The 57929-nt window shown below is 45.3% G+C and overlaps 3 protein-coding genes across 4 annotated transcripts; 1 reads left to right on the forward strand and 2 right to left on the reverse strand.

The window, feature by feature from the left end:
• Positions 1 to 463: 463 nt before the first annotated feature.
• On the forward strand, positions 464 to 12233 carry WNT8B (Wnt family member 8B). The gene is made up of 6 exons (XM_036385816.1): positions 464 to 522; positions 6569 to 6602; positions 7557 to 7695; positions 9034 to 9159; positions 11140 to 11282; positions 11676 to 12233. The coding sequence occupies exons 1-6, from the start codon at positions 464 to 466 to the stop codon at positions 12231 to 12233; spliced, it is 1059 nt and encodes a 352-aa protein (XP_036241709.1).
• Positions 12234 to 16952: 4719 nt separating this feature from the next.
• SEC31B (SEC31 homolog B, COPII coat complex component) lies at positions 16953 to 52026 on the reverse strand. Of its 2 annotated transcripts, XM_036385874.2 has the most exons (27): positions 51957 to 52026; positions 47558 to 47646; positions 45440 to 45563; positions 44451 to 44646; positions 43610 to 43705; positions 42390 to 42530; positions 41756 to 41898; positions 41420 to 41519; positions 39346 to 39507; positions 37374 to 37526; positions 36406 to 36636; positions 34906 to 34980; positions 34280 to 34360; positions 33242 to 33350; positions 32679 to 32857; positions 31906 to 32032; positions 30694 to 30839; positions 29133 to 29306; positions 28327 to 28509; positions 27411 to 27627; positions 26718 to 27041; positions 25639 to 25677; positions 22732 to 22787; positions 21355 to 21501; positions 20820 to 20936; positions 19346 to 19417; positions 16953 to 18821 (listed from the first exon to the last, which is right to left on the reverse strand). In XM_036385874.2, exons 2-27 carry the CDS (start codon positions 47634 to 47636, stop codon positions 18642 to 18644), a joined length of 3651 nt encoding a protein of 1216 aa, XP_036241767.1. In that variant the 5' UTR covers positions 47637 to 47646; positions 51957 to 52026; the 3' UTR covers positions 16953 to 18641. The 2 variants fall into 2 exon arrangements, with proteins under 2 accessions (XP_036241767.1, XP_036241768.1); XM_036385875.2 differs by lacking the exon at positions 25639 to 25677.
• Positions 52027 to 54088: 2062 nt separating this feature from the next.
• On the reverse strand, positions 54089 to 56774 carry NDUFB8 (NADH:ubiquinone oxidoreductase subunit B8). The gene is made up of 5 exons (XM_036386119.2): positions 56643 to 56774; positions 56347 to 56473; positions 55622 to 55721; positions 55004 to 55159; positions 54089 to 54314 (listed from the first exon to the last, which is right to left on the reverse strand). The coding sequence occupies exons 1-5, from the start codon at positions 56740 to 56742 to the stop codon at positions 54222 to 54224; spliced, it is 576 nt and encodes a 191-aa protein (XP_036242012.1). The 5' UTR covers positions 56743 to 56774; the 3' UTR covers positions 54089 to 54221.
• Between the last annotated feature and the right edge of the window lie 1155 nt (positions 56775 to 57929).

Genomic DNA, 57929 nt, shown 5'->3' on the forward strand with positions numbered 1-57929 from the left:
TATCCCTCTCTCTCTTTTTTTTTCTTTCTTTTTTTTTCTTTTCCCCCCCTTTTCCCTCCCTCTTATCCCTTTCGTGGTGCATTTGTCTTCGAGGAACCTGGGGTGTTCTTTTCATCAGTTCAATCTCTCTCTGGCACTTGAGTCTTGATTGGCTGAAGGACTTAGGGGAAAAAAAAATCTTTAATTAAGTAGATAATCTCTTCTTAGGAAGTTCTGCGGCTCCGTTTCACCAGCCCCCTTTAGCTCTTACTTTAGGATTGGTTATCCTTTGCAGAAGGTGGGATTCAGGAGGCATCCGCCTCTTCATCACACCAGGACTGCTGGGTGGAAAAGAACTCCATCCCTTCCCTAAATTAGTTGTGCTTCTTTTTTTTTTCTTTTTTCTGGTGGTGGTGGTGGTAACCAAGTTTGGGTTTTTTTTAGGATCTCCTTTCTCCCTCTTTATTTGGATTTTATATTTCACATGGACCCTTATCTGGGCATCTTCTTCCTCACTCCCTTCTTCCAGTCCTGCTATGCCTGGTGAGTATCAAGAGCATCACAGTCTGTGTCACAGGCAGGTGCTCTTCCCAGATACCCTAAGGAAATTCCTCTTCACCTTCCTAAATGTCTCCTCTTTCTCACTTAGCTCAGTTCTGTCTTTAATGGAATCAGATATTTAACCAAGTCCTTACACACTCATTGGCAGAGAGGTTAGATCTATGAAAGTCCCTCTTTTTCCCTGCACTTCCCAAAAATAACTAGGGGCCAGATTGTAAGCTGGGGTAAAATAGGGGAGAGTGGATGCTGAGACCTAGCCCCTCACTTTCAAGTGGGAAGATAACCCAATGGAAGAGCCAGAGACTTCTGTTTTTCCAAAGGCTCCCAGTCAGCTTGTCTTGTCTTAATTAAATGAAGTGGGGCTTCTCTCACGCTCCCCAAAGAGGACAGTCTGTGATTAAGAGCTCAGAGCCCGCAGGGGTGAGTTAGATCCACAGGAGTGTCACTCTGGATGAGCAGCCTGAGAGCCCAGCTCCTTGGCACACACAGGGGCAGAATTTCTTGTCTGAAATTCATGTATTGGGGTTTCCTGGGGAGCTGCTTTTGCTACGGCGATTGCTACAGCTTGGTTTTCAACCACCTGAGTCCCATCAGACCAGATCTGCTGTGCACAAATCTGTGGCCATCTCCTGTGGACCTCTTGCTTTCTCCTGAGGAGGGTGTTATATTTATTTCCCAAAAAGTTCTTTAAGGGTGAACAGAAAGAGATTATGCTTGCATCAAATCCTGTATTGTTCCTTGTGGGATATATCAGTCCCATTCCCAAAGGGAAATGATCTCTGCAGGTATTTTTCCTATGTGGTTTTTACTGAGTACCCAATTTTTTTTCTCAACTGCAGTGATGCCCTGGGGAATCTGCTCAGTGGGTTACAGACTTATCTCTAACGGCAAGCAAAGTCTTTTACCATTCAATTACTAAAATCCCCTGCCTTCTCCATAGCAGATCTCTTGGGTTATTACCATGGATGGAGAAATCAAAATTACAAAAAGAGAAACTAAAGAGTAAATGGGAAATCATTCCTGTTAGTCTGGAAATGAAATTTATGTTCTTTCAGAGATTTTCTACTCCTTTCATTAAAAGAATATGCAACAATTTTTATATGTCCAAATACTATAAAACAGCAAACTCAAGATAAACCTTCCTTCTGGAACAAGGGTAATATGTATGTTCTACAGAACGGCTAGGCAAGAGCTCATGCTGATTTTATTGTTATTTTTCTGCTCTTCCTGTGTATGCCTTGCTTTCCTCAATAAAAATAGGTTTAGAATACATTAAAAGAAAAAACCCCAACATTTTAAAGAAACAGTTCAAAGAGAAATTTCAGCACACAAAGTAGAGCTAAATATGGAAATCCAAGACATTTTCAGTCCAAAGCTGGATGTTTAGATTCCTGTCTCTCAGTAGTTTTTATCTAAGAGAAAAGTTTATAGATCAAGACAACCTCGCTTCTCTCTGCATGTTGCTCATAGGTCATGAGTTCCATAGAGAAAGGAAAATTGCAACCTTTATTTGAAATTATCATTTTGCAGACACTCTCCCTTAACTCTTTAGGAGAAAAACAAATTTGTGAGAGTCATAAAATAATTCTGCTTGAAATTTGTGCCGGTTTTCTCTATCTGATCCAACGGCTTAAAACACGTTATTTTTTTCTTATGATTTAATCACAAGAATTGGGAGTGGGAACATGGTGGGGGAGCAACATAGAACAACAACAAAAAATGGTTTTTTATATATATGTGGCCACTTCCCTTCTTTGCATGTGGATTAGCTTTTACCATTTAATGGACCATTCAACCAATGTACTATTTCTAGGTGATCAAAATGTCAGGGTTGCATTTAGGGACAAAATCTTCAAAATAAATATAACAAAATAGAGAAAAATGAAGAAAAAATAAGTAAAGTTCCAAATGTTATTGAGTTGCTGCCCAGTTTCCTCTCTGTGGGAATAATATAAAGATCTCTAACTCAGTAGTTTTCTCCTAAATATATTTTTTACACTTCAGCTGTGGGACTGCCTTTGGTTTCCAGCCTCCCTGATTTTCTAATAACCTCGGGGAGTTCATATTGAGAACAAAACTCAGATCCAAAAGGAAATTCTATCCATTTCCTCTATTTACAATAATGACAGTGAAGATGTAAATCCAGCTTTATAATTTTCTAAAGAGCAGAACCAGCAGCATAGTAGCCCGAGTGGGTGGTAAGGTATCAGACAAATATTGTAATGAGAGATTAGGTAAGGCTCTCAGGGCATATTAAACTGAGAAGAGTGATGCTAAACTGATGAGTGTGATGTTATTGGTTAAAGTTGTAAATGAGACAGAATTATCAGAGGCTTATTAGTATTTGATATGAATAAAATATAATGGGACAGCTGCTTGGCAGGGTTCTTTGCTTTCAGATTCAATAAAACTATGACAGAAAACTCCTGCTGAAGATATTTACTAGCTTTGAGATAATTTTCTAATATTGGATCCAATGAAAATCTCTTGCCCTAGATTTACTTTTTACCTGGAGACATAGAGTTGTGCTGAGGGAAGCAGTGTGTCCTGGCCAGGGCCCTGCACAGCGTGGGGAGAGGGCAGAGGAACTTGGGGGGTGTGTGTCCTCCCTCTACCCGCTCAGCTACAAGCCTCCTCCTCTTCAGCCCGTGTAACGCTGTCCTGCAGTTTGAAGATGGAGAGAAAGGGGGTTACACAACTAGAAACTCCCTGAGCTTTCTCTGAGAACAGAAATTACTTCAAATGTCTCTTTTCATGTGTGTGATAGAAAAAAAAATCACCAATGTCATACAAATTGGGCTGGTTAACACCAGCTATGAATGCAACTACTTAGTTAGTTTAGTATTACATTCTGCTTTCCTTTACAATGGAATGAAAATTTAGTAGAAGTACATAATTTCTTTTTTAAAATCACACTACAGACAAAACAATGAAGAGAGATTTTGGTAGTGATTCCTATTTGCAGTACAGAGGTGATACTAGAGACACTGTCACTATTGTACTGTATCTGTGTAAGCAGTGGCTTAATTGCTCTCTGCCCTTACTGGAGACTATATACAGAATGGAGATGCATTTTTCTTAGCTAAATTATAAGACCAAAGAAAAGCACACAGATTCTGTCTCCATTACTATCTTTCCTTCCTCCTCAATACAAAGAAAAATTTCAGCCAGCCTCTAGTCATATGATAGTCCCATCTTCCCTTCTCCTGAACCCACCTGAAGCTGCAAGAGTTAAATGTTGGGGTGTCAAGTGCACAAAACACTTAAAACTTCGTGAATCCTTTACTTGTTTAAGTCCTACAAACCCAGCCAGCAGCCTTCCTGTCCGTTGATGTGAGAGCTCAAGGAAAATGCCTTCAGTCTCTCTGACTTTATAAACTGTTTAGAATATCCTGCTGGGAAAATGCTACTGTATCATTTGCTCAGCTGCAGATGGAGAATTGGCATATCCTGAACTTGGCCTTTTTGTGGACCTTGAGGTTTATCCTGGAAGGAACAGATCCTCTGCTTCAATGCAGTCATGTCAATTGACTCCTGCTAACAGGCTGGTTTGCTGTAAACTGACATTGCGGATTACCGTCCTCCTCCTAAAGCTGTCCTTGCAACTTCTCAGATGTTCCTAATCCAAGGGTTTGGATTAGGAAGCAAATCCCTTCCATAAACTATATACTATATACATTTTTTCCCATGTGGGTAGGAAAACCCAAATTCACAGTATATAGTGAATATATATTCACTATATACTGTGAATTTGGGTTTTCCTACCCACATGGGATATATCTCTTCTTTTGGTGACAAAACCAAGATAAGAGAGGACTTGCAATTTACTAGCTCTTGCCTATGCAGGAGCATTTTACCAGAGTTTTCTCACAGCTGCTACCAGGGGCCCAGATTCACACTGACACCATCCTGAGTGTGGTCCCCATAGCAAAGCACTTAAGGTCAAGGCAATGGACAGAAGGGAAACCAGATGGAAAAATGACTTGTTCATGCTGCTACCCAGTTGCGTTAGGATGGGGACCCATGGAGCTTGCACAGTCTGATTAGCCCCAGGTTCATGGCCCTGTGTGATTCAGGTCACCCGATGCTCTAATCACTCGGCTACAGATGCCGTCTCTCCAAGTCCCAGGAAATATTTAATTAGCTGTACAATGCAGAAGCAGCTTCCAAAGGAAAATTCCTCTGCAAAACAACCGTCGACTTCGTGCTAAAGTGCCCATGGGGGTTGGAGCACAGCCGGGTCTGAATCCCAAGCCTGGAACAAAGGGAAAGAATCTCCTGTTCTCACAGCCCACTCCTGTTTTGACCTAGGGGAATCTTTCCCAAAGAAAGTTTCATAAATGTAAACACATTTTCACCAAAAAACCCATAAAAACCAAAGCAAAACAAAAGAAAGCTAGACTTGCCAGAATGAAATGTTGCAAACTCATTCTCCTAACTCTAAACCGTAACAGCAAAGATCAGGTTTCTTGTGATTTTGACCAAGCTAAAGTAATGAGACCTCCTTTTGTGGTGTACTTTGTAAAGGATCTCTGTGGGTGCAGTTCTGGTGGAGGTGAAGTGGGCTTGCTAACTGCACAAGTGGTTTTCCAGGGCAGGACAGCATCCTCTCTCAATCTCTCACGTGTCTCATGTCTGGGCACCAGTCCTGCCATCCTGTCTGTCCCCGTGTCGATGGCAGGGCTGCATTTTGACCCTCATCTTTGGACAGCATTGCCTGCTTCTGACTGTGCTTGAGCCCACCCTGGGATGCCCCCACAGTGTCTATGCTGGATTTGTAGCACGAAAAGACAGTATCTTTCTGTCCCTTATGCCGGAATACTTGTGGCTCATTTGAAGCAGAACATAATTTTGAGAAGTTGAAGAACCAAGTTTCTATCAGTGCATGCTCTGTCATCTTCCCAATCACTCACTCAACGCAAGCTCTCAATCCACTCATTCCACCTCTCTGGCCCCAGTGTCCTCTCTGGGTGATAACAGCAGTCACCCATTTCTCTTGAAGTGTTGAGTTCCAGCAGGGAAAATGTTCCACAGACTCAACAGAAATAGTGATGTTATTTTATAAACCCGGAGAGAGTGGAATTAGGTATTTTTAGAAGACTCTCTCTTTTCTTACTTCACTTCTGATTTGGGATATTTCAAATTGGCACTTGGGCTTCTTCAAAGTGTCAGTCCTTTCTGCCATGATGCAGCTAAGCAGGATTCACCCAGCCATTCTCCAAATTCTGCAGGTGGTCACTGCATATGGAGTCCCAACACTGACTGATCATTTGCACAGAAAGAGTCTTTCTTACTGGAGGAAGACTCAGACCAGACAGCATCCATTCTGCAAGGCCATAGTGTTGCAGACAAGCCGCACTGCCTGACCCTTGGAGATGATCCCTCCACAACTTCAGTGGGAACAGCAGAAAGCTTAGTGTTTTGTCTAGGACCTCCCACCCACCCCAAACCCCCAGGGTCCCCTGCACAGTGTCCAAGAGGATGGGAAGGACAGGTATATTTGTGCTCAGCCATCACCATAACCTGACCAAGACGAGAGTGTGGGCAGTAAGACATGGCACCACAGGAAAACAAGGGACTGTGATGTGGAGAGATGCATCTGGACTCATATTGCAAAAGAGCAGTGGTGTGATGCCCTCCCTCAGCATGGTCCCACTCCTGGGGGCTGGGAGAAATGCTACCCTGACTTTAGTCAAGTGAGGTAAAAAGCAAGGCTAGGGGGACCAGAAAGCTAAATAAGGGGTAGATTGGTACAAAGGGTAGCTGAGCAGAGGAAAGCAAAAGGAGGGAGCAGTGAAGGAACTGCAGCCCAGTACAGTCTGACTGGGGGAGCAGGGTGGGGGGAAGGGGACAGCACTGTCCTGTTCCTTAGGGAGCAGCAAAGGGACATGGTGGAGAAGCCAGAGGTGCCTGCAGCCAGGAGACAGGCAGACTGTGGGGGAGCGAGAGGAGAGCCCTGGGATGCCTGGCATTCCCCAGGCCCCTCCACCATCACCCCCTCCCTGCTGACACTGTCTCTATCTTCCAGGTCAGTGAATAATTTCCTGATGACGGGCCCCAAGGTAAGAGAAATCCCTTTGATCTCTGTCCCTGATTCCACTAAACACAGAGAGGGAAGGAGAGAGAGAGAGAGAGAGAGAGAGAGGGGCTCCTCCTTCCCACTCCTCTCCACTCAGCCTTGGCCACAGCTCCTCTCACCCCCAGGTTTCAAGCAATAAGGCAAAGAGAAAGGCCAGGAACTTGTGAGCTCCTTGGGCTGCATGAGCACTGAGCAATGCTGACCTGGGGTTCTTTTAAACTGGTTGGGGCCAGATTCTGGAGATTTGTCTATTGATGCCAGCCAAGGCTCTCACCTGACATCTCTTGCTTCCTGAGGATCAGGTTGGCATCAGGGTCCACACTGATACAGCTGGGAAGTATTTTCTATGGGCCCTGTAAAACATACTTCCTCAAGGAGCACAGTTAGAATTGCCAGGACTTTTTTCCATATTTTTGACCCCTCACACCTTTGTGCTCTTCTTTCAGAGGCTTTTTTTCTTAGCCAGAAGCAGTTGAAAAATTTACCCAGATTTTGTTCTGGCTATTCCCCAAGCCCATCTATCTCCCAATACACTGGTGGAGCAACCTTGCCCCAAAGCACTAGCTCTCCCCCATGGGCTGTGGTGAAGAAGAAGAAGGCAGGCTGAGGCATCTGCTAGCCTGGAGCTCCCTGATCTGAGCAGAAAGCTGTTCCCTCTCATGGTGGAGAGATAAGGGGTTCCCATGACAGAGGCTGGCTGACACATTTCCTAATGTGGCTAACAGCCAAGAGCTGAGCTTTCTCCCACAGGAGGCTCAGGCTCTGACCCAGCTCAGCAGGAAATGGGTGTGCTGCTGGTGGTGGTGAGCTTCCCAGGGAAGCCAAGCCAGGAAGACCCTCTGAGCTCTGTAAGTCTTGTCTCTGTAAGATGGCACACAGGTCACTTTCAGTTGAAAATATGCATTGTCCCCGTGCTGACCTCCAGCTCTGTTCCTAGGCCTATCTCATCTACTCCAGCAGTGTGGCGGCCGGGGCGCAGAGCGGCATCGAGGAGTGCAAGTTCCAGTTCGCCTGGGACCGCTGGAACTGTCCGGAGAGGGCACTGCAGCTCTCCAGCCACGGCGGGCTGCGCAGTGGTAAGGAAAATATTGGATACCACTACTGGGACCCCCTTGCTACAGGTTAGAGCCCATGGCCCCCTCCTCTCTTCCCAAGTGCCTCCTTTTCTTCCCCATTCTCACCTGAGAAAAGCCTCTCCCAGGAATCACCCCAGGGATCTCCCCAGGAGACCCCTTCACCCATCAGCTCCCAGATACAGTGGGATCTAGCTCCAAGGCCTCCTTGCAATGCCAGCCTTACCCATGGACCTGCTGAACCCCAGCTGGGACAGGACCAAACCTTACATAATTGTCTCCCCACAAGGATGCATCCCCCTGACCTGCACATGATCTGCTGGATCCCGTGCTAGATGGTGTCCCAGGGTATCCCCAGGGAGGCTGAGAACCAGCACAGGCTGCCTGGGTAGCAAGCAGAGGGATAAGGCTAAAGGGAGCAGGAAAGTTCATCAGCGGCTGTGCTCAGGCCAAGAGACAGGACAAAAGTCTTCCTACATTTTCCAGATGTCAGAATCACCCTAGGCAGAAATCCAGCATCGCTGACCTGGGCCACTGTAGAGCATGGGGCTGTGGTCATTGTCACTGTATCCTATTCCTTACCTATTTGCAGGTCCCAGGAAATATTTCAGTGCATATCTGGCCCTCAGACCTATGTTTGATGCTCATACCTGCTTTGTAAAAGCAGGACCTGGGTGTGGAGGAGAGCCTCAGGCCTCTGGTGGGACTGGCAGCAGACAAGAGACCAGAGCCCCAGGCAGAGGTGGACAAAGGTTTCAAAGCAGGGCCTTGAGGAGACAGTTGCAGCACAAGGCCCGCTCTGAGACCAGAAGCAGGTCCTGGAACCATTCCTGTCAAGGTTATCCATACCATATTAAAGGAAAGCCAAAGGCTCAGGGAAGCCAGCTGATGATTCCCAGACTGATCCTGGTGGGTAGGTATGGTCACTGCTCAGAGCCCTTTCAGCAGAAGGTACGGCTCGAGGGGACTGTGGGGAAGGAGTTCTTTGATACTTGGAGAGAACCCCTTCCCGTTGGGGTGTGTTAGTGACAAGTGGGGGATATTGGCAATCTGTGCTATATCACCACTGTTGAGGTCCCACAAGGACAACCAGGTACTATCTCCTCCACACCCTTTCAAATGACATGAGTCAGTCTGGATCATATTTGGGAGATTCTATCTTCATGCAGTTCAAACCCAAATTAAACTAATCTGACATGTAGGGCCTCTTCTCCACCCCACAAAGTCTTCCCCAATGCAGATGTCCTGTGCAGACTCCTGCATGGTAGGAACAATTTCTAACACTGCCCTTGCCATGAAATCTTTTGCACATCTGCTCTCTTTGTATTCCCCCCGTGACAGCAAACAGAGAAACAGCCTTTGTCCATGCCATCAGCTCTGCGGGTGTCATGTACACACTGACCCGGAACTGCAGCCTGGGGGATTTTGACAACTGTGGCTGTGACGACTCCCGCAATGGACAGCTGGGTAAGGAGGGATGAGCTGCTGCCCCTCACTCATCCCAGGTGGCAGGAGAAGCTCTTCTCTCCTCCACTGAGGCCTGCAGAAACACCTCCCCATCCTGGTCCCCACACCTGGGAATAATGCCCAGAGAAAAGCTTTCCCTGGTTCAAACCAAAGTAGCTCTGTGGAAGTTAATGGAGTCACCTCCAGTTTACACCAGCCAAGCTCTTGATGCTTTCCATTACTTTCTAAATGAGCAGGAAAGTAGAAGGGGCTGCAGTTTCCCTGGTTCAAATCAAGAACTCTATTTAAGCTGCTGGAGAGAATGACTATATCATACAGGCAGAGGAGTGGATCTGTTGCTACGCACCTAAATGATCTTGGTATAGCAGCACAGGTCAGGGACCTCAGGGTTCCCAGGGTCTGCAGGACCAGGTTGGCCTACAGCAGAATGACCATGAGAAAAAGCAGGGTGGCATTCATAAACCTCTCTAGCACTCGTCAGCATGACAGGCACACAGGAGCACAATCACTGTGAGCGCACACAGCCATCACACCCTCCACATGACAGTGATTTCCAGGCCCTCAGCCACCAAGCACCCCTGGTGGGGAACTCCAGGCTGCACCACTTCAGCTCTCTGCTCAGCTTTCACAGAAAACACTGACATTTAGGGATTTTGTTTTGAATAGAAAGAGGTCAGATTTCACATTATCAAGATCTTGTAAAAGCCACGCCCTGCCCAGCTACACTAGGCAGTCAGTATGTGTCACTTTATGACAAACTCCTCTGGAGTGTCCAATATTTAGTAATTTACTGTACTGGCTGATAGTTTTGAAAACAGACACTACTGCAGAGGTATCCAAAGCTTGGGAATGCCTGTCTCTAGCAGAGCAAGACTTTTGGGTAACAACACATCAAATTCTATCTTCTCTGGAAAACCACGTTAGTCATGCTACATTTCCTTTCCCCCAAATATATCTGGTTTTAATACAAAACTTTCCATTGTGGACTTAAAACCTTGTAAGGCACAGGAAACTTTTGGGCTCGACCAAAACAGCATGATTCAATTCAGCCACTGGACTGAATCCAAGCTGGTGAAAGGTTTTTCTACTTCCTTCAGTCCCAGTTCTTGATTTGGACTGCATCATCCACTGCAATTACTCACCTCCCATGAAGCACTCCTGTCTCTCCCTGGGAGAGGGGATCACGATGCCCTGGGGAAGTCCAGGTGAGGACCAGGCCTTTCCAGAGAGGCACAAGGCCATTAAATCACAACTCCCAACATGTACCAATGTGGCATGTCAGAGTCAGAATGTTCCAGATTTCAAATCATCATTAAAAATTTGGCATCTTTCTCTAGGAGGAAAAGAACGGCATGATGTTTTTCCAGTCCCACTCAGCTCCCACTCAGTTAAGAAAAGTACTTTCACATATTTTTGTGTAATTTCACAGTTCTTTGCTGACTCCCTTGTTTCCTGATGGTAACTAGAAAATTAGACTCTTCTAAGATGCCAAACATCATCTCAGAATTCTGGGTGTGCCAAAACCACAGCCTCCTTGATGCACATGTGCCAGGTTTGGGCTGTTCTGGGCAGAGTGGGATCTGTTCCTCTGACCAGGATCCCTCCACCAGTTTGTTGATCCAAGTTAGCAAGATGCTGTTCCTGCAAGTCACTCTCAACCAGCTGAAGTCAGGGTTTGAGAAGTGATTAGAGACCCAAAGGCTTATCTGCATGTCTGCTAATGCATGGTAACTGATAGCTTCTAAATCCTGCTCTACAGAAACTGAAGCCTGTTTGCTGTACAGGACATAACCCCTCTGCTGCCTACCTGAGCCACTTAACTATCCAGGCCTCAGGAGAGATGTCATGAACTCAATGGGAGGGAATCTGGGAGTACTGTGTGGTGAAAGGCTGGATTTGCCCCACAGCCTCCATTCCCTCCCATCATTTCTGAAACCTCTTCTGTGTCTTTGACAGCACACATCTCATCTCCTTTCTTAGGGGGACAAGGCTGGCTGTGGGGAGGCTGCAGCGATAATGTGGGCTTTGGGGAAGCTATTTCCAAGCAGTTTGTGGATGCCCTGGAGACTGGACAAGATGCCAGAGCTGCTATGAACCTGCATAACAACGAGGCAGGTAGAAAGGTGAGCGCCTCTCTCCCTCCAGAGCTGACAGTGTATACCAAATTGGCTCTGAGCATTCAACGTGGAGAGTCACAATTTGATGTGGCTAAAAACACATGTCCAGAAGAAACAACTTCCTGGGGGGATGGCAGCAGTACAATGGTGTCTGCCCTAAGGTAGCAAAGCTTCTGTGTTACAGTGTTAATGATGTTTCTGCAGTCCTCCTTCTCCCAGTTCAAGGAGGGGAGCACTGTGGAAAAGCAAATCTGTGAGTTTCAGGACTACTGTGCAGGGAGAATTGATGCCAAACTCCTCCACAGGCCTGGAGCCATGGTTCTGCATGCATTGCAGCACAGAAACAGCCCCTCTGGTTTTGTTTTTTTTCTTGAACTCCTCTCTCTGATCACTCTGTAGGCAGTGAAAGGGACCATGAAGCGGACTTGCAAATGCCATGGTGTGTCGGGGAGCTGCACCACCCAGACCTGCTGGCTGCAGTTGCCTGAGTTTCGGGAGGTGGGCACTTACCTCAAGGAGAGGTACCACAAAGCCCTGAAGGTGGACTTGCTGCAGGGAGCAGGGAACAGCGCTGCCAGCCGGGGTGCCATCGCTGAGACCTTCAGTTCCATCTCCAAGAAAGAACTGGTCCATTTGGAAGACTCTCCTGACTACTGCCTGGAGAACAAGACGCTGGGGCTGCTGGGCACGGAAGGCCGGGAGTGCCTGAAGAGGGGCAAGGCGCTCAGCAAGTGGGAGAAGCGGAGCTGCCGGCGGCTGTGTGGGGACTGCGGGCTGGCGGTGGAGGAGAGGCGAGCCGAGATGGTGTCCAGCTGCAACTGCAAGTTCCACTGGTGCTGCGCCGTGCGCTGCGAGCAGTGCCGCAAACGGGTCACCAAGTACTTCTGTGTCCGCAAGGAGAAGCGCGAGCGGAGCGGGGGTGGCGGAGCCAGCCGCAAGCTCAAGAGAAAGCTCTAAGTTGCTTCTCCTCCTCCACAGTCCTGCCTGCCCCTCTCCTCCCCTGCCCTTCCCATCAGCTCCTGGCACCATTTCTCTTTGGCATAGTTTTGTCTCATTCCCACTGCTGCCTCACTGGCGCTTGGGCAAGGCAAAAGAGCTTTGTATGAGTGCTCGGGCCTTGCCCATACAGGGCATTAGTGCAGTGGGCAATGTCTTCTGGGGAGACCTTCAAGTGTTCACAAAACAAGGTGAGACTCGGTCCCTTCAACTCAGTGTCACTCTATCCAGTGACTATGGCATTATCTCTGAAAGCACAGGAGGTTTTGGTGGTTCCTGTGGTTTTGAGCTAGTCTGCTCTGGGCTTTTGAGTAAGTGAGATAAAAAGTATAAGGAAACCGAGATGGCACCAACAATTGGGCAACTCAGATCAGTAATCTGTAAATGAGAGGAAGCTTTAAAAAAAATAGAGGTACTAAAACAGTTATGGCCTCAGGCCTACACTATGAGGAAATACAAAAGACATGCAACTCCTTTCTCAGCAAGCCAGCCTCCAGGGACCCCACAGCTTTGCTAAGCTCTCCAGTGCTTTACTTTACATATGAAATGGCAGCAGCAAGATCGAAACTGCTGCTTGACCTTCCCATTACACAGCTGTCCAAAACAGGGGTTCCATCACTTGATTTTTACATGCTTTCTCTGTGTCTTCCAACTCTCCACGTCTGGTGTCCCCTTTTAGGCCAGCATTGCTATCAAAGCCCCTGACTGATGCCATAAAGATGTCCTCACACTTCTCCACTACCTCCTTCCTCCCAAATTGCTCCCACAGAGGAGCTGCCAAGCTGAGCCTCCTCCCCATGTCCTGGTGTACTTGCCAAGCACTCTTACCCTGTCAGCTAACTAACTAAATACTTCTTACTAGTCTGAGAAAATAATGTCAGTTACTATTTAATGGTGGTGTAAATAGGAAAAGTGAAGCACTTTGAAGTTTAATTTATTGCACAGTTACTGTGATGTATACATAACAGTTTTTCCTCTACCACTTATTGTATATATTCTATAGGCTAAGCAAGCAGCAGGAAGATTTGGTTGATGCATCTCTGTTCCCTTGCTGAGGCTAGGGGAGGGAGGTAAGAAGCTGCCAGGTGCAGGACTTGGGGAAGCTCACTGCACCATCACAGCAATCTTCCCCTGTGCTGTGATAAGATCATCTACTTTGCTGTTTGAAGTGTCCTTTAGCCAGACAAGAAGCCAGCAGAGCTGTTACTGGCCATTAGACCCATCTTGTAGCCAATATTTGTAAACCAATAGCCAATGCAATAAATCAGTAGCCAAGTGCTTGCAAAATGCTATTGTGTCTAAGTGGCTGGGTGTTCTTTCGTCCCATTTTGCATGTGTATGTTGAAATTTAAGTGTTCTGGAGATTAAAACATACTGCTTACCCATCTGAGCCCAGGAATACTTAACCAGTTCCAGCCAGCACAACCTCAGCCCTTACCACAAGGGGAAAGGATGTGCTCTCTCCTGAGCTTGCTTGAGGATGCATCCAACTGCAATGCAACTGCCAGGAAGAAATGGAGTGGGGGGGGGGTAGGCAGGGCCCAGTTGCCCACTACATAGCTGATATATTAAAGACACTCAGCAGCCTGTATTTGTCTCTCCATTATCAATTAGTCCCTTTACTCTAGGACTACCTCAGAGGGAGCAGGAATTTTGGATCTCGGGTCTCAGAGCAAGAGCATTCCCGTGAAGCAAGAATCTGGCCTTTCAAAGATTGCAAGAAACCTTGGCCCATTGTCAGGGAAAACTGAAACACTTCCACTACATACACAAACCACCACTGTTTGCACAGAAGTTCTTACTAGCACAGTGACCCTGCCCAAGGTCTCTTGCATTCCCAGCAGCAATTCCCCTACGTCCCTGTGGATGGTCGGGAAAGGAAGGAGGAAGCAAGAGCCTCTCGACCACCAGGGAAAGCTCCAGCACGGGCCTCCCTTTTCCATCTGGCTCCCCCCGTTCCACAGTCAGCTGTAGAAGCTGTAGAAGCCGCTTCCCTCTTCCTGCCACTCGCAGTCCATCTCTCCCTGCTGACACTGCTGCCCGCGCAGGCCGTGGCACACACAGCCCCGGCGGTGGCGGCTGCTGGCGCAGGGGACATGCGGGGCACCTCAGCGACAGCCCCACCGCCACACGCTGCTTCCGCCGGGGAAACGGCGACACCGCAGCTGCAGAATGTGCTGACCTCAGCAGCGGGTCCCCCCTCCCGGCGCACGGAGCCCTCAGCGGTAAAGGCCCTGCTGCCATTGTGGGCAGGATTGGATGCTTCCATGTATTCATTTCGGTTTAATGAAGGCGCATTCCTCAGAGGAGAAATATTTACATTCAGCTTCCCAGGTGGTCACCTTCGCCCAGATGACACACAAACAGGCAGCCCCCCGCTCCCTTTTCCAATCCCAGCCTCTTTAGAGGCCTCGGGAGGAGGGGAGACAGCGGAGGGGGGGCTGCTGGGCGAGCAGAATAGAGAAGGGAACAAAATGCTAATAAATCAGCCAGCCAGCCCTTTTCCCCTCCCCTCAGTGGAGTCAATGGAAAGTGTCATTTCACATGCTAATCCCCCTCCGATCTCTTTACAACACCTTTTCCGAAAAGTGTTTGGGAAAAGTCCTTGTGGCCCGTTTACAGCTCCCCGCCGCTTCAGATTCCTTCTTGTCTAAGGCCGCGGCCCCGGTGTGGGTCTCTCCCTCCAGCAGGGCTCCTTACAAAAAACATCTCAACAAAGACTTTGGAGTTCATCAGCCTCCCACTGAAATTCACAGCTGCTGAACAAACTAATCCCCTCTCTTGGCCTTTCTTCCTTTCAATGGGTTCTTGGCTTCAAAGACACTTTGGGAAAGGACTTTGTGGGGACTCACACTGCTCCCTCAATAGAAGTTAGTGCAAGCATTATCTTCAGAGCAAGTGGCTTTACAAACAAATACTGCCTAACAATCTCTGCCCCTCCAGCTCCCCCAAACACACACAAGCCTAGCCTGCAGACATGATGTTATCTGCCACAGGATTAGAGCTCTGTTCTCTGTGCCCAGGGATCCTTCCCTGCTGCCCCCTTCCCCCCAGATTCTTTGTCAACCCAAAGGCCTTCTCACCCAACTGAAATGCCTTCTCTGGTGCCCGGGTGCTGTGAAGCCATACACGGGAGGGGGCAATGCTCACTGCCCACAGACTGGGATATTGCCAGCCAGCAGAGATGGTGCTATAAATGGAGTTTGAAGGGTAATATACCACACCAGGGCTGCAGAGACAGGGCCTCTGCCACAAGCCTCTCAAGCGAGTCACCTAACTTCCCCCTCTGCTTGCTTTCAAAGCAAAGAGTTTCAGGGATGGTGCTTACAGGGGTAAACATGAAGCAAAACTAGCAATTGAGGGGCAGGTGGGAAGGATGCACATCAAAGGCAGGATAAACAGCCAGTCTCTCCATGAGTAGCAGTAGCTATACGTGCTGGAGGGACCTAATGTCATTTGTATCTGAGAGGTATGTGGAAAGTCTGTGTTTATTTCTCAGCAGTAGAAGTGGTCTGAGTTAAAGAGAGCAAAGGGCTGCCTTGCAAAGAGTACTGTAACTGAATCCAAAAAGGCAGAATCTAAGAAATGCCAGGCTTATTAAATGATCTCAGAAAGCTGGAACTTCCCTTATACACTCATTAAGCAAATGTATGCCACCTGGGCTACCTGTGTGATAACCCCATTCTGATGCTGCTCCAGTGTTACCTTTGAAAATCAGCTTTGCTTGTCCCTGCTGGGGGACAGCTGTTAGGCCAGGCTGTTTGCTAACTGCTCCAGACCAAAAGCTCTTTAAGACTCCTTCACACTGGGTATTTGCCTCTGCCAGCAGCAGAACTACAAAAGCTTGTTTTCCTTGAATGCATGTGGTGTGTCCCTAACACCCACAACTCTCAGAAACCCCTGGCCCTTCTCAGCAACAGCCCTTCAAATTTTCACCATTCAAACAATCTTTTCAAGCCTTTGCTTCCTTTGAAGTCCTCCAACCTTGGGCCATGTAATACAGTCCTTCATATTTCAGAGTTTCGTGACTGGCAGGGTTGTACATACATACCAACTAACTGACAGAAAAAAAATCAGAATTTCTTTCTTTTGTAAAAAAGAAGTTTGATTCCCCCACCTTTTTCACAATACTATGTTTCAATTCAGAATTTAATTCCTTCTTACCTCCTTAAAAGATTACATGAAATCAGCCAACAGATTCCTAACTTATTAACTTATGATAAGAACTGACAATTCAAGGGTATAGATTTCCACACAGATCCAATCCTTATCCTAGTTCAGGCTGCATGGCTTCAGTGGTGTCATGTTTTTTTCCAATGGGAGACAATGCCATCAAGGGCTCTCTGTTTACTTACTCACATACTTCCAACTCTTGATGTCACGTGCAAAATCTCAAACATTGCTGAGATTCCCCAAGAGAACCTGAGTCTGGGGCCTTCTTGTGTCTGATGCAGATGAACAGTCACAACTGACGCAGGTGATCTGGAGAAGATCAGTGCTCTGACCCTGCAGCCTTAGGGAGTGCATAAGACCTGAGGTCTCACCACATAGATGCCACCCATAGCAGCAGAGCCCAAAATCTGGTTTGCCCACACAGTTCCCAACTGCCCCCTTTGTGGGTGGCCATGCAGACTGAGGAAGTCTCATGCAGCCAGAGTAACAAGCCTATGAAAAAAAGCATCACAAAACACAGCTTTTATTTCACTGTTCTGTAATTTCTCAGTGCATCAAACCGCAGCAATAGAAACAACACAGCAGCAACAAGGAGGCACTTTGACCTGGAAAGGAGTGAATGAGACATGTCCTCTTCCTCCCTTCTCTGATTCTCCTCCCTCCTAAGTCTCATGGTAGACTAGGTTGATTTGTGTATGTCACTGAACCACAGGCCCACGATAGCATTATCACTCAAGCAGCAAGCAGAGCAAATAGGGACTGGCTACATCCAAATCTTGGGAATAAGCCTTGCTCTCAGCTATGGATCAATGATTATGCTGCCTGGTTAATAACAAGGATGTTGAGAGAGCAGGCAAGGAGGGAGGAAGAGAGGGAAATAAACACACACAAAGATGTGCCCTAAAATCCCATCTACCTTCCCAGATTTCTTCCTCAGGACAGATATGCTTCATTCATCTACTTCCAGAGGAATTGCCACAGTGATGACAAGTCTCAGCACAATCTGTATCTTCAAGTCCTGACAAGATCACCTCCTGCAGCATATTCCTACCACCATAGTGCCAATGGGCCTTTGAGAACCACCTTTGCATCTATCTGTAGGTAGTATGAATGCACCATACATGTAGCAAGGAGCTGTCTCTCCCTGCTCAAGTCTGGGCTGGTCAGGGTAGCTCAAGGGAGATCTTTATGGGACTTAAACAATCCCTCCTGCTCTTAAAGCCCCTAGGCCATCTGAAAAACCTGAAGTAGGTGGCTTTTAGATAATACCAGTAGGTGAAAAGTCCAGCTGTGCTAAAGTAAAAGAAGTGAAAATGGCCAGGAGCCAGAAAGGGCAGATTTTAGCCCCAAGACAGGATGTGACTGGCTCCGGGGAGAAGTGCACAGAGCACAACCTGCCAATGTTCCTGAATGGGAGAGTCACAGAAACTGGAAAGGGAAATTAGCCCTGGATCTGAAACACTGTGGGCTTGAGCCTGCAGATGATGGAGGAAAAAGATATAAAGGAAGGTGGATGGAGGGTAAACAGGAGACTTGACTTTTAAAAACAAGAGAGGTGGGTGAAGAAGAGAACCAAAGCTGTCCCAGAGTAGACTAGTAGTTAGTCCCTTAGCTGTAGCAGGATATGGGTGCAGAGGGGTGAAAGGGTGAGTCAAGGATGAGAATGAAGAGAAAGAAGGAGCCAGGAGAGATTCTTGCTGTAGCCCAGCAGAGTGAGGACACACCAGCCTAGGTTCCCAAGGCAGCCCAGCTACCACTCAGGAAGTTTACTCTGCAGCGGGGAATAGAGCTTGAGGCTCTTCTGTGGTGGTGCTGCAGGTACCAGACCTGTTTGTTTCCTGAAAAATAGAAAGCAATGCCAGCCTAGAAGGGAAAGATTTTCCCCTTTGTGCTGGGGATATAGGGAAGAAGAAGGACCTCTGTGCAACCTGGACAGCCTGAAATTGAGATCCCAGGGCTGAAAAGTGGCCTCAGACTAGTAAGAAAGAAGAGAGAAAAAACAGTCTCCAGGAGCTGCAGGCACCAGTGGGCTGTCTGGAAAGTGGATGGGGCCAGGTGTGCAGGCTTAGCACAGTTCCAGGCACTGGCACAGACCTATTTCTCCAGAGTCAGAAGGAGAGTCCACAACCTGCAGCACATCAACAGGTGAGGCAGTCCACCAGCTCCTGGTGTGCACTGGTCCAGCTGCTCCACACTTTACACATTCAGCTTGCCTGCTATGGTCATGAGGACTTTCAGGATGGGCATGAAACCAGACACCTCACTGAAACTGCTGCTGCTCACAACTTGGGTGTGAACCAGGAGACCCTGTGGGTAGTTCTTAGCCTCAATGCATCGGGCAATTTCGTGGAGACCCATGAGGATGTTTGGAGAGAGCTGTGGAGAGGGAGAAGAAATGGGTCAGCATGTTCTGTGATATAACACAGGTCTCTCTCCCTCCACACCCTTCATTACTCTTCTCCACTTCATTTTCACCAAACAGCACCTATACAGTCAAGCACTGGCAGGAAGGATAGCTGCTTCTCCCCCTGCTTTCCCAGACTACAACTGCCAGCTGGCATCAGCAACTGGCATCAGCAACTTCAGAGTTTTCTAAGCTAGTTAAACTATGTTCACACTTAACCACTCCCAATTGCCCCTTCCCATCCAGGATCTATGTGCCGGTATACTTCTCGAAGGGTAAAAGCACCTTTCAGATACTCGAAGGGTAAAAGCACCAAAGTTAAGATAGAAGATACAAGGCAGGCTGGATTAATGGTCATTACAAGGTTTGGCACTCCCCTTGTCTTCCAAGAGAATATGTGCCAGTTACACAGGTACAGACATCAAGACCCACAGCCCAGTGCCAAGGTGTGCTCAGGGACCCAGCAGGACCACAAGGAATGTTGGCATCTACTTACGGCCTGCTCGCGCAGCTTCTCGTACAAACACTCCAGCCGCTGCAGCGCGTCCTCCAGCTTCCGTCGCGTTTTCTGAAGCAAAACAGGTATTGCTTGTCTGCCAGAGCTTCAAAGGCACCTCTCCAGAGCCAAAGTGCTCTCACTCAGTCCCTCCCTTCCTCTGCCTTTCCACAGCACCTTACCATTCAGCTGCATCTCAGCCTCTGACAGCCAGGGTCTGTGATACAAGCCAACCATGCTCTTATTCTGCACATATACATACATGTACATATATACACATTCTCTCCCCAACACAGAAAGATGGATTGTCCCTTTTCCCATCTCCCAGCCTAGGCACTCCTCCCTTCTGCCAGTACTTGCAGACCACAAGATAGACTGATGACTTCCTAAGTGTGAGAAACATCCACTAGTTAACCCATGGGGTGTTCAGACAGCCTCACCCTGACTGGCCCAAGAAAGAGCTTCTTCCTGGTCTTCTTAGGGAAAAGAGGGAATATCCTTCCCACTCTAGATAACCACCAAGGAAAGTGTGTGAAGTGAGTACTGAAGCTCTGATGAGACTGACCTCATAAGCCCATCTTGAATAATCCACTCACAGGTAACCTATTCCACTAACACAAATGCCTGGCTCCGGGCACTGCTGGAACAGGCCTGAAAGCCAAAGGAGTTCAGGTGCCTTGCACTGCTGTACAGAGCCAGCTATGCAACCACCACCTGAGCTAAGTGCTTAAGCCCAAACCAACAGGCCTTTCTGTCCATAGAGGGAACCTTTAGATTATGCTGCAGAAATTGCTATGCTGCACTCACAGAAAGCACAGAGCAAACACACTGAAGATGCTGCTCTAATTGCCTGACTCTGGCATAGCAGTCTGGGCTCAGTGTTCATCATAAAACCTATCAACCAGAGGTATTCTGGAAGGCTTCTTAGTGGCCCCAAGCCCTGGGAAGACTTAGCAACCTAACACAATGTGCAAACACTGCTTTTCTGCTTCCAGACAGTCTGGCCTGACACATTGACCCAATGTGGCATATACCAATAGCATTTCAGGAACCAGGGTGGAGAAATTACATTTACTTGGACAGAAAGATTGTTTGGCTTTCTTTTCCACCTGGGATATCTCAGCCTTTTTTCTTTAAGGTCTAAAGATAGCTGGTAATACCAGCTCTGCAGGAACTGTCTGCAGATCAAACCAGTGAATTAGCTGGGTAAATTCTTCTACTTTCCTTAAAAGAAAGAGCCAGGAGGACAGAATCATTGCTCCAAGAAGGCAATGAGAAGCAGGGGATAAAAGTTAGAGAATGCATCTCAGTTCCCAAAGATGAACAAGCCTGCAGCCTAAAGGAAGGAGGCAAATGGACATTAACTTGGTTATAGGGACAAGACTTTTCCTTTCTTTACCCAAACAAAAGAAGGAAGCACCAGTCAAACATCTATAAGGGGAAAAAATCCAATATCAGCGAAGGGAGGACTTACTGGATCAGTGGCAACAGCTGAGCAGCGTTGTACCAGCCCTTCAAATGTAGCCTTCAAAGCCTGGTGCTCAGGGGGCAGCTCCTTCCTCTCAATGCTTTTTCTAGGTAGCTGGTGATACTGACAGAAAAAAAATGCAGCTGAATGAATGCAACAGGAGTGTGAAAGGCTGGAGCAGGTAGATTCCCCTCTTCAAACAAGAGAACAGAAAGAATTCCACCCCTTCACAAAACTAGAGAATATCTGGAAGCACAGAGTTAGGTTATCTTCAGACTGTGATACAGTTCCCGGCCTCTCTGGATTCTCAACTCCCAGCAGGCTGACAGCCTGCCTGGTCTCCCTCGCTCTCTCCCACCCATACCCAGGTGTCATTTTTCCAACCTGGCAATTCCTCTAATGCTCAGCAGAGATGCCTTGTAGGGGCTAGGGAGCAGCATAAGCCCTCTGCAGCTGCCAAGTAGTAAGAACCTCAAAAGCTGAGCTGTTTTTCTACTTGACAGGATGCTGTGGCTGGGGAATGTCCCACTTTCCCTGGTACCTGTAGGCTGCCTTCCTTGGGTGCTCCTGGGGGTGACTGGCCAGATTCTTGCAACCTGGATAGCTGAGGATGGATCCCTTGGGTTTCAGCAGGCACGCCCATTACTGGAGCTGTGATGGGGGCCAGAGGAGTAAATTTCTCAGGCAACTGTCAGCAAAGAAAGGAAAGAAAAAAAAAATCAAGAAAACCAAGTCCAAGGAAGAAGGGCTGGTTCCTTCTCCACAGAAAAATTCAACATCCTTTCTAACTTGAAGAGTCTCCAGTTCTCAAGATGATGAAAGAACATATCCCTGTTCTTTCAGCCCCCTGACTCAGAGAATAGGGCCCTTCCTCTTCCATCCTAGATGAACAGTCAAAGCGACAGCAAGAAAACCCCTCTGGAATTGCTCAATCAAACAGATCCGTTACTCCTGAGAGCACTGGTCCTCAGAAAGCCGCTTGGTCTCTGCAACGGCACGAGTCCTGAATGTAGAGATTAGCAGCAGTAAAGTGTCCAACTGAGCAAGTATTGGGGAAAATCCCACGACATGGGGGGAGATTCCTCTTGCAAACACTTCATCATGCCCCTGCTAAGCCAGAGAGTCATGACAGATTCTCTCCAACAGGGCTAGATCAAAAGGAGATGGCTTTAACAAGAGGCTAATCCTGTTGTAGTGAGCACAGCCTGAAGCAGGTTCCCAGCTATGCTGCCAGAAAAAAAAGGGCGAGAAGTCTGTTCCAAGCTAAAGAAGAGGGGTAGGGGGTGGGAAGGATGCCAAAGATGCTTCTCATCACACCTGCCAGCAGGCACCAGTGATAGAAACAGGGTACTGAGAGCATTTGTTGCAGAAGAGCTCAGCTCACAGGCTCTCCAGTGCAATCACGACAAGGCAGAGAGCTGCAGGACCAGCACAGCAGGCAGCTCACAGCTACACCTGTCCCAGCTTCTCAGCACAAGTGCCTTATCATTTGGTATCAGCATCTGAGGAGAATCACTGTTGTGAGGGAAAATGCTGCCCCTAGCTGTCAGGTGTGAAGAGAATGTGACCTCCTCAGCCGCTATCAAAAAAATTGTGTAGGCAAGGGCATAAGATTAAATCTGTATTTTTAACAACAAATTATTGTAGGCAGCCTGGGAAGTACTGACAGAGGATGCAACATTAGAGCTGATAACCATATTACAAAACAGCCACCCTGCAGAACAGCATGTGACTTTGGATGGCAAAGAGTCAAGATTGCTTGGACTCCATTCCTAGCCATGAAGGCAGTGCAGACGTAGATAGAGCAACAGGGATAGAGACCTGCGGAGTTTGACAGCAAGCATTTATAGGAATGTATCTGTCACATGGAACTCCCTGGCTAAAAGACAACCAACACATACTGTAGCTGAAAACTTACCTTTTTCTTTTGAAGGCCTCCTCTTCCAGTAGAGGGATCACTCCAAGATTCCTGAGCTGCCAGGACAGAGGACAAGACACAAATCTCAGACTGTGAGAAGCTGGCTGCAGCAACAATTCATGCACAATTTAGAACTTCCTTCAGGAGATGGCCCTTTGGTTCCAATTCCCTTGTCATTGCACTTTTAGACTTTTTCAGCTGAGGAATTTCAAACCCAGCTCACAGGCACATGAGATGCTCTTGCTTCCCCTTCCCATTCTTAATTTCATTCTTAGGATCCTAGTGTGTGCATAGCCTTAATGAGGTGATGTCTGATCAGACTGAACTGGCACATACCCACTCCCACACAGGAAACTTTTTTTCTAACTACCTGAAGCTTTCTGGATTCTGTATAAGCTGCAGAAGTCAGCCTCAGAGTCAGGCCTGAACCTTGGTGGGGACCTGCTAAGTGTGCACCTCACATTTCAGGAAGTTCTTGGGGTTCCCCAGAGAATATGGCACTGTGGTAGCACAGCAAGAGCCATGCTACAGGTGAGAGGGCTTCTCACCAGTACTCACAGGAATGCTCATGGTGGCAGTTCAAAGCAATACAGGCTGTTCTGATAAAGATTTAGGGGTGGGTTCAGAAAGATTTAGGGGTGGGTTCCCTTCCAAAATCATGTTCAGAACCAAAGCTTAGCAAAATTAGCTGACTGCCAAATAGAAGGGAATAGACTTAACCAGTAAATGCTTTGGGAGCAGAAGGGTGTCTCAGCAGATGCTTCTGTGGTACTCTAACCTCACTCCAGGTAATTTAAAATCCATCAGACAACATGACATCAAAAGACTTGCATCCACTCTTTGTTCTGCAAAGGTCAAATTGCAACTACCTTGTCTGCTGCTGTCCTCTAAAGGTACCTGCATCTTTAGAAAAAACCCCAGTATTAATAACCTCAAGCCCATGAGACAGGAATAATCTGTGAGAAAACAGAGGAATTCTAAGGGGGCAATATCAGAATTGCTGGAGCTCAGAGCCACACTTAATGAGCTACTGATCCTGAACTGAGCTTTAAAAATCGCAGGGGAAAGATGCAAAAGGTGCTTCATTACTTTAATTACCTTTATTATTAAAATCCTGGCAGCCTCTTTTTGCCCTCCTTTTTCCCATGATTTCAAGACTTGCTCTCTGATGAGTTTGGATCAGAAGTTTAATTAAGTTGGCACCTATTTCTAGCTTGGGGATTCTGTGCCCTAGAACTCTGCTGGCCCCCACAGAGCCTGTGGCCCAGCAGTCCTTGGCACTATTCCAACCCAGTGGCACTCTGTATCCTCACTGGAAACAGCTATTTAAATTATACCCTTTAAGCCAGGCATTTAATCATCAGACATGAGAGACAACAGACCCTGGTGCATTTTGCTGGGATGAAATACTATCTTCCTACACTACTTGTGAAATAGAATTTCTCACCATCCCTGAAAGGAGTGCCCCATGTCAGCAGTCTCCAGCAATGCCTGTCCTAGAAAAAACAAGACCATCAGAGGCTGGAATCAGGGATTATCCTGGCCAGAAAGGAGATGAGCCAACATGTTGCTGTCTTTCTCCCTGTCCCTGACACTCTCAGGAACTTGGGATTTCTGCAAGTGGAGGTGTCTGTTCATTGTGTTAGTAATAATGTTCATGAGCTGTAGATACTATGTTCAGGAATGTCCAGAGCAAACAATTTTGGCCAGTCAGATTGAGTGATTTTACAGTCCCTTTTCAGATTAAGAGAAATACAAATCAAAACCAGAACAATAATAGCAGGCAAGAAAGCACTCTCAAGGAAGCCAGTTTGCACTGCTGAACCAAGCATGCCATACGCTGCCATTAAAAGCAGGGGCAAATGCTACCAAGGAGAAGGGAATTTCTCAGTAGTGAATTCCTGAAGGGCATCTTCAGCCTAAAGAAGTGCTTGAAATCCTTGCTGTGGAATCATCTTCCCTTAACACGGAGAAATGGAGGTATTTTGTTTCTCTGCTGAAGGGACACCTCCTCCTCTGGAGTCCCACTCCATGTAGTCAGACTGCTTGGGGATCTAAGTGCCTGCAAGTACTTGGATTTCCTAAATGAAGCTGTGATATTTGTGCCTGGTAGATAGATGGTCCTGCCAAAGAGCAGCAATCACAACAGTGACAGCCCACAAAGACATTGAGCCTTACCCCACTGACAGTGTAGATTAGAATATGACTACCTTCCAACACCAATGAATACCAAGGAGAGAAATCAGTACAAAGTATCAGTCAGAAAACCCCTTAGGTCCAAATTTTCCTCCACAGTCAAACTAAGATTCAAAGCCAAACCTCACCCTTTAACTAAAGCCAAAAGGGATTTCCAGTTCCCCTTGGAAGAGAGCCCCCAAATTCTGCTTGGGAAGCTCTACTCCACCACTGCTTCTACTGGGACTCCACCTCATCCAAACCACAGGAGGAAAGCACAAGCAAAACCATGCACAAGGCTGGGAGAGTAACAGGGACAGATGAATTACAACCACTGGCCTGTTCCTCACCTAGAGAACCAAGACAGGAAAACTGTCTGCTTCCCTGTCCTGCTGGCCCAGCAACTGCCCGAAAAGACAGAAACTGAAAAAGGTCTAATACCTCCAGAACTGGAGGGAAATAGAGAAGGAAGAAGCAGGAGACATTATTTTCTGTATCCAACCTCATGAGTGATAGCATAGAACTTTTATTTCACTTCCAATATCCCCAGCTGTCACTTATTAGTCCTCAGGACAGGTATGTTCCCTACCCCACCTGGACAGCTCCCCAGGCATGCAAGGGAACAACAAACAGCAGTGAGCATGCACACATGCACACACATCAAAACATGCGTTTCACTGGAAGCAGCAACATTGCCTGCCCCACAGGTCTGGAGGTTTCTCTGGGTACTACCTGCATGATCCGTGTGGGGATCTAGCCAAGGGAAGAAACCTGAAAATCAAGGCAGGGTGGAAAAGGCATAATCACCAACAGCTTTAATTCAGTGAGTAATTTCACTGGAGTACTATGCCAAAAAGCTTTTCAGGAAGGAATCTGTCCAGCTGTAGCTTAGAGCCTTTGGTGTGCAGTCCCCACAGACTTCACACAGTGGGATTTGCTATCCTTGGATAAACACAGGTCAGCAAAGAATTTCAGGTGAAGGCAAACATCATAGCCTCAGATCCTTCACTCTCTGCATACATGTGGCTTGGAGAAGCATCTGCTCAAAAATCTATGGATTGTCAGCCTTGTTGTTAGGGATCTCCATAGCCTGGTTAAGCCTGTCCCTTGAGACAGCAAACAGAGAATAATTAAACACCAGATATTCTGGGAAATAGAAGGAATGCCCATGAATGGGGAACTAGGTCCAACAACACTCTTTCTATTCATCATGCTAGCAAGGACTTCACACAAGAGACTGGATTCAAACTATAGACCCAGAGGGGTCTAAAACACTGCAGAGAGGAATCCAGAAGTGATTCCCAGACAAGTCCTTTATGACAACAGGAAGAAAATGGTAGCCCTAGAGCACAGCAGACAGAGGAATTTAGTCCTGAAGCTAAATAAGGAGTATCTCATGGACAGGGAAGCTCTCCCACCATTTCAAATACGCTTCTCATGTAAGTTGCATGAGCAAGGGTGAGATGAGCAAACCTTCCATCAGGCATTCCATGGGAACCATGACTCTTTCCATCACAGCAGATGCCTTTGGAGTAGATGACTATTCAGGGTGCACTGAGGACCTGAAGAGACATCACCTTGCAACTACAACCTGGGAGACAGAACAACTGAGCAGGCTGAAAGAAACTGTCAGCATTGTTGTGTTCCACCACCACAGCAAGACTCAGCACTCTCTGCCTTTAAGGTCTGCCTCAACACCACATTCACTCTTTATGAAGACAGACCAGACCTCAGAAGATCCATGTCCATTACACACTGCAAACCTCACCTGGGCTTGTCCTGGGCACACAAGTCACACAAGCAGTACTTACCTGTGGGAGGAGGAGGAATGGCTGCTGGCAGTGGTTTAGTAGATGGAGCTCCGGGACCTCCCTGAGGATAACCCATGTTCATGGGGCAGTTGAAAGGTGCTGAAGAGAAGTCTAGAGGAGACTGGCTTGCCACAGGGAGAGGACAGGCTGCAGGAAGCTGAGATGATGGGGCTGAGGCTGGAGTGAAGAGGGCAGGTCTGGGTGGTGGAACACCAGGAGGTGTCATGGGCATCAACTGTCCTGGCAGAGAGGGCTGACTGGAGAAAGGAGCAGGACCAACAGGTCTGACTCCCACCGGTCCAAATGGCTGAGACTGTGACACAGCTACAGACAACAAAGGGAGGGTATCAGCATCACTTGTTTCATGTGCCAACTTCTCATGACACTATCCTTCTTGGTAATAAGCCTTCCCTTCTTCAAGCCATATCCTTTAATATTCCTGCCCCCCTAGCCCTGGCTACATCAGTGAAACTGCCACCAAGCCAGCTGTGGCTTTTCCACCCCTATCAGCACACATGCAGCAACAGTTACTACAACTAGATCTGTCAGAAGCACTGAGAAGCCTCTTAGACAGCTGACTTGTTCTTTGTCAGTACAATAGGCCTGTGAGTAAAAAACTAGAGCGGCCACCCACATTGAAGGCTTTAGTCTCAGAAAACCTAGAAATAGACACAACTATCAGACAATGCTTACCTGGCCCTGAGACAGTTGCTGGATTCAAGCCCAAGTTGTACTGTGGGTATGGGTATGTGTCTCTGGAATAGACACTTGTTTGTGGACCTGTGCTGGCCTGGGAAGGGGCAACGTGGTGAGGTGTCACAGGCATTGCTGGCACTGGCTGAGGTGTGAAGAGGGAAGGCACTGAAGGCTGAGATGGTGCTGAAGGGGCAAATGATGACGGATAGTTGGGCTGCAATCAAAAAACATAGAACTTGCAAATGGCCAACAGAGTCATATGCATACACAATACTAGCAGATGCAATTTCTGTCACTTCTCAGGAAACAGAAGCTGCTGCTGTTTTTGGTGCCCTGGATGCACTCAATCAAAGGCCTTTCCCACCACGTAACTCATTCAATATGATGAGCACCACACTCTTTCAGAGTATTCTCCAGCTCTCAAAAGGATTAGTCCTCAGGAGCAAGTTCCCATATAATGACTTCCTGGAAGCACAACCAGGAGGAAATAATGAAGGAACAATAATGGAATAATAGAGATTGGAAGCAAAACTTTTTAAACAGTCTTCTTGTGCAAGAACTGAGATGAAGCTGTGAAGCCGTACTACACTAATTCTACTAAGATATCAGGGTAAAATGAGCATAGCAAAATGACCCCAGCCCCTTTCACCCTAAGATTTGAGATCTCAGTGGATCACTACACTTGTAACATTCTCCTCCAGGATCTGCATGTAGGACAGGGCTTTGTGAAAAGACGCCAGGCCGCTGACTTTTGGATTGCCACAGAGTTCGTGTTTGCTCCAGTGAAGGACATCAATGAGGAGTTCCTCAGTGTCTGCAGTTTATGTCATCTCATATTACTTCTTATGCCTTCCACAACCCAGTAGCCTTCCTCCCTCTTCCCAAGCCATGAATACCTGTGTTTAGGGCCTACCTTCTCTGGATGTCTGGGACCTGCTTTATGGGCTGCTCCTTCAAGGATGGAACCACTCTTGGCTGCTGTGGGTTTGATGACCCCTACATTGACACGAGCGTAGGGAAAAGGGGGTGGCTGCTGATCACCCACACTCTCTCCTTGAGCATGAAAGAGCCGGTCTCGGAGCTGTTCAATCAGGAGCTGAAACAAACTATGCTTTAGAAGAAGCACTTTGAGAGCCCCAGATGGAAAATGCTGGGGAGGCATTTAAAGCAGACCCTGACCTATAGCACAATGAATCAAACTGCAAAACTAACCATGTTCCCAACAGCCACCAGGAAAAAAATCACAACAAATGGTAAATGACAATCTGGGACATCACCTGCCATACTATCAGGCAGATGAAGTCTCCCTAATCCTTCCCCCAGTCTTTACAGTATTCCCTCCCCAATCCCTACCCACATTTAGGCACTAGATAGATTTATTTCAAACCGCCAGGTGACCTCCTCATTCCCTTCCTCTACAAGCTAGTTTCAAGAAGAGAGGCAGCTTCCCTGGCAAGCTGCTTCCCAATGTTGTTCTCCATCAACCATTTTACAGTTCTATAACTCTTTCCTTTTCCTTGAATCAAAGGCACTACAAAGAAAATGCAAATGAAGACAAAACCCATATCCTGGAATACCTTCCTCTCTTACCCTCTATTCTCAAGTTAGCATAACTAAGGTGAAACTTTAAGTCCTGATGCATGACAAAACCCCAGCTTTCTCTCTCATACAATCTCCCCCCATACTTCTCTTTCCCACAACAGCTTGCTGCTCACTCACCTCTTTAGAGCTGCTGGGTAGGTAATTCATTGCAGCTGCCAAGCATCCTTGTGATGCCAGGAGATTGGCATACTGGGTGATTCGTTCTGCCAAGACAGGGCCTGGTGCTGGTCCTGCAGTGCCTCGGAGCATCTCAATGGACCTGCTCAGCACCATCACCTTCTCTATAAGATCCTGAATAATACAGGGGGAAGGAAGAAATCAGACTACTCAGAATCCGACTGGTTTTACTGGTCTATCTCATGCTGAGACAATACCAGATAGCTCTCCCCACTTTCAGTTGACATCAGGGCCAATGTGGACAGAAGTTACTCCCCTCTGCACCAAATACTGTCACTGATGACCATTTCCTCAGATGCACTTGGAGAAAAAGAGGAACCAGGAAGCAAATCCTGACATTGCTACTTTAATAGTAAGGGAAGAAAAAGAAAATCAGAAGCCACAAGATTGTTCCAATCAATAATTTTACTAGGAAGCTTCTATTGTTACAGGCGATCAACTTGGAAGAGGAAGGCTTAAAACCATACCAAGAGAAATTCACTAGAAAAAAAATACTACTGCTGGCAAAAGGACCAGAAGGGTTTTAGTTACTCAAAACTCCTTCAACTCCTAGGAATGAAAGCAGTGTTTACAGCTGGAGAATGATACATGCTGATATCTGGCAACTGGGAGGGGACCAGTTTCAGAAAGCACCAGGAGTGCTGAAGATGCCTTTTTTTGCTTTTACTCAGTAGTGCGATTACAAAAGAAGGGGACTCTAGCAGAGGGCATTATCTGCAGATATCCAAGTGAAAGACTTGTCTAGCTCATTCTAGCAAGTGACAGACACAACAGGGCTTAGTCACTTAGCCAGGACTGGTTGAAGTGTAACAGATTACTGAGATTAACTCAGTTGGTCAGAGCATGGTGCTGGTAATACCAAGGTTGTGGGTTCAATCCCCATATGGGCCATTCACTTAAGAATTGGACTCGATCCTTGTGGGTCCCTTCCAACTCAGAATATTCTGTGAAATAATCAATAGGAATGAAGAGAGGTAGGTAACAACATTGACTTAGAAGTCCTGATTTATCTGCAAGGTGTTACTTCCCATATGTGATCATTCTACTTGCAGTGGGAATATCATGATCCAGACTTCATTTTATTTTGCTAAGGCTGTTCTGAAGGTACAGCAAGATAACTGCAGCATTAAGTTATACATGACAAGCACAGCAGCAAATGTATCCCAGGCTACTACCAGTAAAAAAAAGGGTATAGCTCAAACTTCCCTGACCAAAAGGAAGCTCAGAGATGACATCAGTATGTAAGAGAGGCAAGTAGGCTGTAACTCCTGTCCATGGCTGGATTTACGTGCAGTGTAAACACACAAACCCTGGCAGATTCAGAGTGCAAGCCTCCTTTCAAAGTAGGCTCATAACCCAGGCTAGGAGGAGATACCTGGGTGAGTACAAACAGGTCTCCACTGTCTACTGGAAGCCAGATACCCTGATGGGAAAATGCAGACAGTTCAGGGCTACCAGACTGGCCTAAAGAGGAGTCAAACCAACATCATAGCACCTGTACCTGTAGGGCAAGTGGTGATGAAGTCTCATGGTTTTTTACCCAGCATTCCACCAGCCTCTCCACATTGCCTGATGAGATATAGCAGAGGCAGGCATCATTGGACAGGGCTGCATCTCCCTCTGACTCCAGGCGGGCACCCAGCATGTCTAGAGAGAAGAGATGCAGCCAACATTTAACACACGCCCCTTTGGAAGAGCTCATTAACCCCAGTGCTTTGAATCTGCACCTAATTAGAATCATAGAATCATTTAGATCAGGAAAGAACATTAAGGTTGAGTCTAACTATAAACCTAGCATTGCCAAGTCCCACTAAACCAAGATTTTAAGTGCCACATATACTTGTTTAATAAATAACTCCAGGGATGGTGACTCCACCAGTTCCCTGGGCAGCCTGTCCCAATGCTTGACAACCTGTTGAGTATAGGTGGTTTTCCTAATGCCTAGTTTAAACTTCCCCTGGTGCAACTTGAGGCTGTTTCTTCCTCTCCTATCATTGCTATTTTGGAGAAGTACAACCTCCTTTTGGGTGGTTGTAGAGAGCAGTAAGGTCACTCCAATCCTCCTTTTCTCCATGCTAAACAACCCCAGTTCTCTCAGCTGCTCCTCATAAGACTTGGGATCTAGACCCTTCACCAGCTCCAATGCATAACTGTTGGATAACAGAGAAATGGGAAGGAAACCCAAAGACAACCTGAAAAAAACCTACTTTTGCACATCTGCCAATTTTTATGTCTGCCCAAACACATAAAAGAAAGAAACGACAGATTAATTCAGTGAAAAAATCCAACACTTTTTTTTTTAATTTCCAAAAGAGGTGTGGGAATTTCCAGGCAACAGTAGGGTGCTGAAACCTGTTTTAGGTGGAATGAAGCCCCACTGGACCTTTTATTGTAAATGAAATACCCTTCTCTATGGAATAAAAATCACCCTCTTCATGTCTCAGCCAAAGGATAGCAGCTATCCTGTTTTTTTTTCCATGCTACTTCTAGAGGTCACAGGAAATAACCACATACACAACTTTACACCATGATTCTCAGCTACAGTGTGCACCTATCATTCTCCTAACTCAACACACCACACTTATTTAAGTTCCAGGTAGCTGTAATGAGTAAGAAGTGCTTCCTTTTCTTAACTCTATCCACTTCTTTCTGTAAGCAGTCCAGAGGTACCCTCTGCAATGGAAATTGTAGCAAAACATAGTACACTGCATACCACAGAGCTGAGTGTAGTCTTCATGCTTTGAGTATGTTAACAAGATGGCCAGTGCCTCCTTCCAGCTCTGTAGATCACAAGTGCAAACAATATCTTGCCACTTCTGCTGCACAATGGAGGAAAGCAGCTGTAAGGGAAGCAGAAGGCCTGTCACTCACTGAAGAAAAAGATAAGCTGACAGTCTAAGTAACAGCTCACTTTGAAACACGCTTTCCACCATGCAGAGACTACTACACTCACTGTATATTAAGGTCCAACAATCTCAGCATCCCTACCTTAACAGTAATTGGAACCTGATGCCTCTAAGAAAAGTAAAAAAGCCCAACAAAGCACTTTAAAGAATATGGAAACAGCCACACTAGACAAGATTAAAGATCTAAAACATATCTTGTTTCAGAGCAGCTGGTATCAATGACTGGAAGCACAGTGTTAAGATATCCAAACCTCTGTTACACTTCCCCATTTGTAAATTAATAAGCTAGGAACTTCCTAGTTGAGCTGTTAAGGGGCAGTATGCACCACAGGTTACAAGCATGAGAAGCTGAGACAGAAACCATTACCAAAAAAAAGGAATAGAGAACACAGACATACTATGTAAAATTACCATAAAACTACCAAGATATTAGCATAAATGCAATAGGAGATGAAGAGATTCTGCTGACGTTCTACTTCCTTCATTGAAGAGAAAGCATTTCCACATATATTCAGAGAAACATTTGGCAAGCCAGTGCACACCTTCCCCTGCTCAGTGTGTACACAAAACCATCACTCACCACGGAGAGATTTGTTTTCCGCTTGGCAAAGTAGCGCTTCTGGGTTTCCTTCAGGAGGTTATCTCCACCAGCTATGGCTAAGATGATGGCATCAGCAAAGCGCTCTGCTCGCATGCACAGCTCCACTGCACCCTCAAAATTCCCCAACAAAAGGGCTTGGCTGATGAGTCCATCTGTATCTACAGAGGTGAGAAGCAGAGTCAACCCAAGGAGTCATCACTCAGATGCATTGATGGTGCTTGTCTTAAAGAGCAGGCAGTAAAAAGCAGTAACAGCTAAAAGCCCACTTAAAAGAAAATTTGGAAACTCAAAAAAACCCACTGAATTGACTCTAGGTCTTCCATCATTTAGAAGAGTCTTCTAAATTTTTAATGGGTCTCTCATCTGGAAGAAGTATTTCTATGTTCAATGTGATATGCTGCGTAACACTTGAATGGGTCATATGTTTTAAAAGTATCCATCTGCTGGTGTGAACTAGATTCTTCCTGGTCTCTCTGAATTTTCTGGTTTTCCCTCCTCTCCCCTTTTCCTAAGAGGGCAGAAACACTCTTTATGTAACATACCTTCTGTGACAGGAATCTCCAATGTGCTCATATTCTGTGGGATGAGGTTATCAAAAAAGGCTGAAGAGGAAGAAACAGCAGCTACATCATCGCTGGAATTCATCAAAAGCTGTGCAAAAAGTGCAAGAGCTTATTTAATTCACTGCACACACATATTCTACTGAAAACAGTTTAGTAGATTACAGGGTGGGATGGGGCTGCTCTCCATTTGGTTGTGCATGCTCATATAAATCTAATTTCAATTTGGAAACTCCTGTCACTGTGCAATCAATCTGCACAGTTTCACAAGGGAAGCAGCAAGAGCAGTGCTGCAATTGGCAAAGCTTAGGAGATTGATGGTGCAAGACGTGCAATGCCAACAGCACTGCTGGGCAGCATTCATCAACTCAAGTGTCAGCCCTTGAGCAAGCTGAACTATTTTGGATGGAACAGAGACAAGAACAACAAGTAAAATCTGTAAATAACAGGTTGGATCACAGCCATGTGTGGTGCTTTACTGAAATGCAGGACACAATTGCTACTCCTAGAATATCTCAGCCAGTGTTTGAGGCTTGTGAAGGTGATTACTAATCAGAGGATATAAGTTTTAGATACCTCAGAGGAGAAAAGTTTACAGTGAACCAGGCCTTGGAAGGCATCTGAAGATGGACATCCCAAAATTATGCGAAAATACATTTCAGAGGATAGAGATGAAAAAGAAAGAAATACCACAGCAGAAGCTTCACAGAGGAAATCCAGAACAGTAGCCTCAAGTTAAGCTGGGGTGAGGCTAATTCTACCACTGAAGAAATCAACACAGGTGAAGCAAAACTTCTTGCAGGAATAATAGCCAGGAGTCCTTCATTGCTCACTGGTTAGTTTTAAAGCCAGAAGGGAAAGTTATTATCATTTAGTCTGACCCTGTGAGGGTTTGATAGGCCTGTGAACTGCCCTCTGCAATGCCAGCATTGAGACCAACAAGCTGTGGTTGGAATTAGGCCTTCCAGTTCATTCTGCCCTCCTCTGCTCTCCCAAGCTGGCAAGATGTACAGGACATACCTGATCTGGTGCAGCATTTGTATCACCTGCCTCAGGAAGGGGCTGTTTATCTGGGATCCCATTACTCAAACATGAGGCAATCTAGAAAAGTAACAGACACACACAGAGTAAAGCAAAGTAAGCACCTGGACAGCAAAACTACCAAGAGACTGGCAAGCCCCAGACACAATTCCCCCAACTCTTTCACCTGTTTGAATACTTCCACCTCACCCTATTCCTGGCTGGCTGTCTATCACTGACTATTTATCCTTTTCAGAGCATTATCCATCAGTACTATGCCACACTGTCTCCACCTGTCACCTTCTTCCTGTTTGAAGAATCCCCTGAGACGCAGAGAGCTGAATGCTAAAAGAAGCTCTCACAACTGCACAGTTGTTGAACCATCCCCAGTGCACCAACAACTGAAACCAAGATAACTGGGCTCAAGATCCCTTTGGCTGCACCCTTACAAGTGCTGCATTTGCTTTTTAGTGGGGTATACTTCATGTGACTCCCAGCTGAAATTGCACACACTTTGGTCATTTGTGTGTTGTGAGATCACTTGCTCAGTTCCAGTAGGACCCCACAACCCTCCTGCAGCAGCTTTAGTCCTGTAAAGGTTTCTATCTATCGGAAATACCCCTTACCTTTTTTTGCAGATCCTCTTTACTGTAGCCCAGCAGCTTGAGAAGTTTAGTCCTGGACTCTTGCTCCAAATTCACCTGAGTCCCAATGGATATTAAAAAGACAAAAAATATGTAATATCATAGACATCTAAACACTGATAATAGTTAGCTACTTCTGGCAGCAGCAAAGTTCAGAGCTCAGTTTATAGATAAAGATTTGAACTATGAAAAGTCCACCTAATAACTATTGTGTAAAGATGTATGGAATTTAAGTTATAATCATGATAAAAGGGCAAAACTCAAGTTTGCCACAGTTACAACTGAGGTACAACTGTGTATCAAGATCACAACTGTATACATACCTAGTGTACTTGGTCATTAATTTTCTGGATAATCTAGGAATTGCCAAGCTAATCTCTTCACAAAGAAAACTGACTGATTTGAATCTGGATGAAACTGAAACAAGGTGGTTGCCTGAACTGCTAGCTGGCAGAATTGCTAGCTAATTCACAAGAATTAGTTAACTGTTACAGAAGCTCCCTGGCTGAGGATATCAGACACTCCCAAAAATTCCCACAGGCTGCACATAGCCTAATTGACAGGCACTATTTATATGCTTTAATGCATGATTTACATTCTGCAATGAGAATCTGTCTGTCTCAGTTAACTCCCGTGCTGCTTCTTCTACAGAAATGATCAAACTTACATGTGTAAAATACTTGTAAACGGTTCATTTCAGAAACTGTTCCTGCAGAAGCGGGAATGGTGCTGCAGGACACTTTTGTACAGAACCCTAGTTTGTAGTTTAAGACAATCAATTGTAATATATCCTTTATGTGCTGGAGTGGTCTCTCAGGACCACACACCAGATAGATTATAAAAAGTGACTCAAAATGACAGTTTGATGTGTCTCATTTAATGCAACTGAAGACATTGTTGCAATGGAGACCCCTTTCATCACCTAGATTAACAGCTGGCCATCCTGTTCAAGATTCCTCACACAAATATAATACTGTGGCAAATATCTCAATATTTTGCCCTCCACACAGTCTGCTACAAGTGTCTGTAAACCACTGCCAAGACTAAGCCCTGCCTCTTCAGAAGGATGACCTCTTCCTATTACCAAACTCTCATGCTACCAAATTGTCCACAAACGCTAGTCAGTCCTCATGCCACCACAGCTCTCTCCTTTGTTCTGGGGTATCTCATTGTCCATTTGGACTTCACCTTGAAAAATAACAATGTACAGCTCCACAGGCTGCAGGCAGATATAGCTTGGCAATGTGTTGAGTTGAAAAGATCCTGTTTCAGGAAGCCCAAACAAGTCCACTGAAAAGACCATTCCTAATGAAAACCAAGATAACCTCCAAGACCTCAACTTTCAGTAGAAAAATAAGAAGTATATTCATTCAATTCCATTTTATATTTTAAAGAACAGGAATATAAAGGGCTAGAGAGGATCATATTCCACCCCAGGACCACAGAAGAACTGACCTCTGTATTTCACCACAGCCTTCCTACCTTCAAGAAGTTCCAGAGGTTCTCATCAAATGGCAACTTGGCTGTCTGGATCTTGCCCTGGCAGTAATCAAGGAGGTTCCCTGACTGCAAGGCCATCTGCAGTTCTTTGGATCGGAGTAAAAATTCAGTTTCAGTAGTGACTTGACTGATGAATACCTGGTGTGGATAAGTCTGCTGCATTTGCTGTCCAGGAGCTTTGGTTAGACCAAAGGTAATCAGTTTTCCTCCAAACTGAGAATGACAGAAGAAGACACAGTAAGTATTCTTATAAACAAAGGTGAAAGCTACTCAGTTCTTCATTTAGCAAGACAGACCCAAGCTCCAGCAGCAATCACAAGGAACCCAAGAATTTGGTGTGCATGGATGGTATGAGCACTGAGGGAGCTCTCATTACTAGCCCTTCAGCTGAATTCAACACTGATAAACTTGACACTTGTGCATATCCGATCAGCCTAGCCAATTGCAAGTGCCAGAGAGGCACAGAGGAAAAAGTACCCTTGAACAGAACTGTTAGTTCTTTTGTTACATGGAGAGGCAGACTGCCATGATAAAAACTATCAGGTGAAGAACAGGCGCTATACAGACAAAGGACAAGTCAAGCAACAGGCTAAAAGAATAATTCAGCCATCCAATTTAGGAGGAAAGATGTGAGGAAAATTAAATGCCTGGATAGGAAAGAGACAGAGGAGAATGGGAATGCATGCCAGCCTGCAAGGACAGCTTTTACAAATTTTTCTTAGATTATATTGACTTCTACTTATAATCTCCCATTCTCTGCTACAGGACTCTCTTGTTGAAAATATATCTGAATATTGAGAGTAAACAAACTTCACTTCATGGGACACTACAATGCACCTTAAACAGGCATTAAGACAACTAACAACAGGTTCCTCCAGTCAAAGCAAAGGATTGTGTCACAAGACAACACATCTATTGCATTTTCAGCTAAGGATGCTCCATTCACTTACTGCAAATGAAACCCCCACAGGCCTGCGAATCCACTTGGGTGGTTTTTTTAACGGTGGAATCAAGGTGGTCTGAGTTACTTGCTCTGGCACCTGCAGAGGAGGAAGGCTCTGTCCTGTGCCAAAGGGATCCAGGTTGTTGAAGGAGGAAGAGATCTAGAATCAGATGGAAATAGGAAGAAAATGTAATTCAATTCCTCTCTGTATGGAGTAAGCATGAAAAATGAAGCAAGTACAGCACCTCTTTCTGGAATACCACTGAGTCCCTATACAAGAGAAATGGCATTCCAAAACAGTTCCAGCAATCGTTTCTCAAGGAAGTTTTACCCTAAGAGATTTTCAAGTAGTTTTTCCTTAGCAAGATGCAAATTTCCTAATAAAGCACTGCTAGCCCTAGCACACAGCTCAAACAGAGGAGTTGCAAAACTACTTGTTTTTTGCAAGACAATGACAACATATGGTCAAAAGTTGTCCAACTTATTTCTTGTTTTTCCCACAGAGGAATTCTGACTCCCTTTTTGTTGCTGGAATCTTTCAGTTGGGTTAGTTTCAAGGACTGTCTCAAGCTTTTTTGGCTTCAATGAGATTGAAGAAATACAACTTTCTTGTCTAGACAAGACAGTGACAAAAGTGGCCCCTGAGCCAGATTTCTTACATTTAGGGAGTCAGTGAACATATATACAACGCTGTTCACAAGCATTTTTCATTTTTAACATTGTTCGCATAGATTTTTTGTTTGCTAAAGATAATCCTGTTCAAGTTTGGACTGTAGGGAACAGCTTTATAACTCAGCTAACCAGCATGCCCAAAAGGAAGCAACATCAGGCTGATCAAGCTAAGGCTGACAAATCTTAGAATCACAAGCAATATTTTGTCTTTCTTCAGAGGAAACTAATTCCAAAGAAAGAATAGTTCTTGAGGAACAGCTTATATCCAAGAGACAAAACACCCTAAACCTTAAAGAAATAAATATACATAACCAGGTCTGCAATAGAGTTTCTGTCCTAAGACTGTTGAATTCATAAGAGAAAGACCTCTTGGTCACAAACTCCCTGTCACCATAACTGTTATTATCTCCTGCTTGTGCTCTTACTTGATATTCAATTTATTCAGGAATTATTCAACACTACTGTTCCCCAATTTTGAACAGTGGAAGTGTGATGCATACACATGAAGAATGCAGAGAAAGAAAATTCTCCATGGGTTAAATAAATCCTTAATCTCCCGCAGCTGTTGCTTGATAAAGTATTTTCTGTCTCTTGCAAATCCTATGAAACTGAACCCAGTCAGCTGTAAATGACTATATAAATAACACTTAAGCCAGTTCATATGTATTCTCTTAAAACCTGTATTGTAAGGTATTTGTTGGCTGGGACAGAGGGAGGGAATTAAAAGACTAGACACCAGATTAAAATTAAAATTTTAGACAGTAGTGACATTTAATCTGTTCAGAATTTGCTCATCTATTCATTGGCTAAGTAATGGGTTTCAGTATCAAAAATATTAACATGCTCAAAGTTGTAGTCAAAAGACTTGAGGAAAATTGATAATAGTGCTTTATAAGCCACTTTATAAAATTACCTTCTAAACTAATGAAGAATAACATATCCTATTAATTAGTATCAATGTATTTAATGTTAACCTAATAACAAGAAAAGCTTGTGTACTGCTTTATTTTTAGGCTAATAGTAATAACAATAAAATGTATCTTAACATCACAACTGCGCTCGCTCTCGGTTTTCTTTACACACCTTGTCAGAGGCAATGTGGTCTCTCTTTGGGATCTGGTGGGATTATTAAACCCTCATACAGGCAGCTTCTGGTTCCCACACCATACAGCCATAGGTCCAGGTGTGTGGGAAAGATTGCATTGCTTAAAAGTGACCCTTGTTACACACGTGTGCTTCCAGCACTCTGAGCAGTCATGAGAGAAACTGCCAGTCTGTCAAGGTCTAACACGGTCACAGGACTTTACCTTGTCAGCCTGTGTCTTCTGCTGAGCTTCTAAGTTCCCACCCATAACAGAATAAATGTTGATCCACCCATCAAAAGTGGCAGCAGAGAAGACTGAAGGATTCCTAGGACACCACTGGACATCAAAGCACCACTGACTCCGAATGGGCAACTCATACACCACCTATCACAGAAAGAGAGAAGATGGAAGCACAACACAAGAGCCTCCTGCTTTCCCCAAATTACTTGCCCACAGCAAGCCTGTCACTTTATTTACATGTCATCATTGCATACAAATCTCTTATTTTTGCTTCTTGAAGGGTGCATTTGCAACCAAATTATAGCACCTCGAGTCCAAACAGCTGAAAGTCACAGAAAACTCACATTAAACTGGATTCTGACTGTAGAATAAAATCCAAAATTGAGAAGTCACTTTTGCTCTGCTTCCTGAGTACTACTTCATCAGAGTATTATAGCATTGTCACATTTGCTGTTAACCGAGGGAGAGACACCAGAAAACAACACAATAAAACCAGAAGTCAAGAGGCAAGAATGTGTCATGAGCAAGAACACAAACAGAAAGAATAGTGTGGAGTAACAAATGTGACAAGGAAAATAAAGAGCCTAAAGAAAAAAAAATAGAATAAGAAGAGAGGAAGGTAATAGCTGCACATGAACTATAAAGGGCATTGCAGCCAACAAGTTTATGGCTCAGCATTCAAAAAGCCAAAGTTCAATTCACAGACTTCCTGCCTGATGTTGGGCAACTCACTAACACAGCCTTGACTTTAAACCTCCCATTTGTAAAATGAACATATTTCTTCTATGGTTTACAGAAACAAAGTATAGACAATCACAGCTTCATCTTCTGTTGCAACATGATCCGTGTTTTCTGTTCGAGATAGAAGCAAATTAATAATTTGCTTATATTAAAATCTAGATTGCCAAACAGAAAAACTAACAAACAAATCCCAAGAAACCAAACATCCCCCAAAGCCAAAGAAACCAATACTTCCCTCAAACTTACGAGATCAGCCATTCTGTATAACTGTATTAATTCTTAATACTGCAAAACTTTCCAACCTTTTTTACTTGAAAATTTGCTGTTCATTGGTAACAAGTCAAAAAGAGCCCCCTAACAGTAGTTTATACACAGAAGTCTAATTTGAACTTGGACTCTGCACATCTACAGCAGCATGCAGGCCAGCCACAGTATTTTTTTAAGTTTTCCACTAAAAGACAGTGAAAATATTTTTGTAAAAATTAGACATCAGGAACGTTTCAGAGTCTGAATCTCTTCTAACCACTAGAGATCTAGACAAAGTGAGCATCAAATCACATGAAACTACAAAAGCAGCATTGCATGCATTTTAGGAAAACAGATTCATTTTTTTCCTTGTCTCCAAGGCAAAAGTGGCCAGTGAGTGATATTGTCCCATGAAATTAATCTACCCTGGGGCTCCCATCTGGACTTTGCTCAGTATTGTTAGAACACTTTCCCCATGCTATCATCAAGATCAATGTCCAAAGTTCAGTTTTATCCAGGATCTCCACATTGAATGAATGGGTGTGCATAAATAAAATTATAAATAGCCCCACTTTAATTTAGGTGATACCTAAATATACCAAGTATGGTAATTCTGAGATACATGACTAGATAAGCACATACATATGAAACCATTTTGCTATAAAGTTTACATGCATTGTTTAACGACACTGTTCCCTTCTCAGTAACCCTCTCCAACATGTGCTCCTTGGTCTCCTTCAAATTCCTTCCCAAATAAACTTACTATTCTAGGAGGAGGAAAAAGAAACACATGGAAAGAGAGAACTCTAAAGTGTTAGCATAGCAAGAGTAATCATAAGTAATTGAAACTAAATTTTAAGTTAAAGTTTTCTTCCCTCTCTGATCTCTGGACAAAGATGTATCTATTTCAGTCTGGATATGGACCACACTCGTTCACTTCAGAAAGAGTGCATAAGACATGCTTGAGGGAATTACATTGGCACTCCACAAGGATAAAGGGAAGGACACACACACAGCAAAGCACACAGTATAAAGCAGACCCTGTGTACTGATAGCTGTGGTTACGTACCTCTCCCATACTTGGGTTCCAGCACAAGATTCGGTTGTCTTTGGCACTACTCAACAGCAGTTCAGGGTCAGCCTGGCACCAAGAAACAGAGAGAACTCCCCTAAAATAGATCAGAAAGAAATCAGTCATATTTCCTGTACAGTTTGTTCTGCCATCCAGTCGCTAAGAAAGCACCATGCACCAGCACCTTGGCTCAGAAATGCAAGTTCTCATCTCTACCTTCAATCAGATTCATCTGGGAAAGAAAGCAGGCCCAGGAGAAAATCATAGCTCCCCTAAGTCCAGTCTCCCAGCTGTCTGCCTTGAAAAGATGTAACACGACATGCAAGTCCTCACCTGGTGTGCCCTTCCAGCTGGCTAAGAGGAGAGGTAGCAAAGCGTAAGTCCCATATTTGGATCACTGGCAAACGGTCATCCTCAGAGGAAAGGATTAGCTGGGTTGCAACTTCTGGATGCCAGGCCATTCCTGAGCAATGCATCTAGGGACAAAAATAGCACAGGCTGAAAATTCAGCAATGCAAGTTGGCAACAGCACAAATGGACCAAAGCCATGCCATTCTGTACTGAACTCGCCTAGAATGCTTGACATAAACCAAGTCTAGTAATGTCTTGCTCCAGGCAGCAAGCATTTCTACCATCTCTTCACAGCAAAACCAACCCCACTAACCACATAGAAATCAAAGCCTAAAGCTGACCTAGGAAGAAAGCTGGGAGGCTTTTCATAAATGAGTTGCAAACACAGAAACTGAATGCAAGAGTGCATGAATTTTAAGAACACTAAGAGGCCTTGTTTCCCCATTTCATTCAGGAAAGAGGAAAAAGAGGTGCTACATCTTGATGCTACATCTCCAAGAGAACAAGTTCCAACACCTCCTAGAATAAAACCACTTGTCCCAAGAGTCTGTGCCACTATGTAGTCCCATGTGGCACGTTGTAAGCTAGATAGAGATGCAACCTTTTCTCCACTCACTCTGTTGCTGTGGTCACTGACTTTGATGATGGGCTCATTCTTCCTGAGGTCCCAGACCACAGCCTTGCCGCTGGGGTGAGCGGAGGACAGGATATGCTGCACCTGCCGATTCCAAGACACCACACTGATGTCTTCATGCGGCTGCCAAGACAGGAAAGGCCACACATCCATTATTCCCAAGGTGAGGGAACACTCACAGGAGTCTGTCAATAGTTTAACTGAAGGATTAGGGACTTGATGATACATAGATTCCTCTCTTCAGCTGCTGATCAACTAACTGGAAATACCAGCAGCACTAAAAATAGACTAGGGAAAGTCCTTTACTCAGAGTACAGTGGAAACTAAAATTCTATAGGGGAATGTCACCTGGAAAAGTACCTCTGCATTTGATGAACAGGCACTGGATTCTACATTGGCCAATTGTGTTATAAATCACTCCAGATAGAACTGCAGCAAAGCACACATATATGTTTCTACCCCAACTTCTCAGATGAACTTAAATGGAAAGATGACCTTGTGCAACATTTCAGGAGTGCACTGAAATGGAAAACAATGAAGTATTCATGCCTAATTGCTGATATTGTATCTACTGCAATGCAGGAGATAGGCAAGGAAACAAACAGGAGACTTACTGGAGGAAAAACCTGGACTGCTTTTACTGAAGTTTACTATGATTTTTCTACTTTCAGGAGTTGATTGCCCTGAATAATACAATAAGCATCAGAAGATCAGAAACTTCTTCCTCTTCAAACTCAGGAAATATTATCTGGGAGCAATAGACAAGATGCATTTAATGGCTCACTGGCTCTGCTAGGGATATGACTTTCATGAGATATGAAAAGCCTCAGCTGAAGCCTAAAATAAATTCATTCCTCAGAGAAGGTCCAATAAACCTTCTTAATCCATCACACATGCCCCAGCTGGATCACAAGATAAACTGGTCAGTTACTTGATTCAAATCCACAAAGAGCTTACCCATCCATGCAAAGTGCATCCTTCCAGAGCTTGCCAGTCTACCTCCCCTCCCTTTACAACACTTCTTCCACGCCCAAGAATGAAATCAATCAGTCTCTTCTGATTCATCTCTCTCCTGACAGACTTCAAAGTCATCCCCTTTCACAGACTGACTGACTAGGCTAGGATTCTCCACACACATCTGTTTGTCTCGCCTACTGAGATACAAAACTGCACAAGTATTGCCCAGAGGAAAACTCATTTACCTGTGATTTAGTCCCCGGAGTCATAGGCACACTGAAATTATTCAAGTCCCAGATGAAAATTTCAGAATCATTGGCTCCAGAAGCCAAGAGATTATTCTGTAGGGAAAAAAAGGAAATGCTCAGTTGCGATTCCTGCTCACAGATTTCTTAAAAATAAATGGAAGCAAAAACCCCAAAATCTTCTATAGTGAGATGAGAGCTGTATTTCACAGCCACTGGCATGCATAAAGATACTAACTGGATTATAAACCAAGCACATCTCTGGCCTCCGTGCCATCCACTGCAGCATAGTACAGACACATTTAAAAAATGGCTGCTGTTAATCACGATGCAATTCTGCCACAAGCCTTGAAGCCACCGTCTCTGGCCAGCTGAGCCTTTGCCTGGCATCAAGGACATTTCTTCTGAGAAGATGCAAGTTTCTCACAACTGACTGCAGACAACTTTCCATTTGCCTTTGCGCTACCACAAGAAACATGTTCTGTTCACTCCTCATTTATGTTGCAGTCCTTTCAAATGTGATCAGAGCCCCACTGAATTAAACACCAACTGAACAAATAAAAAAATAAAAGTTTTTATTTTGAAAGGACAATGGTTTGACATGTAACAATATTACAAGACATGTTTTTATAGAGAGGTATGTGATTTGAACAAGATCACAGGAGAATTCAGAGGCAAAGCTGTGAAAAGAACCCAAATCTGAGTCTCAAACCAGTCTTGTGTGACAACTACTGTGCCTCTTAAGTTAAAACTTGTCCCTTCACTTTATGAATCTATACACAAAGGAACATATTTTCTAACATGGAGATTCACTTTCCTTTGGTATCTTTATGTTACACACCTGGAAAGGGTTGAAGTCAAGAGCTCGAACAGGCCCTGAGTGCTTCTCTGCCTGCGCAATGACGGGGTCGCCCTTGGAAGCCAGGACGCGGTGCACGCTGTACATGGTCAGCACTCCGTTATCCCCCCCACCAATGAGCACTCCAGAGGACTCTGCAGACCCATTGCCAAAGTTCCCCCAGATCAGCTTGTGAAACCTAAAACAAGAAGAAAATAAAGCTGGCATAGGCCATGATGTTTGGTGGAAATCAAGACACCCTCTTCATTACCAAAACTCACATCCCTGTTTCAACCTATCAAACATATCCATTGCACTTTAAACAATCATCTCCCTTTTAAGAGGACTGCGGCTCTTGCATGCAAAAAAAGAAATAAGCTTCCTTCCAATGACTTTTCAATGAAATTTAAAAGGGAAGAGCTTGTCTCCAATTTTTCGGCTGTTTTGTTGGTTGTTTAAAACTTTTAGGACCTCACATGGGATTTGGTGAGTACAATCCTCTAGCCTACACTTTACTGAAAATTAGTTAAGAGATCTATGTGCCTTCATTTGCAGACCTGTTATCTAAAAAATATGTTTACACCATTTAAAATCTGCTAGTTAGAAATCCAGGCTGTGTTTCACAAGGGGCAGACATCACCTACACTGATAAGCCTAAGAAATCATCTTGCTTTAAAGAGCTGGAAAGTAAGTTTCACTCTCTCAATAGTCTCTTCAGGGCAAATTGTTAGCCCCAGCAAATTCACACTATACATAATATCTCTACTGACTGACTACCACACAAGTAATTTCAGACTTCTCTAATAGTCTACCTGCTCTACTTTTATAACCAATATGATCTCTATCAAAAAAAAATGTTCTGTTTTTGAAGAGAGGTCAGTTAATTCAAAACATCACTTTATATGCTGTAAACATTCTCCTGCTCTCCTTTCTCACACCAGAAAACCTTTTTCATTTTCATTGATTGATACATCAGTATGAACCTCTAGTACCTGTTTGAGGCAGGAAGTGCTCCTTTCTGCTTCATATCCAGGGAGGGATCCCTGAAGTCAGCCTCAAATATTTCCAAGGTGGCATTTGTACTGAAGGACGCATCCAGTTGTTGGGCAGATGTTCCTAGTACAAGAAATACAAGAGCAATGCAAGTGGACATTTTTATCAAAAGCACAACATACAAAAAGAGTAAGGCACTGAAAACCTATTCTTCATAGTCAACACAACCTTGCTGTTGTAACAGTTCAAAAGAGGACATGTTTGAACACCTCAGAAAAAAGAATCAACAATTATGACAAACTTTGAAAGAAATTAAAAGTTCTTCAGGAACTTGATCACCAAAGTTACTGTTACACAGATAACTTTCTTTCTTGGGATAGGTGCAACTCATGCACCTTCCTCCAAGTAACTATGGCTTTTGATATTAATTCTTCTCTAAATTACAAAGGCACTGACATAATGAAATCCAGCTACAGTTACAATCCCAAGTATTCTGCATACTGCTCCTCAATCATGACATGTCTTAATCAGACCTTGTAAAGCTACTCTACAGACTAAGTTCTTCAGCTGTAACCTACTAAACATGCCTCAACAACCCACAGACACTAGCAGTCACAAACTGGTAGGTTCCTTCTTTCTCCTTATTCATATGGAATAAAAGCTACAGGTTGATTTAACATTGCCTAGTGGGACACTGCCAGGCAAACTGTCCCCCAGTTACCACAGGGATGCTTACAGCATAGAAAGTGCCCAAAGGACTATTAAAAAGCAGTACAATTTATGAAACCACACAGCTTCTGATCTAAAGCAAACTGAAGCCAAGACCTTTGGTTCAATCAAAACCCTGGCCTTGTTGTCTGCAAACTTCCCCAATGTAAATCCTTCCCAGAGGCTGCAGCTCTTCACAGAGGATCCAGTGTGGGTCCCCTCCATGGGGTGGTCTTTCAGAACAGATTGCTCCAACCTCAGTTCCCCATAGGGTCAGGAGTCCTGCCAGCAAACCTGTTCCAGCATGGGCTCCTCTCTCCATGGGGCCACAGGCCCTACCAAGAGCCTGCTCCAGAGTGGGCTTTCTACAGGGCCACAGCATCCTTTGGCATCCACCTGCTCCAGCATGGTGGATTGTAGCTGGGTATCTGTTCCACCACAGACCTCCATGGGCTGTGGGAGCGAGAGCCTGCCTCACTAAGGTCTTCACCAGGGGCTGCAGGGGAATCTCTGCTCTGGCACCTGACACACCTCCAGCCCATCCTTCTGCATGGAACTCAGTGCCTGACTGCAGCATTGTTTCTCTCCCATATTCTCACTCCTCTCTTGTGCTTCAGTTACGCATGGCATTTTTTCTCCCTCTTGTTAACAATGTTACCCCAGAGGCACTCCCTCTGCCAGGCTCGCCCTGGGACAGGGATGGGTCCATCTGGAAGGTGGCTGGCACCAGTGCCAGCAGGCACAGCAGGAGCTCCTGGCAGCTTCTTACAGGAGCCACCCCAGCTACCAAAGCCTTACCATGCAAACCCAACAAAACCACCAGAGCTGTCAGCTCCACAGACAAACTTGCCTGCTGCCAAACAGTGAATAGTCTCACTTTTTGTTTCAGGAAATAAAATTACTATAAGAATAGTGATTAATTAATAAAATCAACAAAATAAAATTTAAGGTTTTACAAAAGTACCGAAAATAGAATGTTAACCAAAACAGGCAACTTTACAGATAAGAGGTTTATAGTATTTGATTGTCAAGCTACATGATTATGACTGAAGACAGAGAAGTACAAGTGACCTTAAACAAACATTACTTGAATTAACTTTTTCCCCCACAGGCATAGGACGTGTGTAATGCAGAACATCAAGCAGTGTTGGAGTCTTAATTAGAAATCAAAAAAATCATGTATTCAACCTTTGAAAAATCACTCACATTTAAAATGTCAAAGTTGGTCACAGAAGTAATTCTCTACCAGTTACTTTAAACATAAAAGCTGTAGTGTTTTTGGTATATTGGTTGTAAGTTTTCCAGGGACTATCAAGGTGGAAACTGTTGAAAGCTAAAACCCATACAACCCTACATAATATTTTTCTGTGATTCATACTCTAATATTCACAAATTGTGAAGAACTTTACCTGTTGCTAGGTAAATAGGGTGGTTGTTTGCTGGACTCCATGCCTGCACAGCTGTTCGCTCAATTTCTTTTAGCTTCATTTTCTAGACTCTGAAAGAAATTTCACACAGAGTTTAGAACAGAGAGACACAGTTGATGTGAAAATATTCTCATCAGAAACATGATGAGAACACCCTGCTCTCAAAACAGTGAAGTTAATTGCTACTTCCTGAGGCAGTGAATACTGGAATAAATCAGGATATTTGACAATTCATTAAACCTGCCCCAACCCCCCCCGCAAAATCCCACTGTCTGACCCCAGATTTTCTTTCATATATAGCTCTCTTTTTGATATGTCCCAATTACAGGAGAGTTTCAGAAAAAAAGAAGGGGGTCTAAATTAACATACTCAAGTCTTCACTGCAGGCTGGCTTAAATCAGCTGCAGAAATTAATTTAAACAAATGTATTTTGATCTAGCACTAGTTGCTCTCTCCAAACAAGCTAATGTCAGTATATACATAAGCAAAAAGGGAGCAGAAGGAATCTCAGGGCAGGCTAAATTCCAAGCAGAAAAGTGACGTGGCAACAGAAAACAAAGTGCAATGCTATCGTGTGCCAATTCAGTTCATGTACTTTGTTCTTGCTCCTCCAAAAAGCAAAAGGAAAAAAAAAAATCATTTGACTCTCTCTTTGAGCTAGGAAAATGGCAGAAGGTGAGAAGAAGTAATCCACAAGTAACTACTGGGTTTCAATCTCAGCACTGATAGCAACTCTTTATTTACTCAGGATAGATTGAGCGACACCTGTAAAACGGGAACCAAATTTCCCCATGTCTCTGGAGAAAGATTAGTTGGGCAACAATGTAGCAGGTTAATTGAAAATCAAACATCAACAGCAGGCAGGTAGCAGGGTGCAAAACTGAATATAAAGACAACTGAATACAATACAAATAATTATTGTTCTGAGTAGGATCCCATTCTTACTAAGGAGAAAGCACCCTGCACTCCATTCCTGACCACAAACAGGCCTTCTAAACATCATAAATGATGTGTGCACATTCACAGGTTAGTGGGGTCACTCTCATGAGCACTGCCTAAACTTTTCAAGCTCAGATGCACTGCAGTCTTTTAACTTCAGCTAAACAGAACTGTATGCTTAGATGATATCATGCTGAATAAAGTAAAACTGTCAGCAGGCAGCACAGCAAAACCCTCTGCATCTTGTCAGTTTGCTGTGACTAACCTCTCCTGGTTCCTTGACACTGTTTGTGTAAACCACAACCTGCATCACATGGCTCTCTGTTCAGATGCAGAGCTTATGAGAAACTGTGGTCTCCCGGGGCCCGCACAAGGGGGAAGTTTGGTCAGCATTTCTTCTTGGGCTTGGACCTCCCAGCTAATAATTCTACACCTCTTTTTAGGGTTTCTTCTGCCTCAGGAGTCAGAAGTTAAGGACATCCTCTCTTTCTCTGTCTCTCCTGTGCACTATTAGGATATGCTGATTGACTAGAAACTATTTAATGTTTTTTAGCATTAGTCTGCAGCAGTATCTCCCAAAGCTCACACTGCCAACTGCTATTTGCACATTAAGCTTATCCCAACTTAGGTGAGGCCCAACAGAATCTGAACAGAACTCTTGTACAATTAAAAAAAGTGCAACTATTTCTTCGTGCCCCCTATGAATAGAGGTGGAAAGGTCATCTCCTCATTACCATAACAAATCTCTAAAGCTTCCTTTCCAATCTTCCAGTACACACTTTGTGGGGTACTCGTTAAGGGTCTACCACACTCTCTTTGTGGTGCATCTCTCAAGATGTTCCAGTACCTACTCATGTCTCCCATACTACTGCAGAAACCCTGCCCAGGTCTTCTCCGTTCATTGGCAGAGGCGAGTGAAAATATCCACAGTACTTAGGTGAATCTTCTAGCAACAGTCTATTGCACAAGGCTCTAGCTCACACCACCACTATGGGGGACAGGACAGCTGGTGTGCACCTTACAAGTCCCTTTCTTGCCTCTTCCTCCAGTTACAATCTACCAGTTGTAGGAGCTGGCTGTACACTCAGGCCTCACTGCTTCTTGGCTTTTGAGAAGGCAACTTCCCTGTGAACATTAATAGACAATGGCCAAGAGACCTCTTCCCTACAGGAAATTAACTGGTGAGGAATCAGTGAAGAATACAACTATCACAAACTTAGGTGGGTAAATGGTACAAGCTCCCCCTCATTACCTCTGTGCTGGACCAACTACACTGCTGAAATAATTTACGTTTAATGTGCAAATAAAGATAAGCTGCAAAAATTGTGCAGAACAGTATTGATCAATTGTTTGGCTTTTCTTGTCAATAGAGCGTTTTACATAAGAAAGTCAATTACTGCATCATTAGTGTTCTCTTTTCACAAACTTAAGTCAGGACAGAATGTGAAGGTAAAGTGTCTTGGTCATGGTAACCCACCCAAATGGAGGAAAGCAAACAACACTCCATTTAGAGTGGCTCAATGCCAACAGAACAACTGCAGAAGTGCTGGATCATAGGTACTGAAGAGGTTCACTGTGTCTCTGGCCCTAAAGGCAAACCAGCAGTGGTTCCACAGACTTGAGGAGGCCCCCAGAGGATGCATAAGAAGCTAAAAGATCACAGTATCACACTGTCTCTTAGGAACGTCTGAGCAGTTCAGCTCCACTGCAGCTGAGGATCTGCAGAGATACAGCAGCACCCCCTCCTTAAGTCAGTGAGCTCTGAGTTTCAAAGGGGAAAAAAAAGCCTGATTAAGTGAGCCTTCTATACACTATCTGTACCCAGGAGAGGACTCATAATTCTTAAAGAAGGAAAAAAACTCTTCTTTAGCAAACTCTTCTGGCTCCCTGAGAAAAATTTGCAAGAATTTAACTCTCCCACAGTAAAATTTTTAGGGAGAGGTTGCCACCTGCTGTCATCTCTCAAAATAGCATCTAAGACTTCCAAGAAAGCTCATGCTTTTCTCAGGACTTCTAATTAATTAATCATGACAATTCCTCACCCTTCCTCTACAGATCTAATATATGAATGATTCTCAGCCCCAAAGGGAGTGGATAGAAGCAGCAATTCCCCACAGCTTTCCTCAGACATGACTTCCTGCACAGACCTTAAAGGGTAACAAAGCAAAACCTGACAGGTCAGAGCACACCTCACCACTGAGAAATAGAGAGCATGCTGCTAAACAGTGAGCATTCCCAAATTACATTAGACCATGCAAACAATGCTGTCAGAGGCAAAAATTTCTCACCTTTGCTAACCTGAAATACTTATGGCTTTACAGTACACTATAATAAGACCATGGTTGTTGTTGTATGAATTAATTGACCCTCAAAGCTGTCATAATAATTATCCCTGATAGCACCCTAGCGAGGCGCTCTCTCTTCTGCACCACCCCAATACTGTCAATCAGAAATCCCCTCCCAGTGACTTTCCCAGTCCTCCTCCTGCCACTGGGCACCCAACCATTCCCCTCTGTTCCTACTGATATTGGACTTCCAGCACTGCGCACAAAGGACCTGACAGGCTGAACTCCCCACACTTAGCTAAAAAGTGAAACTTGGGCAGAACAAGATTTGTCCAAGGTCACCCGGGTGACAAGTAGACACCCTAAAACCTGTAAAACATCCCCCAGCCATGACACAAGGGTTAAGACACAAACTGTCGCTAGAGTTTCCACATCCCAGCATTGATTTAAAATCTCTGTACTGCCCCTTTTCCCTTAGCACTGTCCTGACATGACACGCTCCTTCCACAGCTCCCCAGCTCCCCACAGCCAGACTGTTCTCGTATGTGCTTATTATAAACCCCGATTACAGAAGGCAGAGACACACTCAGCTAATCTCAGCTAATCACTGGTGTGTGCAAGGTGGGGTTGTTGCAGAGCAGGGCTCAGCACATTCCTCCATGACAGCTCCAATGGTATTTAAAGAAACTTCTTGTGCTCTGCGCAGTTTCAGAAGCTGTTGCCCATTGCACGGCGCTGACACACGTCCCAAGTGTGCTTGTCTGCACAACAGCATTACTCCGTGGGATGGTGAAAAAGAGCAGGGGTCTAGGAGGAAAGCATTGACCTCGGACACTGTGTCACACACAGGCTCCGGGCTACGCCAGAGGCCTCTCCGCGGCCCAGGTCACACGGCTGAGATCCCCGGCCGCTCCCCGCCCGCCGCCAGCCGGCGGAGGAGAGACAGGAGACAGGAGCCGAGGCTCCCGGGACAAGGACGGGGCCACGGGACCTGGGAGCGGAGTCTCGACAGAGGCGGGCAGGGCAGCACAGCAGCCCTGGGCTGGGGGGACAGGGGCGCGGCGGGGCAGGGCCAGCCCCGGCTCGGTGTCCGAAGGGCGCGGCCTGGCCGGGCCGGGTCGGGGGGCGGGCGGCCCTTACCGGCTGGCTGCCCTTACCGGCTGGCTGCGTGCTTCCCGCGCCGCTCGCTCCCGCAGCCCGGCGCTCCGACGGTGGCCGCGGGGAGCCCAGAGCGCCGCCCGCCCCGCCCCGCCGCGCCTGCGCGGGGCCGGCCCCGGAACACGGCCCGGCCCGCCGCCCCGCAGCAGCGGCCGCGGCCGGGCCCGACACCCCCGGGCTCCTTCCCCCTCAGTAGGATACCTGAATCGGCTCCATCCGTCGGTACCGGATGGTGCAGCCGGAGGCCAAGGACACCACTGCTGGACCGCGGTGGTCTAACCGCAGCAGGGCCTGCCATACGGCTCATATGCGGCTGCCATACCCCCTCAGAACTTTGCCTTAGCTATACATGTAACGCATCCTGAGCGTGTGCAGAAAGGAAAGGAATGTATTTTTCTAAAAGTATTTTAATTGCCAGGAAACAATATGCAGAAGGACCCAGGCCTTCTTCCCGTACATCTCTCCTGCTTTAAGAAAAAAATTGCCTACATTACAAACTCCATTTTTTAGGATTTCTGAGCCGTATCTGCCCAACCCATTATGCCATCCCCATGGATGAAAACCATAATTAAGCTACTGTTTAGAACAAACTGGGATTGGAAGCCCCCAAAGCGGGCAGCAGCAAACAGTGCTGGAATGCTGCACAATGAGCTGGATGGGCCTAGCCCTGCCTCAATACAAGTGCTACACTATCACACACACCAAAGCTCCCATTACTGCTCTGATCACCTTCATTTTACTTAAGACTCTTACAGCTCTCATAACATTTTATACAGTGCTGCATGTAAGTGCTGTGGAATGGTAATTCTCGACTCAAGTATCCCTAAGGAATGTTTTGCCCTGCAAAACAGAATTCAGTTTTAAGGTCCCATAGCTCATAAAAAAACACTTGAACGCCCTTCTGAGATAAAACATCATTGACTATAATTTAAAAGCAAGCATTTCTGTAATGAGAAGGTGACAGCTAACAAAATCTATGAGGAATGTTGATTGTTCAGCACCTCCAAAGGAGTTATAAATATTTAGGTGCAAATAAAACTATGTCCTAGCATTCAATCCTATCCTTCCTTTAACATATATCCTTAAAAAAACCCTTACACAAAAACCTAGCTAACAGTCTCTTTAGAATTTGGGGTTTAAAATCTGTACAGATGGAAAAACTGTGAATCACTGTCTTTATATACCTGCTTCTCTTAAAGCACAAAACTACAAGTTGTGACAGGGTACTGAGAGCAGGGCACAGCACCCAGTTTATAGGAAGCACCTAGAGCGGACCAAGCCTTCAGCCTTCTGTGATCACCCACTCCTGCAACTAAACAGTGGGGTTAAGGCATAGCACAGCACAGCTGAGAGAAGATTCACTATAAATTAGTACTAAAGGTACTGTCTCCTCCAGCAACAAGAGGAAAAAAAATTATGTTAGAGTGTACCTGGCCAAATTTAGGAGCTTAATATAATTCTATGTATAACTTTCCCAAGCAAACTGGTGCTGAAGCTATAGGAGGTCCAAGACCAGTGGTTTGCAGTAAAACAGGCAGATGTCATGGGTCAGATGGAACTCCAGGCCAGGTGGATGAACTCAGGCCATAAAGGAAAAATTATGGGCACCTGTACACTTGTATCAAAGCAGATCTGGCCAGAGCTGAACTTGCTCATTAGCCTTTCCATACTGCTGCTATCCACACACCTCTGCTGTCAGCTTCAAGCTACACTGCAAGGCTCTGTGCCTCACAGGTGCTTCCTACTGGTTATGCAAACTTCACTTGAGAGTGCATCTGGACCTGGAAGAGATCAAAGTCAACTCCCAGTAAAGGCAGACACAGTATAAGACTCCCAAGGACTGGCACTTGCCAATCTGTTTTTGCCTGACGTTTTACAGTATACAGTGACACTCCAGTTCAACTGCCAGCAGCACCTGCATTAAATGCCTTTGTTACAGGCAGTATTGCCTACATAAACAGGCACAGGTGAGGAATGTTTGTGCACAAGATACATAAATGACCAGCAGTCCTAGGTCTGCACTCATAATTTTGCCCCCTAGATACTATCCCCTTTAGAAAAACGGCAAAGGTCACACCATTTGATTAGCTATAATTCAGCCTTCTCAAACCAACAGATGACAACTAGCACAGTAGGTGTCATTGATATATTTCACTGCAGTTAGCAGCTGAGCATTGAAGAACAAGTGTTAACATATGCCAGTGAACACTAGACAAGATTTCTTCCCCAGCAGAACTGACGGAAATGTAGGACTTGAACAACTTTCAAATTTCATAGTGTATCACCGCTGGTGGCTTTTTATTGGGGTCTCCTCCTCTCTCTAGATACAGGTCATTGAAGGGATATTGCTTCGGTCCCTGCAAGGAGAGACAAACAGTGGCAAATTCACCAAGCAAATTAAGGGGTAAGAGGAAAATGTCTCATACCATCCCACCCCTACCCAAATGAAGGCTTGTAATTTATGACCTAAATTTCTATTTCTTAAGTGCTTCAGCTAGAATATTAGAGTATGAGGAAAGTAAATTCAGAAATATAGGGTTCCTTGCATAATTTTTTTTTTTTTAACAGAAACATCAAGGCGGTCTTGCTTTTAATCATAATCAACATTTTATCTCACAGCATGAGGATAACATATTGCAAAAGCTGCTTGTGTATTCAGACATATTTTTCAAGAGTACATTTCCCAAATGATACAGCTCATGAGATATAATTAAAAACACAGGGCAAGAGAAGAGTTAAAGCATCTCACTTGAGTAGATGCACACACAGGGGAGGAGAATACCTAGACCAAAGAAGCATAGCTCAAATTAGTTCCATGTGAACAGGAACTGCACACTATGAAGCAGCATCTGTGAGCTGAGGCAGACCAGCCCAGAGAAACACTCAGGTGAGATGAGGCCACAGGACATCCGTGGGCCCATCCACTGCCAGCAGCAGTTTTGCATTCACACACATCACTCATCTTCAGCAAAACCACTCTTATGGGCATTGGCAATAACAAGAAATACAGCTACTTTTTCTCCCTTTACCCTCAGGCTTCACTCACCACAGGCCTGTAGGATGGGTAGATCTCTCCAAGACCAAACATGATCAGCATTATGCTCAAAAAGAGAAGGAAGTGTTTGCTCATGGTGTGCCAGGGAACGACAGTGGGGGATGTATCAACCCGGTTCCGAATGTACATGTCAAAATCCCAGTGCATCTAAAGAACAAAGGAAAACAATTGCACATTTACCAACAGTGGTCAAGCTGCTTCTCTCAAGGGAAGCAGCACATTACAGCATTCACAAGGCTGCAAGATGCTGCACTAAAAGGACTTTATTCAAATGGTGGCTTCTCTGCCAAACAATTCTGAATCAGGCTCTCATACTGAGTCCTATCAGGCAAATAAAATTACTCCTGCAGGGAAAGTTACGTTTGTTAAGTCTGCCTTCTCATATGTAACATAAGTTAACTGTCCTAAGTATTTTACAGTATTTTACAGATGGCTAAAGCCTAACTTTGCCTTGAACTGACTGTCCCTGCTTGCACAGGCAACATACACTGACACTGGTGATGAAATTCCACAAAGGATTCACCAGGAAGCACTAACAAGAGGTGCATGTTAGAATTTAGTAACAGGAGCATTGGTGAGCAACTTGAGAAGTGGAAGTGGTGTTCCTACCGGCTCTCCCCAGTTGTGCCTCATGTCTGGCTGGTCCCACTGGTACCAGGGGTCCCTCTCGTATTGAGACTTATTAGGGAGCATGGGATAGTCACCATACCTATGAGAAACAAACAAAAGACGAAACATAAAGAAATCTGTACTAATTTAGATATAATTTATAAGAGACAGTATAAGACAGGCCTAAGGAAATAGTATTAAATACTACTTTGTTTTTATAGCTTTTATGCATATAGATTTTTGAAATGCATTAAAACAACTAGCACAACAATAATTACCTTGACACCAGTCACCATAACAAATGGCATTCCCCAAACTGGCCTTATTGGGCTCTACTAGTTGAAAGAAAATGCAGCTTAACCAAAATATGGAAACCTAGTTATGTTGGCATACGTAGAAGTATTCCCCAACATTTAAACATCTCCTGAAACCTTTATTCTAGACATGGCTTTCAGTTCATCCCACTTAGCCTTGCAGTACAGCAGCATATGGAGTCTCTCAAGTTTCTCTCACGAAGTCTCTCGTGTTTTATTCACACAAGCCTCTAATTTATTCCATTCGTTCCTATTTTAAAACACTGAAGTGTCTTCAAATCTCTAAGCTCACAGTAGAGCAAAGGTAGGCATTCACCAGGAAATACGAGCCTAGAGCACGTCCCCACAAAGCCAGGAGCTACTGGCCCCGGCCCGCTCCCGGCTGCGGAACGACGGCACCACACAGCTCACCCCAAGCCATCGTCGGGGTAGGGCTGATAGTCCTCCACCCGCATGTTGTACTTCTTCGCAGCGGCCGCCCGCTCCTCCGGAGTCCGCGGATACGGCCCAGGCAGCATGTCCTTGGACATCTCCGAGGCTGCGGGAAAGGAACGCGGCAGAGTGGGCGCGGGCCCCGCCGGCAGCCGCAGCCGGCCCGGGGAGGTCGCGCCGCCCTCCCGCCCCGACCCCGCAACCACCGGCCCGTCGCCCCAGACACCCCGACCCCGCCGCCGGCCCCTCGCTCCAGCCTCCGCCTCCCCGCTCACCCGCCCGCGCCCCCGAAGGCGCCGCCAAGGCGGCCCGGGCCGCCCTGAGCCCGGCGGCCGCCCGGGGCCAGAGGACACCGCGGAGAGCGCCCGCCGCCATCACCCCCAGCGCGCAGGCGCGGCCGCGGGAAGCACGGGGTGGGACCGAGCCAGCCCTCCGGAGCTCGGGGCGGTGCTCGGGGCCGGGCCGCTGCCGGTACCGGTCCCCGCCGGCGCTGGGATTGATCGGCCGCGGGTGCAATACTGACACGGGGGCAATGGACGGAAAAGGCAGCGGTGCGATATTTCGCTTTGGCTGTCACCGTCTGAAGCGGGGCAGCGGGAATGTGTAGTAGGAACTGCCTTCCAGACGCGGGGAGCCTCCTGCGGATCGATGCTCAATCGGATCGATGTCGTGCACGGCGGCGTTATGCAAATCGCCTTCTTTGTATCAGTATCAATATTATTAAATTCAATACCCAAATGTAATCGTCTTATCTCCATGGAGCCAGAAGAAGGTGGACAGCAGAAATGGCATGTTAATTTAGCAATGTGATTCTTCAAATGTAAGCAATGAATTATTGTAAATAAAATCAATATGAGCATTAAAGGATTTTGCAGTTTACTTCATTATGTAAACTCTGTGGTAGTTGAACTCATTTTCCTTCAGTTATTCACATCAGCCATAATGGGTAATGTCTCTATAACGATTTACGTTATAAAGCTTTGCAGCTCAAAAACTATCACAGACAGTTTGTCATTAAAGCCATTCCTTCTAATAACAACATTAATTTTAAACCTAATAATTGAATGAAGATAGTGATGAACCATGAAACTATATCTGAGATACAGCATGCCTGAGATGGGGGCTTTGTTGCAGATAAAGAACAGGATCCTTTTACCTATTGCAAAGAAAGGCCTATTGATGTCACTTTAATTCAGCCAACTCCCTTACAAACAAGTGTGCATTGAAGTTACTCAGTTATCTAATAAAGTTATTAACTCAGAGCCCAAAGTTCCAGTGTAGATGCTGCTGCTGTTTTCCATGGAGCAGCATTTGGAGCCTCTCCCACCTCTGCAGCCCAGAAAGCTGTGGGGACAGCAGTGTGGGGATAGATAGCACTGGCAGTGCTATCCATTGACTCGGGCTCAGGCTTGGATTGTGGTCAGCTGCTTCTTACATCAGCTCTTCACCACTGGGTATTTATTTTCTGAGCTATGTTTGAGTTTTCCACAGCTGTGTTTCAAGTTTCTTAAGCACCCAAATATATTTGCAAATACACTGTAAAAAATGTTGTTAACCTGTAC

The sequence above is a fragment of the Molothrus ater genome, chromosome 8 (genome assembly GCF_012460135.2).
Source record: "Molothrus ater isolate BHLD 08-10-18 breed brown headed cowbird chromosome 8, BPBGC_Mater_1.1, whole genome shotgun sequence".
NCBI classification, from domain to species: domain Eukaryota; kingdom Metazoa; phylum Chordata; class Aves; order Passeriformes; family Icteridae; genus Molothrus; species Molothrus ater.

Coding starts and splice junctions, on each gene's coding strand:
- WNT8B (XM_036385816.1), top strand. CDS start 464: ATGGACCCTTATCTGGGCATCTTCTTCCTCACTCCCTTCTTCCAGTCC. Junction 7,696..9,033: donor CCACGGCGGGCTGCGCAGTG/GTAAGGAAAATA, acceptor CCCCCGTGACAG/CAAACAGAGAAACAGCCTTT. Junction 11,283..11,675: donor ACAACGAGGCAGGTAGAAAG/GTGAGCGCCTCT, acceptor ATCACTCTGTAG/GCAGTGAAAGGGACCATGAA.
- SEC31B (XM_036385874.2), bottom strand. CDS start 47,636: ATGAAGCTAAAAGAAATTGAGCGAACAGCTGTGCAGGCATGGAGTCCA. Junction 44,647..45,439: donor GCACTTCCTGCCTCAAACAG/GTACTAGAGGTT, acceptor TTCTTGTTTTAG/GTTTCACAAGCTGATCTGGG. Junction 34,361..34,905: donor AAGAGGATCTGCAAAAAAAG/GTAAGGGGTATT, acceptor TTACTTTTCTAG/ATTGCCTCATGTTTGAGTAA.
- NDUFB8 (XM_036386119.2), bottom strand. CDS start 56,742: ATGGCGGCGGGCGCTCTCCGCGGTGTCCTCTGGCCCCGGGCGGCCGCC. Junction 55,722..56,346: donor TACCCCGACGATGGCTTGGG/GTGAGCTGTGTG, acceptor TGTTTCTCATAG/GTATGGTGACTATCCCATGC. Junction 55,160..55,621: donor GGCACAACTGGGGAGAGCCG/GTAGGAACACCA, acceptor TTTGTTCTTTAG/ATGCACTGGGATTTTGACAT.